General features: G+C 36.8%; 2 long non-coding RNA genes and 6 other non-coding genes across 8 annotated transcripts; 1 reads left to right on the top strand and 7 right to left on the bottom strand.

Annotated features, from left to right (window-relative positions):
• Positions 1-2,671: 2,671 nt before the first annotated feature.
• On the bottom strand, positions 2,672-2,753 carry TRNAS-AGA. The gene has a single exon. It is a non-coding gene; the product is annotated as a tRNA-Ser (tRNA).
• Positions 2,754-33,548: 30,795 nt separating this feature from the next.
• TRNAS-CGA lies at positions 33,549-33,630 on the bottom strand. The gene has a single exon. It is a non-coding gene; the product is annotated as a tRNA-Ser (tRNA).
• A 369-nt stretch (positions 33,631-33,999) lies between these two features.
• TRNAS-CGA lies at positions 34,000-34,081 on the bottom strand. The gene has a single exon. It is a non-coding gene; the product is annotated as a tRNA-Ser (tRNA).
• A 161-nt stretch (positions 34,082-34,242) lies between these two features.
• TRNAS-CGA lies at positions 34,243-34,324 on the bottom strand. Its single transcript has one exon. It is a non-coding gene; the product is annotated as a tRNA-Ser (tRNA).
• A 170-nt stretch (positions 34,325-34,494) lies between these two features.
• TRNAL-CAA lies at positions 34,495-34,576 on the bottom strand. Its single transcript has one exon. It is a non-coding gene; the product is annotated as a tRNA-Leu (tRNA).
• Positions 34,504-35,148, bottom strand: LOC111432634. Its single transcript, XR_002708665.1, has 3 exons — positions 35,128-35,148; positions 35,090-35,091; positions 34,504-34,579 (listed from the first exon to the last, which is right to left on the bottom strand). It is a non-coding gene; the product is annotated as an uncharacterized LOC111432634 (long non-coding RNA).
• Positions 35,149-39,780: 4,632 nt separating this feature from the next.
• Positions 39,781-39,920, top strand: LOC111432651. The gene has a single exon (XR_002708675.1). It is a non-coding gene; the product is annotated as a small nucleolar RNA Z247 (small nucleolar RNA).
• Positions 39,921-43,656: 3,736 nt separating this feature from the next.
• Positions 43,657-48,599, bottom strand: LOC111432633. Its single transcript, XR_002708664.1, has 3 exons — positions 48,587-48,599; positions 47,933-47,938; positions 43,657-43,752 (listed from the first exon to the last, which is right to left on the bottom strand). It is a non-coding gene; the product is annotated as an uncharacterized LOC111432633 (long non-coding RNA).
• Between the last annotated feature and the right edge of the window lie 11,795 nt (positions 48,600-60,394).

Below are 60,394 nucleotides of genomic sequence, written 5' to 3'. Positions count from 1 at the left end.
GGGGCTGAAAGTTGTCTTCATCGGCTACGAACCCGAGAGCAAGGCGTACAGACTCTATGATCCTGCGGGGGGGCGAGCTCACGTGTCTCGCTACGTCGTCTTCGATGACAGCATCTTCTGGCAGTGAAATGACGTGATCGAGGCAGACCATAATCCAAATCAATTCACGGTGGAGTATCTTGTCACCGAGCCGGAAGAAGGAGGAGTCCAGCATCATGAGCAGTCACCGTCGCCAGCAGGTGCACCCCCTAATCGATCCCAGGGGGCTGAAAGTTGTCTTCATCGGCTACGAACCCGAGAGCAAGGCGTACAGACTCTATGATCCTGCGGGGGGGCGAGCTCATGTGTCTCGCTATGTCGTCTTCGATGAAAGCACCTTCTGTCAGTGAAATGACGTGATCGAGGCAGACCATAATCCAAATCAATTCACGGTGGAGTACCTTGTCACCGAGCCGGAAAAAGGAGGAGCCCAGCATCAGGAGCCGTCACCGTTGCCAGTAGGTGCACCCCCTAAACTAGTGGAGTTCGCAACACCACGGACTACAGATTCAACGCTGGATGCCGAACAGGACGATGATCTGGTGGCTAGGTACCAGAAGATGGACGACCTAGTGGGAGGAGGTGAACCACCTGGACTGGCGGTGCGCGAGCTAGCCAAAGCAGAAAGGAAGTCATACTGGCTGAAGGCAATGCAGGAGGAGATGACATCCATCACCGAGAACCAGACGTGGAGTCTGGAGGATATGCCACCGGGACACCGAGCCATAGGGCTCAAATGGGCTTCAAACTGAAGCGCAACGAAAAGGGAGAAGTTGTAAAGCACAAGGCCCGTCTGATGGCGAAGGGCTACGTCCAGAAGCTAGGAGTGGACTTCAAAGAGGTATTTGCGCCGGTGGTAAGGTTAGAATCCGTCCTCCTTTTGCTGGCAATCGTGACACATTACTCTTGGGAGGTCCACAACATGGACGTGAAGTCCGCTTTCCTTAATGGAGAGCTGAAAGAGACCGTCTACGTCCGACAACCACCTGGCTTCCTGGACAACGACAACCCAGATAAGGTACTGCGCCTACACAAGGCACTCTACGGGCTTCGGCAAGCACCACGAGACTAGAACGCGAAGCTCAACAGTATCCTACTGTCACTAAAGTTCAAGCGCTGTGCCTCTAAGCATGGCATGTACACGCACGGCCACGATGAGCAACGGCTGATTGTGGGAGTGTATGTCGACGACCTCATAATCACTAGAGGTGATATGGAAGTCCTCGGAAGGTTCAAGAGGGAGATGTCAAAGAATTTTAAGATGAGCAAAGAAGCTACTGGACACAATTGGGCTTGCAGACAGTAACCCTACAATGACGCGATGGAGGCCCGACTCCAACTAAGGAAGGTCGGCACTACGACGATAGTCGACACCACCAATTACTGCAGCATTGTAGGGAGCCTGCGCTATCTAGTAAACACACGCCCTGACCTTGCTTACTTAGTTGGATATGTGAGTAGATTTATAGAAGCACCTCGGGAGGAACATCTTGTGGCCGTCAAGCACATCCTGCGCTGTGGCTGGAACCAGTGGTTGGGGTGTGAAATACAACGCAGGGAAAGGAAAGACGAAATTTGAGCTAATCGGCTACAGTGATAGTGACATGGCCGATGACGTTGATGATCGTAAGAGCACTAGCGGGATGATCTACTTCCACTCAGGCGGCGCGATTTGCTGGCAATCAACAAAAAAAAAAGGGAGTTGCTTTGTCTTCCTGCGAAGCAGAATACATCACCGCTTCGACGGCGGCAATAAAGGGGGTCTGGCTTGGGTGACTGATGGAAGAACTCATAAGGAGAGAAAGCGATCCACCAATGCTATACATGACAACAAAGCTATGATCTCCCTAATAAAAAAATCTAGTTTTGCACGACTGGAGCAAGCACATAGAAATTAGATTTCACTACATCCGAGAATGTGAAGATCGAGGGCTCATCAAGATTGATTTCATCCGAATAGAGGAACAACTTGGAAACATTTTCACCAAGTCTTGGCGGCGGTAAAATTTGAAGAATTACGCTCAAAGATCAGAGTTCAAATAATAAGGTAGATATAGCACAACTTTTAGGAGGAGATTGTTAGATAAAAGCTGTGGTGTCCTTAGATTTCGTTAAGTTGTTTTTGACTTTTGAAATTTCTGAATTCACGCTCACGGTTCAATGGAAGAGTGTAATTTTTGCTGGCCATTTTGGCCAACTTTACGCGCAAGTTTTTCCCACTCTTTTCTATTTTTATGATTAGGTTTGTTATTTATGATTAGGTTCTATCCTCTCCTTTTACTTTCCGCTATCCTCTCCTTTTACTTTCTGCTATTTTTTCCTTCGAAGAAATTTTCCTTCGACCAGTTTTTTCGTCGACGTTTTCCTCTGAATTGCCAAAGTCAACATTCGATCCCAACAGATTTTAAGTCTGGACATGTTGATACCCCTTATATAAGAAATGACTCGTTTCCTCTCCTTAACCACTCGGCAAAGCCCATTCGTTTCATATCCAACAGATGTGGGATCTTCTCCTTAACCACTCGACAAAGCCCAACAGATTTGAAATCAGGACATATTGATACCCATTATATAAGGAATGATTCGTTTCCTATCCAATCAAAGTGGTATTTAACAATAAAGCTAAAAAGGTTGTCAACAATAGGATTCAAACCTATGTGGGCAAAGCCCAATAGATTTCTAATCCATCTTCTTAACCACTCAAACATATTGACACCCCTTATATAAGGAATGATTCGTTCCCTATTCAACCCATGTGAGATCTCACAATAAAATTAAAAATTCGCCAATAGACGAGTTCCTCCTTAACCACTCGGACATATTGACACCCCTTGTACAAATATTTTTTTAATGGCATGTAAATTAGATTCCTTATGACAAGATTGAAACCTAGCACAAAGACATACACAAAACATAATATCAGGTCTACTAGCAGTCAAGTAAAGTAAAGATCCAATCAAACCTCGATAAGATTTTATGTCTACACATTTACCTTTTTCATCCTTGTCAAGTTTGATAGATGTGCTCATTGGAGTTTTTGCAATCTTACCTTCATTGAACTTGAACCTTTTGAGTAAATCCTTGGTGTATTTCTCTTGATTTAGAAAGATACCATCTTACAGTTGTTTGGTTTGAAGTCCAAGAAAGAAACTAAGCTCTCCCATCATACTCATCATACATTTAGAAAATTCTTCACATAAAGAAGGATTAGTAGAACCAAGTATAATATCATCCACATGTATTTGCACTAATACCATATCTTTTTCTTTAATTTTAATAAAGAGAGTAGTGTCGAGCTTACCCATTTTGAAATCAGCTTACCCATTTTGAAATCATTCTCAATAAGAAAATTACTAAGTCTATCGTGTCAAGCTCTTGAAGCTTGTTTTAAGCCATAAAGAGCATTTTTCAACTTATAAACATGATGTGGAAAATCAAACTTTTCAAATCTAGGAGGTTGTTTTACCTAAACTTCCTCCATAATATGACCATTTAAGAATGCACTTTTCACATTCATCTGATATAATACAAAATTTTTGTAAGAAGCAAATGTAAGTAACATTCTAATAGAGCAACGGGTGCAAAAGTTTCTTCGTAGTCAATACCTTCTTTCTGACAATAATCTTAAGCTACAAGTCTAGCTTTATTTCTAATGATATTCCCATTTTTATCAATTTTATTTCTAAAAACCCATTTGGTTCCAATAATGAAAATATTAGAGGGTCTAGAGACTAATTCCCAAACTTTGTTCCTTTCAAATTTATTTAGTTCTCAGCTAAAATCCAAAACTCATTATTTTCGGCATCTTTAAACTTTTTGGTTCAATTTGAGAAACAAAAGCAAGATTATTAAATAAATTAATAGAGGAATAAGTTTTCACACCTTGTTCGGGATCACCAATAATCAAGTCCTTGGGATGAGATGAGACATACCTCCATACTTTTTGCACTGGTGAAGAACCTTCTTCCTTCTTTTCATTTAAGCTCACTTCTTTTTTACTTGAAAGAGTTTCTTTTCCTTTGTTACTGACACGTAAATTTCCAAAATTTCTTTCTAAGTCATCACTCGAAATAGACTCATTAGAAATATCATTACAAGATTCATCAAATACCACGCCTAGATTCTTCTATAACTAAAGTTCTCTTATTGAAAACTCTATAAGCTTTACTAGCAGATGAATAACCAAGAAAAATACCAATATATGTCTTAGAATCAATTTTTTCCAGCTTTTCTTTGTTGTTCAAAATAAAACATTTGCAACCAAAAACTTTGAAATACCCAATATTTGAAATTTTATTATGACAAAGTTCATAAGGAGTTTTATCTAGACAGGTCTAATTAAAACTCTATTTGAAACATAACAAGCGGTATTAACGGCTTCCGCCCAAAAATATTTAGGTAAATCATATTCATTTAATATTGATCTAGCAAATTCTCGTAAAGTACGATTTTTTTTCTTTCAACCACACCGTTTTGTTGACGAGTCAGTGTAGAGGAGAAGTCATTATAAGAATCATTATCTTCACAAAAATTTTCAAATGCTACACTATCAAATTCTCAATCCATGGTGACTCCTAATTTTAGTAATTAAAAAACCTTTTTGATTTTGGACTCTTTTACAAAACTAGCTTTTCAAAACATCATTTTTATGTTTTATCATCAAAACTCAAGTAAATTTCAAAAAATCATCAACTAAAAGTACATTTTCAATGAGAGTACGAGAGTCATTACCTATAGCACCCTTACCAATTATTTTACCCTTCTTGTTGTCACCAAAAGTTACTAAGCCACCATCCTTCTTGGAAGACTCGCTAACTTGGATTGGTTTCCCATCATGTGTCTTGAGTAACCACTATCCATATACCACTCATTTTTTCTTGGAGGCTTTCAAGTAAACGTATAAACAAACATATTCAAAATTGACCTTTTCGTACCCATACTTGTTTGGGTCCTAACGAGTTAGTTTTCACAAATTTAGAAATCATGTTTGCATTCATATTAAAAAACTTACCACACGAGAAACAAACAACATCCTGCAGGAATTTATTTCTTGGACTAAGTGTATGTATTCTATTTTGAATAGAAAAATTATTTCTTAAAACATTGCTAAATTTTATATTTTGAGAAAATTTTCTTCCCGAAGAAATGTTTTGAGAATTTTTCAATTTAAAGCAATTAGGTCTAATATGACATTCAACACCACAATAATGACATATAGACACAAATTAGATTTATCATATTGAGATATAAATTTGCATGTGTTAGGCTTAGACATAATAGGGATGATTTAACAAATATTGTTTTAGAACTTGAAGGTGTAGAACATTCATCAATATAGCCTAATTTTCTTTTATCACCATAAGGCTACGTGCTTCAATTATTTTATCTAATTTTTGAGCACCTATAGTTAACTTTTGAATAGACTCTTTAGCCTTACCAAGTTCTTCAATAGTATTTGATTTCTTTTCTTTGAGTAATTTAATTAACTTATCTTTTTGACAACAATCCTGTTCAAGAAACTTAGTTTTATCAATTAATGCAGTTTTCTCATCACAATCAAATACATGCTTTTTACCGGGTATATCAAATTTTACAACATTATGATTATTTTCTTTTATGCAAGAAATTTCATTTAATAAAGACTTATTTTTAATAATTGAAGCCTTATATTTCTTTTGAAGCATAACATACTTTGAACAAAGTTTTTCTAAATCAAGTTGATCTACTCAGAAACTTTAAATAATTCACTGTAAGAAGGAGATTCAAGAATTATCTCGTCTTCTTCATTCTCTTTGTTACTTTGAGCCGTGAAGCAAAAATTTGCTACTTTTTCATCCCTTAGATATTCATTTGCATACATTTTATTATGAGCTAACATGCTAATTTTTTATTCTTTAACTTGATTTGTTCCTTCGTGAGTTACTTCAAGAGATTTCCAAATTTCATATGCTGAACAACACATAGATACTCTATTAAATTCATCATTACTTAGGGCACAATAAAGATAATTTATAGAACTAGCCCTAAAAGAACATTTTTTTATATCATGTTCATCAAATTCATTCTCTAACTTAAGCTCCTCAAAGTTATTAACAATTTTTATTGGAATGTAAGGACCTTTACTAAAATTCAACCATAATTCATAATCAATCGATTGCAAATAAATTTTCATTCTAGCTTTCCAATACGTATAATTTGTTCCATCAAAGTAAGGAGGACTAGAAGTTGATTGTCATTCACAAAAACCGTTTTTAACACATAGATTTGCCATAATCTCTAAGAATAAAGTTTATATAAAAAAATCAATAAAAACAACATGCTCTGATACCAATTGTTGGATCGATATGGCACCCATAGAAGGGGTGATACCAATTGTTGGATCGATATGGCAACTCTAGAGGGGGTGAAACAAATTGTTGGATCGATATGGCAATCCTAGAGGGGTGAAACAAATTGTGGGATCGATATGGCAACCTTAGAGGGGGTGAATAGGGTTTCAACAATGTAATAATTAATTTTTTTTAATAAGAATAAAACTTAATACCATGCAATAAAATTTAACAATAATTTAGAATTTAAATAGGAAAAGGGTTAGAAAATATAACACAAGTAGTTTTACAGTGGTTCGGTCAAACTCGACCTACTCCACTCCCCAAGCGCCTCTTGGGAATTTGAATAAACCCTTCTTGACTCTTTCCTCGGATCACAGCCCAACCACTACACCGCTCCTTTTACGAGTTCAAGAGCAAGTTCGATCCTTTCCGCGGCTCAGGATCAAACCAGTACACCGCTCTTTTTACGAGTTCAAGAGCAAACTCAATCATTTCCACGACACAAGATCAAACCGGTACAATTGTCTGAAATCTTAAATAACGGATCATTCATTTCCTATTCAACCGATGTGGGATCTCACAACAAAGTTAAAAAGTTGCCAATAGCAGAATTCCTCTTTAACGACTAGGACATATTGACACAGCTTCTCAACAAAGCTAAAAAGTCGTCACCACTCGGACATATTGACACCCATTCTCAGCAAAGCTAAAAAGTCGCCAATAGCAGAATTCATCGTCAACCACTCGGAGATTCGTTCCTTGTCCAAAGTTAAAAAAGTCGAGATTTCACAATAAAGCTAAATAAAATCATCACAACAAGATTTGAACGTGTGCAGCCAAAACCCAACAGATTTCAAGTCTGTCTTCTTAAAAACTCAAACATATTGACACGTTATATAAGAAAAGATTCATTCTCTATCCAACCGATGTGGGATCTCACAATAAAGCTAAAAAGTCGTCAATAGCAAAATTTCTCCTTAATCTCTCGGACATACTTATATAAGGAATTATTTGTTCCCTATCCAACCAATGTGAACAGAATTCCTCCTGAACCACTCAGACATAATTATATAAGGAATGATTTGTTTCCTGTCCAACCGATGTGAGATTTCACAATAAAGCTCAAAAGTGGGATTTCATAAGATTCAATAACACAATAGTAATTTCATGGAAGAATCAAGAGAAGAAAGAAAAGAAAAGACAGCTTATAAATGGTGATTATTGAAAGCAACAACTAGATGTTCTTTACTCTTTTGGCTTAACTCTTTCCAAACTCTATTGCATAACTTGTGCTATCCAACTAACCAATAGAGATCAGGTTCTTCTTAAGACCAGGAATATACCTTACATCCTTTAATATCCACTTATTTCCCGTAAAAGTTTTTATGCAGACATTCTCATTTCCTTCAATCTCCCAAGTTTAGTTGTCGGCAAGATACGCCTTCTCCAAATTTCTAGACTTAAAATTTAGAAACAGTTCCTTATTTTGAGACAAATGAAAATATGCACCTAAATCCAAAATCAAAGGTTCAATTGGACTATTCATGGTTTGAAAACAAATGAACAGATGCTATCCGAATTAGAGCATCCCCAATGCCATTTGCTAAATTTGTAAAGTCATTACTATCCTCCGCTTTGTGATTCTGTTTCCTCTTTGGTCTTGTACAATTTGCCCAAAAGTGAACATTTTCTCCACAACTCCAACACGTGACGCTACGGTTCTTTGATTTTAATCGACCTTTGTTTGGGTCATTCCATTTACTTCTTCCCCTTTGGTCAACACTGAGAGAACTACTAGAGTATACTTTCGCTGAGAGCTACCTTTCTTTGGGTCATTCCTTTTACTTCTTCCTCTTTCGTCAACATTGAGAGCACTACTCTACCTTTGTTTGGGTCATTCCATTTACTTCTTCCCCTTTGGTCAACACTGAGAGATATCAACTACTCTACCTGGGTCATTCCATTTACTTCTTTTGCTTTGGTTAACATTGAGATCACTGCCAGATGAATATCTCTACATGGGTCATTCCATTTACTTCTTCCCCTTTGGTCAACACTAAGAGCACTACCAGATGAATCTCAATGAATTTCCCATTTTTCGTTTGCATATACTTTCACTGAGAACTACTTCCATTTTCAATAAAGTTATTATTGTTGTTTATTCAGTAAAGATTGTTATTGAATAAAGTGAACTTTACGATCATTAATCTAAATCTAATAAACTAAGAACACTCTGGCTATAGTATGATTACTTGAACAATATGTAGAGACATAAGAGTGGATCAAGTTCAAGTATATGGTCAAAATGATCTATAGTATATGGATAAGGCTGAGTACCTTATTCTGGGGACACTATGGATGCGACCCACTTTTGTATATGATATAAACAATGTGATCACTAAATTGTACATGTGGAGACATGTAAGTGAGGGCGTCCTATGCAATGAGTATTGCATAAGATCGGACCATGAAGAAAACCACTCTCACTTTATAATGTCTTTTACTGTTGAGACTGATTTTCTTTTCATTCGATGACCTAGGTAACTCGATCTTAATCCTAAGCTAACCATGAACTCCTGTTTATTCGGAATTATCCTTAGATTTGCATGGGTGAGAGTGGCTCGAGTTTGCCGACTCAATAGGCCTCCCATTTCAGGGGTAAGACTGGGTGAATAGCTGGGGACGTGGGGTGCAAGATGGAATTCGCTCCTACCCACTTTAGGGATAGAAGAGAGGTAGTTCCCTTAAGTACCGACTCCAGGTCTTGAACAAGGGGCCCCACCCACTCATTGGCCTGAGAGGGATTCGGTTTACTGGTTGAACCACAAGCCAATTGTTCATAAGAGGATCAGTGGGAAATAGGAACAAGAAGCAACTTCAGGGGTAAAACGGCTAATTGACCCAGCTTTAGCTACGAACAACCTGTGAAGGATCGACTTACTAATCATGGTTATATTAAATGTTCAGAAATATATCTATAGTGAGGGGAGTGCAACTACTAGGCTAACTACTAGGCTAAAGTGGAGTGTCCTAGTAGTTAACGAGTGTTGTTGATTAACAGGGTTAATGAGTTTAATTGGTTAATCTTGGATCGTTGGAGCCCACGATCTATAGGTCCATTAGGTCCCTCTGGTAGCTCATATCGGACTAAACAATAGAACATTGTGACTAGTGAGTTCGTAGTGTTTGAATTCAAATTAGGGAATATGTGCTACATATATAATATATATTTAATCGCATTTTTATTTCATTTACAAATTAAACAAAAAGAGAGAATTTGAGACATTTAAATAAGTTTTAAATATTTTAATCAAATATGTGTCGGAATTGATTGGGATTGGCTTTTGAGTTAATATTCAATATTAATTAAATAGTTTAATTACTCATTTAATGTTACTTTAATTTGAAATTAATTATTCAAATTAATTGTTGAATTAAAATGGAGAAAGTCAAAATGTTGAGTTCATTTAATGGAAAAATCCATGTTAGTGGAATTTTGAGGTGTCAAAATTTGGTTTAACCAAACTTGTATGCTTGCCCAATAAACCCCACAAGTTTGAGTGGAATTTTAAGTGTCAAAATTTGGTTAACTCAAACATGCATGCTTGCCACATAATCCCAAACATTTTAGTGGAATTTTGAGTGTCAAAATTTGGTGATCTCAAATTTGTATGAACATGCAAACATGACTCTATAAATAGAGGTATCATGGTACATGAAAGGTCTTGCTGGGTGAAAAACCTTGAGAAAAACCTCTCACAAACACTCTCTTCATATATACAAAATTCCTCCCAAGTTTAGTCACTCACCGGATTCCACAATCCCGTTCTAAGGCCGAAGGATAGTGGAGAAGACACTAGTGGTTGTTCGAAACCGGTTCATGAGGAAAAAGGAATTTGAACTACAAAAGGTTAGTATTCAAACTTATTAAGTTTTAATACTTATGAACATGCTCGTTATTTACTATAATGGATGTTCTAAAAGTGCCTAAGATCCAAATTGCTTCCGCATGTGTTATATTAACACCATCAATTGGTATTAGATCAAGTTTTAGGCACTTTATTTACATTAATTTGATCATGGTGGGTACCATTTCATGAATGAAATTTTGTGGTTGCTAAAGATGATGGTTTTGGTTTTGGCATTTTTTTTATGCTTCCATTTGATACAATTATTGTAATAAACCTAATGTGTATGGGCTTTAATGAATGAAGAAAGGTCTGTATTTTTATGGAGTCATTAGAGTCCATTTTAGGTTGTAATGGATCGAAAATGGAAGAGATAGCAAGTTGAACCGAAGAAGAAGATGGAAGAGGCGGTTCAGGTGTTTTTTCTACCTTTGGGGTCTGGTTCAACGTTTTTAAGGGTTGGTTCGCCCAGTTCATGATCCTCGAGAGCGGTTCAAGTTATTTTTAATTATTAATGTAATTATTTAGTTAATTGCTTGTTTTAAAATGTCAAAACCAATTCACTTTAGCGTGTTTAATTAATTATGCATTATGAATGTATGTTTTAATTAAATAGAAACTGTATATGCATAAAGTATGTCATATAGATTTAAAATCCCACCATAGGCTAAGCATGTTTCAGGCATTCCAAGTATGTTATAAGTGTTATAATGTATAGTATGCATGTTTAGGGTTCCATGAGTGATAGATATAAATTGTTATATTATTGCATGGAATGGATGATTATATACTTGTTATATAAAGCATGTTAGATGCATGTTATAGGTTATTTTCAACGTCATAAAACGAGATAGACGTTAAAATCTATAATAAAGATAAGTGCATGCTCACTTAGAGTTAAGAACCGAGCACGATCAATTTTAATAGTTAATATAGGTCGATGTATTACAAAATTACGGTTACGAGAAAGCTCACCTGGCACAATCTTGTCTAAGGCTGGAGGTACTTAAGTTGACGATTTACGGAACACCTACTACCTGGAGATCGGACTAGTACTTGAGCTTAGTTACCCCAGTTTAATGAGCATGCTTAAGTGATATAAGTTTTAGAAAAATCACCTAGACTTAAGTTATATTTAATTAGCCGGACTAAGTAATAAGTATACCCAACCGTCTAAAATACTTAGTGGGAGGAAAAAGATATATGAGATACATCGTTTTCTTTTTACTCTCTCTGGAAAATTCACACAGTGAGATTCATGCTCGGCCTTGTGTCGCCCTGGGAGCGTCCTTCATTTGGAAGGTATTTGCATGAGTCAATAACAAGGTGAATAGAGAAAGTATTTATAGTAAGTGGGAGAAGGAAGTATATCAAACACGTCCTATGGTCTCCACCACTAGGTTGCATCGTGAGATTCCCATGTTCCACCTGCATATTGCCCTAGAGAAACTACCCATTTGGAGGGTCGTAACATGGGAGTCAAAACAACGCAAACTCTAGAAATGGAAAGGATTTCTTAGGTTCGTTTCCAACTTTGGCTTTTTCATTCGATAGCATTGTTGGGACCGATTTCTGAGGTCTGAAAATAGCGGGTCACACTTACGAAGAATTACTAAGAGAGTTAGTATATTCTTGGCCAAAATAGCTATAACTAAAAACACTATAGGAACAAGAGATATTCTGGGATTAGTGTTTAAGTCATGAATGTCTTGGCTTAGTGAATGAGTGATTGACTGCCCCTCGGTAGCAGTTGCTCTAACTCATTAAAGTATTGTTGCAAATTAATAATTTTTGGGTACATTATTACATTTGCTAAAACTGATTGGATTAAACAGGATTAAGTCAAATCACTAATAGAATTTTCTTTATATCACAGCATGACAAACTCAATAGTACAACTACTCACTTCTGAGAAATTAAACGGCGACAATTACGCAACTTGAAAATCAAACCTAAAACACAATACTGGTAATTGATGATTTAAGGTTTGTTTTAACTGAGGAATGTCCTCCAAACCCCATCTCAAATGCAAACCAAACAGTTCGGGATGCGTATGATAGATGGATAAAGACAAATGATAAAGCCTGAATGTACATTCTAGCTAGCATATCTGATGTTTTGGCTGAGAAACATGATGTTATGGGTACTGCTAAAGAGATTATGGAATCTCTAAAAGGGATGTTTGGACTACCGTCCTTCTCCCTTAGACATGAAGCCATAAAATACACTTACAATTGTCGTATGAAAGAAGGGACCTCAGTTAGAGAACATGTCCTAGACATGATGGTCCATTTCAATGTGGCAGAAGAAAATGAAGCTGTCATTGATGAGAAGAGTCAAGTCATTTTTATAATGATGTCTCTTCCGAAGAGCTTCTTCCAGTTCCGCAAAAATGTGGTAGTGAACAAAATAGAATATAGCTTGACTGCTCTTCTCAATGAGCTACAGACTAATCAGTCCCTCTTAACGAATAAGGGACAAATAGGAGAAGAAAATGTTGCTATCTCCAAGAAATTACTACGAGGATCGTCCTCCAAAAATAAGTCTGGATCTTCAACTTCTAAAAGTGTTTTGATGAAGAAGAAGGGTAAAGGGAAAAATAAGATTCCTACTAACCGCAAACACAAGGTTCAAAAAGTAGATAAAGGAAAATGTTTCCATTGCAACGAAAACGGGCACTGGAAGAGAAACTGCCCAAAATACCTTGCAGAGAAGAAATCTGAAAAGACACAACAAGGTAAATATGATTTACTCGTTGTAGAAATATGTTTAGTAGAGTACGACAACTCAACTTGGATACTAGATTCAGGGGTGACTAATCATATTTGTTCTTTTTACCAGGAAACTAGCTCCTAAAGAATGCTTTTGGACGGCGAGACAACACTCAGGGTTGGAACAGGAGAGGTTGTCTCAGCAAGATTAGTAGGAAATTTAAAGTTGTTTTTTGGTGATAGATTCATTATATTAGATAATGTACTTTTTGTTCCTGATATGAAAAGAAATCTAATATCTATTTCTTGTTTATTAGAACAATTGTATAAAGTATCTTTTGAAATCAATGAAGTGTTCATTTGCAAATGAGGTATTCATATTTGTTCTGCAAAGCAAGAAAACAATTTATATATGTTAAAACTGAGCGAAACAAAAGCTATTTTAAATACCGAGATGTTTAAAACAGCTGAAACTCAAAATAAACAACAAAAGATTTCTCCTAATACCTATCTTTGGCACTTAAGACTAGGCCACATTAATCTCAATAGGATTGAGAGATTGGTTAAAAGAGGACTTCTAAATGAGTTAGAAGACAACTCTTTACCTCCATGTGAGTCTTGTCTTGAGGGTAAAATGACTAAACGATCGTTTTTTGAAAAAGGTTATAGAGCCAAAGAAACCTTAGAACTCGTGCATACAGATCTCTGTGGTCCAATGAATGTCAAAGCACGAGGAGGGTATGAATATTTCATTAGTTTTATTGATGATTATTCAAGGTATGACTATCTTTTCCTAAAGCGTCACAAGTTCGAAGCTCTTGAAAAATTCAGAGAGTATAAGACTGAGGTTGAGAATCTATTAGGTAAAACTATTAAAACACTTCGATCAGATCAAGGAGGAGAGTACATGGACTTAAGATTTCAGGACTATATGATAGAACATGGAATAAGGTCTCAACTCTCAGCCCCTGGTATGCCTAAAAAAAATGGTGTATCAGAAAGGAGAAATAGAACTCTGTTAGACATGGTTCGGTCTATGATGAGTTTCGCTCAATTACCCAATCCGTTTTGGGGATATGCAGTGGAGACTGCTACATACATTTTGAACATGGTTCCTACTAAGAGTGTTTCAGAAACATCTTATAAGTTATGGAAAGGGTGTAAAGATAGTTTACGTCACTTCAGAATTTGGGGATGTCCAGCACAGTTGTTGCAAAACCCCAAGAAATTAGAACGTCGTTCAAAATTATGTCTATTCGTAGGATACCCCAAAGAGACGAAAGGTGGTTTGTTTTATGACCCTCAAGAAAATAGAGTGTTTGTATCAACAAACGCTACATTCTTAGAGGAAGACCACGTAAGAAATCATCAACCTCGCAGCAAACTAGTATTAAGTGAGATTTCTAAAAAAGCTACTGATAAAACAACAAGAGTTGTTGATCAAGCTGGTCCTTCAACAAGAATTGTTAATGGAGCTGACACTTCTGGTCAATCACATCCTTCTCAAGAGTTGAGAATGCCTCGACGTAGTGGGAGGGTTATAACTCAACCCGATCATTACTTGGGTTTGGCAGAAACTCAAGTCATCATACCTGATGATGGCGTTGAGGATCCATTGACCTATAGACAGGAAATGAATGATGAAGATAGAGATCAGTGGATTAAAGCCATGAATCTTGAAATGGAGTCAATGTACTTCAATTCAGTCTGGGAACTTGTAGATCAACCAGATTGGGTAAAACCTATTGGTTGCAAATGGATCTATAAGAGAAAACGAGACCAAATCGGTAAGGTACAGACCTTTAAAGCTCGACTAGTAGCAAAGGGTTATACCCAAAGAGAGGGGGTGGACTATGAAGAAACCTTCTCTCCTGTTGCTATGCTTAAATCGATTAGAATACTCTTGTCTATTNNNCACATTTTATGATTATGAAATTTGGCAAATGGATGTTAAGACAGCCTTTCTAAACGGCAATCTTGAAGAGAGTATCTATATGGCTCAACCAAAGGGGTTCATTGAACAGGATCACGAGCAAAGGGTTCGCAAGCTTAAAAGATCCATTTATGGGTTGAAGCAAGCATCTCGATCCAGGAATATAAAGTTTGATACTGCGATCAAATCTTATGACTTTAAACAGAATGTAGACAAACCTTGTGTTTATAAAAGGATAGTCAACTCTACAGTAGCTTTCTTAGTCTTGTACGTTGACGATATCTTACTCATTGGAAAAGATGTGGAATTTCTGACTGACATTAAGCATTGGCTAGCGACACAATTCCAAATGAAAGATTTGGGAGAGGCTCAGTTTGTTCTTGGAATCCAAATTGTTCGGAATCACAAGAACAAAACACTAGCATTGTCTTAGGCTTCGTACATCGACAAAATGTTGATTTGATAGAAGATGCAAGACGCCAAGAAAGGATTGTCAATATCTTCACTGCACTATACCAATTGAGACTTCGCACAACCTCATATTTTAAACATCAACACATTTTGTCACATGTTTGCTGGATTCTTTGAATCCTCGATCTTCTCCAAACACATCACCATCTTCCACTAACCGGCGAGTGAAATGGTATCGTCTTCTGATGTGTTTTGTCTTTGATATACTGGGTTATTCACCAACTGTATGACACTCTGACTATCTACATGAAGAATCTTCTTGCGCTACTTCTTGCCTAGTTCTTTATATAGTCTGTCATCACAATTATTTCCTTTCCAGTTTTAGCTATTGCCACGTACTCAGCCTCAGTAGATGAAGGAGCAACACAATTCTGAAGCCTAGACATCTAACTCATCTCATCGTCCATGGCTTGCTCCCACTTGGTTGTATCCTCCAACTGTAGGGCATAACTAAAGGGCTTTGGTTCCTCTTCATCAGTCAACAACATATAGTGTGTAATGAAGGTACATACCTATGTAATACTCTAATAGTTATGGTTGATCCTCTCAATGCTTACTTAGGTGTCACTTGCAACACCTCTGGAACCTCAACAATAGTCTTAGAAGTTTCTCGAGTATCTACTACAACATCACTGTGTGAATTGTTCTGTAGCTCAACTTCAACTCTCACTTGCTTTGTTGTCCCAGAACCTTTCTTGTCTTTGTCCTTGTACATGACAATTTTGTCTAAAGTCACGTTATAGTGTCTCAAGATTTTTTTTTGTTCTTGACGTCCCAAAACTTGTACCCAAACATATTAGAATCATAGCCTATGAAGTAGCACTTTATAGCCATAACATCAAGCTTGTAACATTCTGTGGATCAATACAAACATATGGAGTGCAACAAAAAGTTCTCAAGTGAGAGTACTTGAGTTCTTTTTCTATCCATACCTCTTTAGGAACCTTGAACCGCAAGGGTACTGACGACCCTCTATTTATCAAGAAGGCAATTGTATTTACAACATCAGCTTAGAATGTCTTTGACAATCTAGATCGAATCCTCATACTCCTTGCTCGCTCCTACAATGTTCTGTTCATCCATTCACCAACACCATATTGTCTTGCTTTACCTGGGAACTATCCTCATTAATCTAATTCCCTCAACTACACAAAATGCTTTGGATGTTGACTTTTCGTATTCTTCTTCATTGTCAGACTTCAAGCCAGTCTGATTTTCAACTTCAGCTTTCCACTTCTTAAAGGTGGCAAACACATTTGACTTTTGTTTCAGGAAATAAATATACACCTTCCTGCTGAAATCATCGATGAAGGTGACATAGAACTTTGATCAACCAAGTGATGAAACTGTTGATGGTCCCCAAACGTCTGTATGAAACATTTCGACCTGCACTTTCTTGGGTTCTATGGTAGCATTTGTGAAGCTGACTCGTTTCTATTTGTCATAATGTAGCCTCACAAGGACTCATATCAACAAATTTCAAACCTTCTAAATCTCCCTTCTCAGCCAACATCTTCATTTATTTTAAGCTCATATGTCCAAGTTTATTGTACCATAGACTTGAATTTGAAACGCTCTCAACAACAACAGTCATGTTTATACATCATGTAGTTGTGTATAAGGTTCCAAATTTTTTGCCACGTTTTACCACCATAGCACCCTTCACAATCTTCTCCGAACTCTTTCCAAACTCTATTGCATAACTTGTGCTATCCAACTGACTAATAGAGATTGGGTTCTTCTTGAGACCAGGAATATACCTTACATCCTTTAATATCCACTTATTTCCCGTAAAAGTTTTTATGCAGACATTCTCATTTCCTTCAATCTCCCAAGTTTAGTTGTCGGCGAGATACGCCTTCTCCAAATTTCTAGACGTGAAATTTTGAAACAGTTCCTTATTTTGAGACAAATGAAAATATGCACCTGAATCCAAAATCAAGGGTTCAATTGGACTATTCCTTGTTTGAAAACAAATGAAAAGATGCACCTCAATCCAAAACCTAGGATTCAATTGGACTATCCGGATTAGAGCATCCCCAATGCCTTTTGCTAAATTTGTAAAGTCATTACTTTTGATTTTGTTTCCTCTTTGGTCTTGTACAATTTGCCCGAAAGTGAACATTTTCTCCACAACTCCAACATGCGACGCTACGATTCTTTGATTTTAATCGACCTTTGTTTGGGTCATTCCATTTACTTCTTCCCCTTTGGTCAACACTGAGAGAACTACTAGAGTATACTTTCGCTGAGAGCTACCTTTCTTTAGGTCATTCCATTTACTTCTTCCCCTTTCGTCAACATTGAGAGCTTCTTCCCCTTTCGTCAACATTGAGAGCGGTCAACACTGAGAGCACTACCACAGATGATGTTTCACAATAAAGCAAAAAATTCCTTATATAATTTCACCATACTGGTCATTCCATTTACTTCTTCCCCTTTGGTCAACACTGAGAGAACTACTAGAGTATACTTTGGCTGAAAGCTACCTTTCTTTGGGTCATTCCATTTACTTCTTCCCCTTTCGTCAACATTGAGAACTTCTTCCCCTTTCGTCAACATTGAGAGCTTCTTCCCCTTTCGTCAACATTGAGAGCTTCTTCCCCTTTCGTCAACATTGAGAGCGGTCAACACTAAGAGCACTACCACAGATGATGTTTCACAATAAAGCAAAAAATTCCTTATATAATTTCACCATACTAGTCATTCCATTTACTTCTTCCCCTTTCGTCAACATTGAGAGCAGTCAACACTGGGAGAGCGGTCAACACTGAGAGCACTACCACAGATGATGTTTCACAGTAAAGCGAGAGCTTCTTCCCCTTTCGTCAACATTGAGAGCGGTCAACACTAAGAGCACTACCACAGATGATGTTTCACAATAAAGCAAAAAATTCCTTATATAATTTCACCATACTGGTCATTTCATTTACTTCTTCCCCTTTGGTCAACATTGAGAGCGGTCAACACTGTGAGAGCGGTCAACACTGAGAGCACTACCACAGATGATGTTTCAAGTCTATCTCCTTAACCACTCGGACATATTGACACCTTTATATGAAGAATGATTTGTGTCTTCTTCAACCGATGTGAGATTCCAATAGAAGGATTCAAACCTGCGTAGGCATAGCCCAACAGATTTCGAGTCTGTTCAACCGATGTGTGATTTCACAGTAAAGCTAACAAATTTGTCGCTGATGTGAGATTTCACAATAAAGCTAAAAAAATTCGTCTATACGAATTCGAACCTTAGCAGCCATAGCCCAACAGATCCTTAACCACTCAGACTACTAAAAGCTAAAAAAATTCATCGATTCAAAATTCGTAGCTAAAAAAATTTCACCAGTCGAACAGATTCGAACCTGCGCAAGCATAGCCGGCCCAATAGATTTCAAGTCTATCTCCTTAACCACTCAGACATACTAACACCCTTATATAAAGAATCATTCTTTCCTTCTTCAGCCATGTGAGATATCAAACCAGACACCTTAGCAGCCATAGCCCAACAGATCCTTAACCACTCAGACTACTAAAAGCTAAAAAAATTCGTAGCTAAAAAAATTTCACCACTCGAACAGATTCGAACCTGCACAAGCATAGCTCAATAAATTTCAAGTCTATCTCCTTAACCACTCAGACATACTAACAACACCTTTATATAAAGAATGATTCGTTCCTTGTTTCATAAGGAATGATTCGTTCCATGTTCAACCAATGTGTGATCACACCCCTAATGAAACCACTCATACATATGACAGTAGGATTCGAACCTACGCAGGCATAGCCCAACAGATTTCGAGTCTATCTCCTTAACCACTCGAACATATTGACACCCTTATATGAATAATTCATTCCTTGTTTAACAAAAATTCGTCAACAGGCAAGCATAGCCCAATAGATTTCAAGTTTGTCTCCTTAACCACTTGGACATATTGACACCCCTCTATAAAGAATTATTCGTTCCTTGTTCAACCGATGTGTGATTTCACAATAAAGCTAAAAAGTTTGTCGATTCGAACCTAAGCAGGCATAGTCCAACAGATTTCGACTCTGCCTCCTTAACCATTCAGACATTTTAACACCCCTTACATAAGGAATGATTCATTCCTTGTTCAACAGATTTGAGATTTCACAATAAAGCTAAAAATTCATCGCAGGATTCAAACCTGATTTCAAGTCTAGACATATTAACACCCCTTATATAAGGAATGATGCACAGGCTACCCTTATATAAGGAATGATTCAACAACAGAATTCGAACCTGTGTTGTCTCTTTAACCACTCGAACATATTGACACCTCTTATGTACGGTATGATATGTTTCCCTCAACCATTCGAACCTGCGCTTTCTCTTTGAGCACTCAAACATATTGACACCCCACAGGCTATCCTTATATAAGGAATGATTCAACAACAGAATTCGAACCTGCGCTGTCTCTTTAATCCCTCAAACATATTGACGCCCTACGCAGACATATTGACACCCCTTAAAGAAGGAATGATTTGTTTCCTATCCAACCGATGTGGGATTTAACAATAAAGCTAAAAATTTGTGTACAACAGGATTCAAACCTCCGTGGGCAAAGCCCAATAGATTTCTAGTCTATCTCCATAACCACTCAGACATGTTGACGCCCCTTATATAAGGAATGATTCATTTCCTATTCAACTGATGATGTGGGATCTCACAACAAAGCTAAAAAGTCGCCAATAGCAAAATTCCTCTTTAACCACTCGGACATATTGACACCCCATCTCAACAAAGCTAAAAAGTCGCCACCACTAGGTCATATTGACACCCCTTCTCGACAAAGCTAAAAAGTCGCCACCACTAGGTCATATTGACACCCCTTCTCGACAAAGCTAAAATGTCACCAATAGCAGAATTCCTCGTCAACTACTCGGATATTCGTTCCCTGTCCAAAGTTAAAAAAGTCATTTCGTTCGAGATGTGGGATTTCACAATAAAGCTAAATAAAGTCATCACAACAAAATTTGAACCCGTGCAAGCAAAACTCAACCGATTTCAAATCTGTCTCCTTAACAACTCAAACATATTGACACACTTATATAAGAAAAGATTCATTCCATATCCCACTGATGTGGGATCTCACAATAAAGCTAAAAAGTCGTCAATAGCAAAATTCCTCCTTAAACTCTCGGACATACTTATATAAGGAATTATTTGTTCCCTATCAACCAATGTGAGCAGAATTCCTCTTGAACCACTCAGACATAATTATATAAGGAATGATTCGTTTCCTGTCCAACCAATGTGAGATTTCACAATAAAGCTCAAAAGTTGAATTTGTAGGATTCAATAACACAATAGTAAGTTCATGGAAGAATCAAGAGAAGAAAGAAAAGAAAAGACAGCTTATAAATGGTGATTATCGAAAGCAACTAGATGTTCTTTACTCTTTTGGCTTAGTTACCGTTGGTTATTCTTTTGCAATTGATAAACTAATAGGAGAGTAAGTAAGCCCCAGGAACCCCAACTTCTCAACCGTAGATGGGTTACAATCTCTAAGGCAAACAGGCTATTTTTAAAGACTTTTCTCAGGAAGTTGTAGATTAAACACTCTTGACAGTAAGTTAATTAACATCCAAATTCTTGAAGTGTTTAATGTCGTAGCCTTATCTTTGGAACTTTTTGATGACTTAGCTTATGTCTTTTTGATGAAAGACCCTTAGTAAGTTCTTCCTATGTTGTACACGATGAAGTCATAAGAAAAAGGGAAAACCGTTGGTGGAATATGAAAGGTCTTTCATTCTTGTGTTTGCGTCGCCTTACTTTGTGTCATTTACTTTAAGTTATGACTAGGTTTGTGGCTACCAATGTAACACCCCAACAATGAAAGGAATTAGATCCAACAAGAATAAGCCGCCCATGTAAGACCCAAATGATCAAAAGTGGAGAAATTAAAGGATTTAGCAAGGATGGTGATCTCAAACAAGTCATTCTTATACCCTAACAAGTAATGTTCAGGAGTTTAAGACCTATGGAAAAAGGATTGGAAAGTAAAAGTAAGTGTAAAGGGCAAAAAGGTCATTTTTCTAATTATTAAGGATCTTCTCGGATTTTTAGTTCCTTATCTAGAAGGAATTTCAAGATGCTCAAGAAGGGAAAAATTATCAACATGAGATGAAGGATGTTTAGAAAAATCATGGATTTTTCAAGAAAAATAATACTAAAATATTCAGAAAGTGAAAATTACCATAACACCCTTGGAAGAATGGATAATTACGAAAATGCCCCTCTGATCAGAATCAGAGCATCTACCGTGACCATCTGAGAAGTATCTCTGAAAACTCAAATCTCAGCTGTTGGATCTTCCCCAAATTTGGATAAGATCTAGACAATGGACAGATCATCACATCCAACGGCTAGTATTCAAAACTAAAGTCGGTAAACCCTTGATCGGAGTGAATTTTTCGACAAATTATCTAGAACGTTCAGTCTCTGAATCACGACGAATCTGGAGCTTTCAATGTCGGTTTAAGCTCCTCCTATAAAGTCTGAAGTAGGGGAAACAATATGAAACAAGGCTCGAGCAAGGTTGAGCACCCATTCGAGAGTTATGAGCGTTTAGATTGTGGGTCTCCTACTCTCGGGTTTCTTCTAAATTCAAGAGAAATTCTCCACCATTCCTCCTCAAACTTATTCCTGTAGTTTCCAAACAAGATTACCCACAAGTTCTATGAAAGAATTGAGAGCTGAAACGTCGTAGAACAAGATACCCAAGAGATCGGAAATTTGGCATTTCGGGTGAGTTGCATACCGAGAATGATTTCTAGAAATTAAGGTTCCACACTCAAAGACGATCCTCCAAACCAATTCCTCCTATAGCTTGAGGAAAGGATATGGAAGAGGTTTCATGAGGACATCGGGCCTTGAAAACCCCTAGAATCGGCTACCCAATATGAAATCCCCTGTTTTAGCTCCGGCGAGGAAAATGAGTTTGGACAAACTTTGGAGGCTAATATATTTGGCTGTAATCAACGAAAAGGTATGAAATCAATTCCAAGCTCTTCCTTGTAATATCATCGTTAAGTTTCATGAAGAAATTGAGGAGATAAACGAAGATATCGGGGTTGTGGAAGGCCACTTCAAGACGGCGGCACAAAGGATGCGCGCGTCTTCTTCCTGTCCAGAGGAAGAAGACGATGATGTTGCCGGTTCAGTTGAACCGGCCAAGTCAGCCCAAAATCTGGCCTTCCCTCGGTGTTTCTCAATTTTAACCCCCTTTGAGGCCGGTTCTCATGACAAACCTTATGGTTCCAGAAACTAGACACAATAAGGAGTCTATGGAAGGAAATGTGAAGTAATTTGAATAACGGAAGCTCAAGAACGGAGGTCCTGAACATCGACGATGAGGTAAGTAACCACCTTCGACTTTTCTTAAGAAATACTTGTAGGAATCGCTTGGATTTTCATATGAACCCTAAACCAAGTATTACACAAGGATCTATGAAAGAAAAACTCAAAGAACCATAAGTTAAGGCCCTGAACCAACCAAATTACTCGAGATTTAAGGAACATTAAAATAACCCACTAAATGAGCCCGGGTGCCTATGAAATTTTAATGATGAGCATATTATAGCATTTTGAGGTTATGTGTGAAATTTAGTGGTCAATGGATAAGGATAAGTAGGTAAACCAAGAAATGGGACAAAATGACCATAATGCCCTTGAGGATCTCTACCTACGGTTCATGACCTAGATGACCTCAAAATGCTATGAAACTCTACAGTAGATCTTACTGTATGATGATTGATGGGGTGGTGAAGTTTGAAAGCCACTAGAACTCGTTAAGTAGCAAAACCAAGAATTAGGGGTAAAATGACCATAATGCCCTTAAGGAAGACTACCTACAGGTTAAGCCCTAAATGACCTCCCATGATTATGAAATGTTGTATGAATCCTTATCTCATGATGTTGTATAAGGTAATAAAGTTTGGGAGTCATTGGAAAACGTTAGATAGTGAAACCAAGATATGGGAAAAAAATGTACATTACGATCTACATGACTTTACATCCTAGGATGACTAACGAGATACCCATGAAATAAGAGATTCCCCATAGGTACCCTTTGTTGCTAATAACATGATTATGAAATGTTGTATGAATCCTTATCTCATGATGTTGTATAAGGTAATAAAGTTTAGGAGTCATTGGAAAACGTTAGATAGCGAAACCAAGATATGGGAAGAAAATGTACATCACGATCCACATGACTTTACCTCCTAGGATGACTAACGAGATACCCATGAAATAAGAGATTCCCCATAGGTACCCTTTGTTGCTAATAAGATTCTAAGGGCACAAGGTTACATTGGGCTATTCCTAAGAAGAATCTTTAAGTTCCAAGCTTGACCCAAGACGTTATGCATAAACCTAGGATCTCCAAGAATACAAGGAAATGCCTAGGTTAGTGCAGATGGTATACTTAATAAGTTGCTAGGATCCATGCCCGAAGTAACCATTATCTCCCATCATGAAGTGTACATGAGATCCCTATTCCTCTCTAGGTGAGATGCCCTGCTATATGTACCACGAGCAGGTGTTAATGATGGACATATTATTTTCCTCACCTAAATGAGATGCCCTGCAACACGATATGCTAGCAGGATGCCATGTTTGTGATAATGTCGCCTATGCACTCATGGGGAGAAAACTAAGGGTTACTTTGAAAGTGTTTTCAGGACTAAAACACGATATATGACATGACAACATCTAAGGATTAGTTCCTGGAAACGAAACAAGACGTCATATCTTAGCTCAAGGTCTAAATATGCTCCAAATCACCAACCATATCCTACAAGGTTTATTTTATATGACACGAGGATAAGCTCAAGACTTCAAGTTGGTTGGAGCAAGTTTGGAATATAAGCCAAGATGGAACTTAGGGAAACGCTTAAAGAAAACATGTAAAGATTCAAGACACTTCTAGGACTCTCTAAGGAGCCCATTATAAACTTATGACCTTCTAGAATAACTCATGCTAGTTATTACGATGGGTTCATATGATCACGAATGTATATAACAACTTACGCCAAAAGAAAAAATAAAAATCTTAGAAACTTATAAGATTAAGAATCAAGAACAAGCTATACAACCACCAAGACAAGAAGTTGCTAGGTACCACTCAAACATAAGGGACCAAAGTCCTCAAGACTCAAAATTCAAGAATGCTAGGTATTACTCTAAGCATGTCTAATTGTGGCCCATAACTCCCACCATGCGGTGCTTTCTAAGGAGGCCTTTTTCCTCTTCTAGGTGGGATGCCCTGCACCGTGTTTGCTTTGTAGGATGTCATGTTTGGCCTCATTCCCCTCACCTAGATGAGATGCCCTGCACCATGTGTATGATTTGCAGGATGCCATGTTCATGTATGCACCGATCATGCGACCTATATGGTCTATGTTAGATCATGCGACCTATATGGTCTATGTTAGCTTATGCGACCTTTATGGTCTATGCCATGTTCATGCATGTATCGATCATGTGACCTTTATGGTCTATCATGGGGAGAACCTATGGCCACGATGGAGCAAGAAGAGAGTAAGTTACCCTAGCCATGAATTAAGAATCTCCTAAGACCTCCCACAGTACGTCATGTGTATGACTTAGATTACGCTGCTTGGAACGTAAGAAGCCTTGAGCGTAGGTATTAAGACTGTGTCGCTTGGAACATATGAAGTCTCGGACACAGGATTGACAAGTTTATGTTAGTACCGTAAATCTTAAGGGGAGTGTCTTGGAGAACGAATTAAGAAACATAACAAGAACTTACGACAAGAACAAGAACAAGAACAAGAAAACAAAAAGTGTGGTATCCAAGCATATCAAGGACACGATTAAAAGTCTAGTAGTTCTGCTTACTGAGTCTTGTACTCAATCCTTATTCTCCATTTTTTTTCAGGAAATAAGGAGCTGGTCGAGGTCGGGAGCGGACTTTGGAGCAGGTGCTATAGACAAACCTCACCTGTCGTCCTTCTACCCTTTTGTGTCATCCCTTATCTTGTGTTTTAACTGTTGTATTGTGTTTTAAAATACTTTGTATAAACTTTATTTTGTTTGATATGTTTTAAGTTTTGGTTGTTTTATTTTGTTGAAAAATTTACCCGTCTTTTTAGAGTCATCGATTGAGCGGCAAACTCAAAATCTGTTGGGTTTACTGTGGGGCAGCGATTGAGCGACACTTTTTCTAACCCAGCGAATAAGTCAGACGTGTGAAATTCACACCTCGCCGACAATATGGGCATATGCTTAAGCCTCGGATCAAATTTGAGCAAAATATTTTAGATGACCGGAGTGAGAAAATACTTCAAATTTTTTTTAAGAAAGTAATGTTATAAGTTATGGGAAATTCTCAACTTTCAACCAAAATTTTCTCCCTTTCCACTACAAATTTCTCTAAATTTCTTAAATAGATTCTAGAATAAGAAAAAAGGTAAGCATCATCTAAATTTCTTTCCCATTTTTATAATTAGAGAAATCAACCGTGAAGATGAGTAGATTGGAACAAGAACCACTTAAAACCATGCTAGGGATAATTTAATAGGAGAAAATATAGGTTTTGACTCATCAAAATGAAGAAACCTTTATTGAGTTATTTTCCTTGGAATGGAAGCCCCAAGACTAAAATCCTCGCAATTGAGTAAAAAAGCCCGTTGTGTATCAACTAATTTTGAAAAAAAAAATCTGCGAGGGAGATGAGTTTTATATTCCTTTTTTCTAGCCAATATTTTCTCTCTTGTTCAAGTTATTCATTCAAAATCCTCCACAAATGAGTTAGAAACTCACCCAAACTTATACTAAGTAAGAAATATAGAGAAAATTATAGTAAACAACTAGATTTCCTTATCCTCCATTCTATCATTGCCTCCTTCTGTGAGTCACCTCTTACCCTTCTCCTTAAAATTACGGTATACACCTCCTCTAATTCATAGTCATGTCCCTCCCTCAAGCATTCTCTAAGTAATCGACATGTCACATCCTCTTAGTCACCTTCATATTATCTCCTTCTCTGAGTCACGCATCAACCTCCTACAAGTCACAGTCATGTCACAACATCAACCTCTATAAGTCATAGTCATGTTGGATCCAACCCTCCTCCAAGTCACCATCATATCTCCCAAGAATGATGGCCAGAAAAAGCTAGAGAAACAAGAAGCCCTAGGCTCTCATAGTGTTCTATTCCTATATGAAATGAACAATATAATGTTGAGACAATTAGGAATTTGCTAGCGTTTCCTTAATTGTGAACTGCCAGAATAAGATCAACATTGGTATTAAATGATGAGATGACATATCAGCCCAAGGGCCTAGATTATAATAAATAATGGTAAAACATGGACTCGAATCCCAGACATGTTTTTCTTTTCATTAGTATAACGGATAATATATAACGGAGATAATTAGGGACTTGCTAGCTTATCTTTAATCATGGACCCTCAAGACCATATCAATGTTGGTATTAAATGATGGACTAAATATCAAAGTAGATGTAGTAGTTTAGGGGTGAGGATCCAAGTTGTGGTTGTGTAGACCTAGGCTTGAAATCCCAACCATTGAAAGTGAATTGAGCATAATGAAGTAATTTTGTTTTTTTTGTTTTTTTTTTTGTTTTTGCAATGGTTTCTTAAAAATTACACATGTAAGTGAGTTACCAGATAATACGATCATGTTACTATGTATGAAATGATAAAGGGTTTGCTAGTTTTTATGCGAGTTGATAGGTATGCCCCAAAAGACTAGATTTTGATCAATGATGGGCTAAATATCAAATTAGTTGCAAATTAGTGGTGAGAATTTCGGGTTGAGCTACCCTTGAATGATAGTAGTCACATTTGGTTTTTAATTTTAAAAAATATTAGTTTTACTTATTTTTTATTTTCCAATTAGATAAGTTCTTAAAAATAACACAAACCATTTGAAAGTGAAATGGAGTTTTATGAAGTAATTACTCAAAATTTGTAACCATCTTAAAGGGGCAGAGTTTTGGGGTTAATGTTAATCTAGGATCCGACACAAAAACATTTATCTCCTTAGTTTTTAGCTACAAATCAACCATGTTAATATAACTCAAAAGCAACAAATACAAATAATAGACCTCAAGTATGACATTTGTAACGATGTACGTCCTTGTTCCACCTCGAGTAGAGTTCATAATCCACCCAACCCTCCCAAAAATGTCAATAAATTATGAGATAATACGATCATGTCTAGTTACTATGTAGGAAATAATAAGAAGTTATAATAAGAGCTCTCACATTATGAACAATATGATTATCATGTCTAGTTACTATGTAGGAGATAATACGATTATGCTTAACTTTATACAGTCAAGATGAGCTCTCACATTATGAACAATATGATGTGGAAATAATAAGAAGTTTGCTTGTTTATTCTTAATCAGTAGTCGTTAAGACGAGATCAACATTGGTAATAAATGATGAGTTGATAGGTGAGCCCCAACACACTAGATTTTGATGAATGATTGGCTAAATATCAAATTAGTGGTGAGAATTTTAGGTTGAGCTAGGCTTGAATCTTAGTGACTACATTTGTTTTTTAATTCTAAAAAACTATTAATTTTACTTATTTTTTATTTTCGAAATAGATATGTTCTTAAAAATAACACAAACATTTGAAAGTGAAATTGTGTTTAATGAATAATTATCCAAAATTTGTAACTATCTAAGAATAAAATTTGTAACCGTCTAAGAATAAATAAAGTTTGATTCTTATTTAATATGGCATAAATTGCAACAACTTGTGATAATTTGAACAACATTTTCATAAAATCATCGTTGAAGTGTATGTTGTATGATTGATGTCTTGGTTCATATCCGGAGTTCTCTTTACGACCCCTTATACAGGTAAAGTTGCTGAATTGACGACCTTCATCTTTTCTGTCTCTCGATGCCAAAGGATGTACAAGTGTTTTGCTTCAATCTCTGTCATGAAGTTGTTGGTGGTTCCAAAGTCAACAATGGTGTTACTGACTGCTTTGTGATTAATCCAAGCATCGACACATATAAGACCGCGTTCCGCTGACTTCTTTATTTCTTTCACTCTCTTTTGTAAAGCGAACAATTACTTTAGTGACCCCATCCGTGGGCTTTCACAACATTCTCAACTAGCAGTATTTTTGTTTCTACCCTTTCATACTTGGCTTTTGAATTCACTCCATGTTTGGCTTTTGAATTCACTCCATGTTTGGCTTGAAATGGGTATATTTTTGAATTCATTTGAAAAAATTTTAACTAAAAAATAAACCGTTTAATGCTTTACGTTCTTCATAAAAGAAGGAAAAAATAATTATAATAGGGAGAAGAGTGAGGATGGAATGGAAACAATAATTTATCTATTATATATAATAGAAGCTTTTGGGAGTGACTATAAATATTTAGTCATATATCTAAATCAAATTGAGAGAGAACCATTCGGGTACATCTACAAAATCATTAATGAAGGATGCTAAATTATAGAATTTGGAGTTGATCTAGTAATATTATGTTGAGTTAAGCTTAAGGCTGCTTATGAACATGTGACTTGATAGTTTCTTTGATTCTAAATAAAATCAAACAATGCTTACGCTGCACGAGTAAAACGTTCATTCCCTTCAGTTGGTGTTTTAAACTTAAGAGAATGTTGAAGTACCTTTTGACATAACTCTCATTCTCTAATCCCTTCGAAGTTTATTTCAAGATGCTCCTACAAGCCTTGACCTTGTATTTTAGTCATATGGAGGAAGACTTTATGAAGAAGATTCATCCATTAGAGGAGTGGAGCAAGTAGATTAAAGCCCCGCCAAAACTTTCTCTATATTTCTTCAAGCTATGTTTGTTTAACCTTTAATTTTGTTTAATTCTAAACAAAATCAAAGTTGATTCCAATGATTCTATTGCATGAATAAAATGTCTATTCCCTTTAGCTGTAAGAGAATGTTGGAGAATGCACACTAAGAAAAGTGAAAAGGGAAAAAAAATGGAAGATAAAAGAAAAAGTTCGAATCTCACCCGTCAACTTGAAAGAAGAAAAAAAAAAGTGAAAATTTTGAACAATTTAGCCACTGAATACTAAAGTGATCAAGCAAATAAGTTTTTCTACCGTAATTGTTAGGATTGCACAACAACACATACTGAATCTAGATGAACACAAAGATAGAAGAGAGAAAATGCATGACAAATACTAGTTAAAAGTTTATTTATGACTTCAGTTATGTACACTAAGAGATAATACAGACAATACATAAAGTACATTTTAAAAGCACGGCCTAATATATGGTTCAGTTTACTATATATGATTTTATTAAATATAACCATCTACTATATATATATATATAACTATCTGCCATATATATATTTACTGGCTTTTTATTATAAATAATGGTTTACTATATATTTTCCATATATAACTTTACTAGGTATAACAATAGAATAAGCTATAATAGTTTAATACATATTTTCCATATATAACTTTAGTATGTATAACAATTGAATAAGTTATAAATAGGTCACAGGCTCCATAACCAACCATTCTCCCACTTGGAGGCTGATCTAGTCAACCAAGAACTTGATTTTCAAACTACCATCAATATCTTCACTGCACTAGAGTGATGGAGACTTCGCACAACCTCATATTTTCAACATCAACACATTTTGTCAACATGTTTGTTGGATTCTTTGCACCCTCGATATTCTCTGAACACATCACTATCTTCCACTAACTTGCGAGTGAAATGGTATCGTCTTCTGATGTGTTTTGTCTTTGATAGACTGGATTTTTCACCAACTATATGACACTCTGACTATCTACATGAAGAATCTTCTCGCGCTGCTTCTTACCTAGTTCTTTATATAGTCTGTCATCAATATCATTTTCTTTCCATTTTAGCTATTGCCACGTACTCAGCCTCAGTAGATGAAGGAGCAACACAATTCTGAAGCCGATACATCCAACTCATCTCATCATCCAAGGCTTGCTCCAACTTGGTTGTATCCTCCAACTGTAGGGCATCACTAAAGGGCTCTGGTTCCTCTTCATCAGTCAACAACATATAGTGTGTAATGAAGGTACATACCTATGTAATACTTTAATAGTTATGGTTGATCCTTTGAACGCCTGCTTAGGTGTCACTTGCTCCACCTCTGGAACCTCAGCAACAGTCTTAGAAGTTTCTCGAGTATCTACTACAACATCACTATGTGAATTGTTCTATAGCTCAACTTCAACTCCCACTTGCTTTGTTGTCCGAGAACCTTTCTTGTCATTGTCCTTGTACATGACAATTTCGTCTAAAGTCACATTATAGTGTCTCAAGATTTTTTTTGTTCTTGACGTCCCAAAACTTGTACCCAAACATATTGGAATCATAGCCTATGAAGTAGCACTTTATAGCCATAACATCAAGCTTGTAACATTATGTGGATCAATAAGAACATATGGGGTACAACTAAAAGTTCTCAAGTGGGAGTACTTGAGTTCTTTTCCTATCCATACCTATTTAGGTAACTTGAACTGCAAGGGTACTGACGACCCTCTATTTATCAAGTAGGCTATTGTATTTACAACATCAGCTCAGAATGTCTTTGACAATCTAGATCGATTCCTCATACTCCTTGCCCGCTCATTCAATGTTCTGTTCATCCATTCACCAACACCATATTGTCTTGCTTTACCTAGGAACTATCCTCGTTAATCTAATTCTCTCAACTACACAAAATGCTTTGGATTTTGACTTTTCATATTCTTCTTCATTGTCAGACTTCAAGCCAGTCTGATTTTCAACTTCAGCTTTCCACTTCTTAAAGGTGGCAAACACATCTGACTTTTGTTTCAAGAAATAAATACACACCTTCCTTTTGAAATCATCGATGAAGGTGACGTAGAACTTTAATCAACCAAGTAATGAAACTGGAGATGGTCCCCGAACGTGTGTATGAATCATTTCGACCTGCACTTTCTTTGGTTCTATGGTAGCATTTGTGAAGCTGACTCGTTTCTATTTGTCATAATGTAGCATCACAAGGACTCATATCAACAAATTTCAAACCTTCTAAATCTCCCTTCTCAGCCAACATCTTCATTCATTTTACGCTCATATGTCCAAGTTTATTGTACCATAGACTTGAATTGAAAACGCTCTCAACAACAACGGTTATGTTTATACATCATGTAGTTGTGTATAAGGTTCCAAATTTTTTGCCACGTTTTACCACCATAGCACCCTTCACAATCTTCTCCAAACTCTTTCCAAACTCTATTGCATAACTTGTGCTATCCACCTGACCAATAGAGATCAGGTTCTTCTTGAGACCAGGAATATACCTTACATCCTTTACTATCCACTTATTTCCTATAAAAGTTTTTATGTAGACATTCTCATTTCCTTCAATCTACCAAGTTTAGTTGTCGGCAAGATATGCCTTCTCCAAATTTCTAGTCTACCTGGGTCATTCCATTTACTTCTTTCGCTTTGGTTAACATTGAGATACTTCTTCCCTGGGTCATTCCAGATACTTCTTCCCTGGGTCATTCCATTTACTTCTTTCGCTTTGGTTAACATTGAGATCACTGTCAGATGAATATCTCTATTGGGTCATTCCATTTACTTCTTCCCCTTTGGTCAACACTGAGAGCACTACCTGATGAATCTCAATGAATTTCCAATTTTTCGTTTGCATATAAGAACTACTTCTCGGATTTCATCAAACTTTAGTTTCTTCTCGAATTTCATGAAATTACCGAACTCAGTTGACTTATATTATAACTATACCGTCTATTATATAGAACTATCTCCTTAACCACTCGGACATGTTTCTCTGTATCCCGTCTATTATGTAGAACTATCTCAGATTTAAAATGTGTGCATAGCCCAACAGATGATTTCGGGATTTCATCAAACTTCAGTTTCTTCTCGAATTTCATGAAATTACTGAACTCAGTTGACTTATATTATAACTATACCGTCTATTATATAGAACTATCTCCTTAACCACTCGGACATGTTTCTCTCTATCCCGTCGCAAGATTCGAACCTACGCAAGCATAGCCTAACAAATTTCAAGTCTGTCTCCTTAACCACTCGAACATATTGACACCCTTATCTAAAGAATGATTCGTTCCTTTTCAACTGTTGTGAGATTTCACAATAAAGCTAAAAAAATTTCACCACTCGAACTACTAAAAATTGCAGGCATAGCCCAACAGATTTCTAGTCTATTTCCTTAACCACTCGGACATACTACACCCTTATATAAAGAATAATTCTTTCCTTGTTCAGTCGATGTGAGATAACAAACCGGACACCTTATATAAAGAATGATTCGTTCCTTGTTCAGATTTCAATAGAAGTGCACCGCTCAACAGATTTCGAGTCTGTCTCCTTAACCACTCAGACATAGTTAAGATTTCAATAGAAGTGCACAGTCCAACAGATTTCTGACATAGTTCAGATTTCAATAGAAGTGCACAGTCCAACAGATTTCTGACATAGTTCAGATTTCAATAGAAGTGCACACCCCAACAGATTTCGACTCCTTAACCACTCGGACATACTACACCCTTATATAAAGAATAGTTCTTTCCTTGTTCAGCCGATGTGAGATATCAAACCGGACACCTTATACAAAGAATGATTCGTTCCTTGTTCAGATTTCAATAGAAGTGCACCGCTCAACAGATTTCGAGTCTGTCTCCTTAACCACTCAGACATAGTTAAGATTTCAATAGAAGTGCACAGTCCAACAGATTTCTGACATAGTTCAGATTTCAATAGAAGTGCACAGCCCAACAGATTTCGACTCCTTAATCACTCGGACATACTACACCCTTATATAAAGAATAATTCTTTCCTTGTTCAGCAGATGTGAGATATCAAACCGGACACCTTATATAAAGAATGATTCGTTCCTTGTTCAGATTTCAATAGAAGTGCACCGCTCAACAGATTTCGAGTCTATCTCCTTAACCACTCGGACTGGACATACTGACACCCTTATATAAAGAAGGATTCAGCCCAACAGATTTCGAGTCTATCTCCTTAACCACTCGGACTGGACATACTGACACCCTTATATAAAGAAGGATTCTTTCCTTGTTCAAGGAATGTATGATTTCACAATAGAACTAAACAAAACTCGTCAACAGCAGGATTCGAACTTACGCAGGCATAGCCCAACAGATTTCGAGTCTATCTCCTTAACCACTCGGACATACTGACACCCTTATTTAAATAAAGAATGATTCTTTTGTTGTTCACAATTCATGAACAGCACGTTCGGATTTAGCCACTTGGACATATTGACACCCTTATTTAAATAAAGAATGATTCTTTCGGTATGATTTCACCACTCGAACTACTAAACAGATTTCTAGTCTATCTCCTTAACCACTTGGACATATTGCACCCTTATATAAAGAAAAATTCTTTCCTTGGTTCAGATTTCAATAGAAGTGCACATCGGACATAGTTCAGATTTCGAGTTTGTCTCCTTAACCACTCGGACATATTGACACCCTTATTTAAATAAAGAATGATTCTTTCGTTGTTCAAGGGTTGTATGATTTCACAATAGAACTAAACAAAACTCGTCAACAATAGGATTCGAACCTACGCAGGCATAGCCCAACAGATTTCGAGTCTGTCTCCTTAACCACTTGGACATATTGACACCCTTATTTAAATAAAGAATGATTCTTTTGTTGTTCACAATTCATCAACAGCACGTTCGGATTTGACCACTCGGACTAGACATATTGACACTCTTATATAAAGAATGATTCTTTCCTTGTTCAAGGAATGTATGATTTCACAATAGAACTAAACAAAACTCGTCAACAGTAGGATTCGAACCTACGCAGGCATAGCCCAACAGATTTCGAGTCTGTCTCCTTAACCACTCGGACATATTGACACCCTTACTTAAATAAAGAATGATTCTTATGTTGTTCACAATTCATCAACAGCACGTTTGGATTTGAACGTGCGGCATAGGAGTGGACATATTGACACCCTTATATAAAGAAGAATGATTCGTTCCTTGTTCAAGGGATGTATGATTTCACAATAGAACTAAACAAAACTCGTCAACAACAGGATTTGAACCTACGCAAGCATAGCCCAACAGATTTTGAGTCTGTCTCCTTAACCACTCGGACATATTGACACCCTTATATAAAGAATTATTCGTTCCTTATTCAACCGATGTGTGATTTCACAATAAAGCTAAAAAATTCGTCGATTCGAACATGGTAGGCATAGCCCAACAGATTTACAGTCTGTCTCCTTAACGACTCAGACATATTAACACCCCTTATATAAGGGATAAGGAAACATTAACACTCGTTAATATAAGGAATGACACCCCTGATACCTTAACCACTCAAGAATGGAATGAAACCACTTAAACCACTCAGACATATTAACACCCCTTATATAAGGGATAAGGAAACATTAACACTCGTTAATATAAGGAATGACACCCCTGATACCTTAACCACTCAAGAATGGAATGAAACCACTTAAATCACTCAGACATATTAACACCCCTGATACCTTAACCACTCAAGAATGGAATGAAACCGCTTAAACCACTCAGACATATTAACACCCCTTATATAAGGGATAAGGAAACATTAACACTCGTTAATATAAGGAATGACACCTCTGATACCTTAACCACTCAAGAATGGAATGAAACCACTTAGACATATTGACAGCAGGATTCGAACCTACGCAGGCATAGCCCAACAAATTTCGAGTCTATCTCCTTAACCACTCGAACATATTGACACCTATGCAGGCATAGCCCAACAGATTTCGAGTCTGTTTTCTTAACCACTCGAACATATTGACACCCTTATATGAACGATTCGTTCCTTGTTCAACCGATGTCAGATTTCATAATAAAGCTAAAAATTCGTCAACAAGCAAGGATAGCCCAACAGATTTCAAGTCTGTCTCCTTAACCACTCGGACATATTGACACCATTATATAAATAATTATTCGTTCCTTGTTCAACCGATATCTGATTTCACAATAAAGCTAAAAAATTCATCGATTCGAACCTAAGCAGGCATAGTCCAACAGATTTCATGTTTGCCTCCTTAACCATTCAAGCATTTTAACACCCCTTACATAAGGAATGATTCATTCCTTGTTCAACCGATTTGAGATTTCACAATAAAGCTAAAAATTCGTCGCAGGATTCAAACCTGATTTCAAGTCTAGACATATTAACACCCCTTATATAAGGAATGATGCACAGGCTATCCTTATATAAGGAATGATTCAACAATAGAATTCGAACCTGTGTTGTCTCCTTAACCACTCGAACACATTAACACCCCTTATGTAAGGAATGATTCGTTTCCCTTAACCACTTGGACATATTGATTTCAAGTATATAAGGAATGATGCGCAAGCTATCCTTATATAAGAAATGATTCAACAACAGAATTCGAACCTGCGCTGTCTCTTTAAGCACTCAAACATATTGACACCCCGCAGGCTATCCTTATATAAGGAATGATTCAACAACAGAATTCGAACCTGCACTGTCTCTGTAAGCACTCTAACATATTGACACCCCTTATATAAGGAATGATTTGTTTCCTATCCAACCGATGTGGGATTTAAGACTAAAGCTAAAAAGTTGTGAACAACAGGATTCAAACCTATGTGGGCAAAGTCTAATAGATTTTTAGTATGTCTCCTTAACCACTCAGACATGTTGACACCCCATATATAAGGAATGATTCATTTCTTATTCAACTAATGATGTCGGATCTCACAACGGTTGGGTTTTATGTCCAAAAACTCATAGTTTGTAAACAAAAACATATTCTATTTTCAATAAAGTTATTATTGTTGTTTATTCAGTAAAGATTGTTATTGAATAAAGTGAACTTTACGATCATTAATCTAAATCCAATAGACTAAGAACACTCTGGCTATGGTATGGTTACTTGAACTATATGTAGAGACATAAGAGTGGATCAAGTTCAAGTATATAGTCAAAATGATCTATAGTATAAGGATAACGCTGAGTACCTTATTCTGGGGACACTATGGATGCGGCCCACTTTTGTATATGATATAAACAATGTGATCACTAAATTGTACATGTGGAGACATGTGAGTGGGGGTGTCCTATGCAATGAGTATTACATAAGATCGGACCATGAAGAAAACCACTCTCACTTTATAATGTTGTTTACTGTTGAGACTGATTTTCTTTTCATTCGATGACTTAGGTAACTCGATCTTAATCCTGAGCGAACCATGAACTCCTGTTTATTCGAAATTATCCTTAGATTTATATGGGTGAGAGTGGCTCGAGTTTGCCGACTCAATAGGCCTCCCATTTCAGGGATAAGACTGGGTGAATAGCTGGGGACGTGGGGTGCAAGATGGAATTTGCTCCTACCCACTTTTAGGGATAGAAGAGGGGTAGTTCCCTTAAGCACTGACTCCAAGTCTTGAACAAAGGGCCCCACCCTCTCATTGGCTTGAGAGGGATTCAGTTTACTTGTTGGACCACAAACCAATTGTTCGTAAGAGGATCAGTGGAACATAAGGAACAAGAAGTAACTTCAGGGGTAAAACGGTAAATTGACCCAACTCTAGCTACGAACAACCTGTGAAGGATCGACTTACTAATCATAATTATATCAAATGGACATAAATATATCTATAGTGAGGGGAGTGCAACTACTAGGCTATAGTGGAGTGTCCTAGTAGTTAACGAATGTTGGTTAACAAGGTTAATGAGTTTAACTGGTTAATCTTGGATCGTTGGAGCCCATGATCTATAGGTCCATTAGGTCCCTCTGCTAGCTCATATCGGACTAAACCATAGAACAGTATGACGAGTGAGTTCAAAGTGTTCGAATTCAAATTAGGGAATATGCGCTACATATATACGATATATTTAACAGCATTTTTGTTTTATTTACTAATTAAACAAAAAGAGAGAATCTAAGATATTTAAATAAGATTTAAATATCTTAATCAAATATGTGTCGAAATTGATTGGGATTGGCATTTGAATTAATATTAAATATTAATTAAATAGTTTAATTAATCATTTAATATTACTTTAATTTGAAATTAATTATTCAAATTAATTGTTGAATTAAAATGAAGAAAGTCAAAATGTTAACTTCATTTAATGGAAAAATCCATGTCAGTGGAATTTTGAGGTGTCAAAATTTGGTTTAACCAAACTTGCATGCTTGCCAAATAAACCCCACAAGTTTGAGTGGAATCTTGAGTGTCAAAATTTGGTGATCTCAAATTTGCATGAACATGAAAACATAACTCTATAAATAGAGTGATCATGGTACAAAATCCCTCCCAAGTTTAGTGAAAAACCTTAGAAAAACCTCTCACAAACATTCTCTTCATATATACAAAATCCCTCCCAAGTTTAGTCACTCACCGGATTCCACAATCCCGTTCTAAGGCCGGAGGTTAGTGGAGAAGACACTAGTGGTGGTTCGAAATCGGTTCGTGAGTTAAAAAGAATTTGAACTACAAAAGGTTAGTATTCAAACTCATTAAGTTTTAATACTTATGAACATGCTAGTTATTTACTATAATTGATGTTCTAAAAGTTCCTAAGATCCAAATTGCTTCCGCATGTGTTATATTAACACCATCAACAACAAAGCTAAAAAGTCGCCAATAGCAGAATTTCTCTTTAACCACTCGGACATATTGACACCCCTTCTCAACAAAGTTAAAAAGTCACCACCACTCAGACATATTGACACCCCTTCTTAACAAAGCTAAAAAGTTGCCAATAGCAGAATTCCTCGTCAACCACTCGGAGATTCATTCCCTATCCAAAGTTAAAAATGTCATTTCGTTCGAGATGTGGGATTTCACAATAAAGCTAAATAAAGTCATCACAACAAGATTTGAACCTGTGCAAGCAAAACCCAACAAATTTCAAGTCTGTCTCCTTAACAACTCAAAGATATTGACACACTTATATAAGAAAAGATTCATTCTCTATCCCACCGATGTGGGATCTCACAATAAAGCTAAAAAGTCATCAATAGAAAAATTCCTCCTTAACCTCTCGGATATAATTATATAAGGAATTATTTGTTCCCTATCCAACCAATGTGAGAAAAATTCCCCTTGAACCACTCGAACATAATTATATAAAGAATGATTCGTTTCCTGCCCAACCGATGTGAGATTTCACAATAAAGCTCAAAAGTTGAATTTCATAGGATTCAATAACACAATAGTAATTTCATGAAAGAATCAAGAGAAGAAAGGAAAGAAAACACAGCTTATAAATAGTGATTATCGAAAGCAACAACTAGATGTTCTTTACTCTTTAGGCTTAGCTACCGTTGGTTATTCTTTTGCAAGTGATAAACTAATAGGAGAGTAAGTAAGCCCTAGGAACCCCAACTTCTCAACCGTAAATGGGTTACAATTTCAAAGGCAAACAGACTATTTTTAAAGACTTTTCTAAGGAAGTTGTAGATTAAACACTCTTGACAATATAATTAACATCCAAATTCTTGAATTGTTTAATGTCGTAGCCTTGTCTTTGGAACTTTTTGATGAATTAGCTTTGTTAAACGAAAAATAGATCACATCTGTATATATTAAGATAATCTAGGATTTACTAGTTTGTTACCAAATCTATGATTTGAAGGGTTTGTTACCAAATCTATGATTTCATGGTTTGCTATTAAATCATATATTTGGAATGTAATCTTCATTATACACATCTATAAATACATGAGGTCGTGACCCATATAGGTCATCGTGCCATTCAATCTAACATGGTATCAGAGTCAAGGTTTATTTTTTAAATGTCTACCATGTCTTCTTCCTCCTCTCCATCCACCATCTCCAACACCGTCACAACTACCATGGCGACTTTTGGCTCAATCCCTCTACACCATGCTGTCACAATTCGTCTAACCAAAAACAACTTCATCACATGGCGTGCCCAGCTCCTCCCCTACCTACGGAGTACGAAGCTTATGGGCTACCTCGATGGCACCAATGCCGCACCTACCTAGCTGGTCCCTTCTTAAACTGCTGCTGGTGCTGAGCTGGTCTCTAATCTGGCCTATAATCAATGGTATGATCAGGATCAACAGGTCCTTAGCGGTCTTCTCTCCTCCATGTCTGAGGAGATTCTTCATGATGTGGTTGCCGCTACTACATCCAAGGAGGCGTGGGATACCCTGCAGCGGATGTTTTCATCATCAACTCGTGCTCGCACTACTCAGATTCGTGTTGAGCTCGCCACGTCCAAGAAACGAGATCAATCTGCTGCAAATTATTTTTGCAAGATCAAAGGGCTAGCCACCGAGCTGGCCGCCGTCGGCTCTGCCTTGCAGGATGATGATGTGATCACGTATCTTCTCGCTGGTCTTAGACCTGACTATGATCCCTTCGTCACCTCAATGACTACCATGAGTGAAGCCCTCACGCTTGATGACGTGTTTGCACATCTAATGGCGTATGAAGCTCGCCAACTACAACACTAGGCTGAACTTCAGTTAAATCCGGGATCTTCGGCCAATTATACTGGTCGTGCTGAACTTCAGTTAAATCTTGGATCTTCTGCCAATTATGCTAGTCGTGGTGGTCAGCAGAAGAATCGTGGGCGTAGGGTTCGTGGTCGTGGTCGTGCTCAAGGTTATGCACCCTCTCGTCCTACTGGTGATCGCCGTGGCCCTTCTGCCTGTTCTTCCTGCCAGATCTGCGGCAAAGTGGGGCATACTGCTATCCACTGCTGGCATAGGATGGATGAGTCCTATCAAGATGAACCTTCTTCTGCTCCTCCTACGGCACAGGCGGCTACTTCCTCTTACAAGAATGACCCAAATTGGTACAGGGACATAGGCGCTACGGACCATATCACTAGTGATCTGGATCGTCTTGCTGTGCGTGAACGTTATCATGGAGGTGAACAAGTTCAAGTCGGCAATGGAGCAGGTTTGCGTGTTTTGCATACTGGTCATTCTCTAATTAATACTGCTACTCGTCCTCTTGCATTGCGTAATATTTTGCATGTGCCTGAAATTTCCAAACATCTTCTTTCCATTCATAAATTTTCTCGTGATAATGACGTATTTTTTGAATTCCATCCTTGGCACTTTTCTATAAAGGATCGACAGTCGGGGAAAAGTCTCCTAAATGAAAGGTGTGAATCTGGTCTTTATCCTATTAAGCCATCCGATGTCGATAATCTCAAGCACGCCTTGGTGAGTAGATCTACTACTCACGCCCAATGGCATGCACGTTTTGAACATCCTTCATCTCAAGTAGTAAAATCAATTTTGCGTCTCAATAATATTTCGTGTGCTAGTGAGTCATCTTTATCAGTTTGTAATGCATGTCAGTTAGCAAAAAGTCATCAATTACCATATACTAGTTCTTCCCATAGGTCTTCATCACCTTTGGAACTTATTTTTTCGGATGTTTGGGGCCCTGCACCTCCATATGTTGGGGGTTTTGAATATTATATTAGTTTCATTGATGATTTCAGTAAATTTTCGTGGATCTATTTGATGCATGATCGTACAGAAGCTCCTCGTATATTTTTGCAATTCCAAGCTCATGTTGAGCGCCTCCTAGATACTAAAATCAAGTGGGTCCAATCTGATTGGGGTGGGGAATATCAGAAAATTCATAACACATTTTTTCGTTCCCTTGAAATTGGTCATCGTGTTTCGTGCCCTCACACACATCAACAAAATGGGTCTGCTGAACGCAAGCACCGTCATATTGTTGAAACTGGCCTAGCCCTTCTAGCTCATGCTCATGTACCTATTAAATTTTGGGACGACGCGTTTATTACAGCCACATATCTCATCAATCGTCTTCCTACTCGTGTCATCGATAAAAAATGCCCTTAGAGCTTCTTTTTCATATCCCACCAAATTACTCCTTATTAAAAAATTTTGGGTGTGCTTATTGGCCTCATCTTCGTCCTTATAACAAACAAAAGCTCTCTTTTTTATCAAAGGAATGTGTCTTTCTAGGCTATAGTTCTTTATATAAAGGGTATAAGTGTCTTGACACCGATTCTAGTCGTGTCTATATGTCTAGAGATGTCATATTTGATGAAAATGTTTTTCCATTCATGAGAGCCCCACCAAATTCTTCTCCAATCATGCAGTCGACGCATAATGCCCCTGATTTGTGCACCTTGCATTTGGGTAATAGCAGTACTAATTTGGAGAATGATCACATGCATATGCCTGGGCCTATTAACTCTTTGGATGTAGAAAATTTGATGTCTACATCAGATTGGAATTGCTGCAGCAATCCTCCACGTCGCTGCCATGCGAATCAGCGTTGGTTGTTCCGCCACTGATTGAGGCCTCGACTCCTCCGCCAGCAGATGATATTGCGCAATGCCCAGTCGAATCCTCGACTGCTGGTCAACCAACTGTTGTAGCATCGGTTGCTCCCCTCGCAACGGCTGATACGGCTGTCCCCTCAAATGTGGATCCTGCACCTACTACTCATCCGTATGGTACTCGATTGAAGCACAATATCAAGAAACCCAAGGTGCGTACAGATGGAACAGTAACAAATCTTGTAGCTCGGTCTTCTGCCTCTGAACCTACTTCACATATTACTGCTATGGAGCATCCTCTATGGCGTCAGGCAATGAACGATGAATTTCAGGCACTTCAAAAAAATAAGACATGGCACTTAGTTCCTCCTCGTGCTGGTCTTAACGTTATTGATTGCAAATGGGTTTTCAAACTCAAGCAAAAGCCAGATGGCTCTATTGATCGCTACAAAGCACGCCTGGTTGCTAAAGGTTTTAAACAGCAGTATGGCATTGATTATGATGATACCTTTAGTCCAGTTGTTAAGCCCGCTACCATTCGGCTCTTATTATCTCTTGCTATTTCTCGTGGTTGGGCTATTTGGCAGATTGATATTCATGGCTTTCTTAATGAAGATGTTTATATGAAGCAGCCCCCTGGATTTGTGGATTCTCAACACCCTGGTTATCTCCGCAAGCTGGATAAGTCGCTTTATGGCCTTAAACAATCTCCGCGTGCCTGGTTTTCTCGCCTTAGCTCCAAACTATTACAGCTGGATTTTACACCTTCAAAGGCTGATGTCTCTCTTTTCATTTTTAACAAGACGGGCATTCAGATGTATATCCTCATCTACATTGATGACGTTATTATCATCAGCTCATCTTCTACGGCTACTGAGAAACTTCTTACACAGCTTCAGGATGATTTTGCCGTCAAGGATCTTGGTATTTTGAGTTATTTTCTTGGGATTGAGGTCCGCCATACTTCCCGTGGACTTATTCTGACACAACATAAATACATTCGAGATTTATTAGCCAGAACCAATATGCTCACCTCCAAAGGTGTGCCCACACCTATGCTTCCCAGTGAGAAGTTGTTATTGAATGGTGGTGAAAAGCTCTCACCTGAGGATACTACTCGCTATCGAAGTGTCGTTGGTGCTCTCCAATATTTGTCTCTGATATGTCCTGATATATCCTTTTGTGTCAACAGAGTGTGTCAGTTCATGTCCTCTCCGACTTCTATACATTGGGCGGCAGTCAAACGAATTCTCCGTTATCTACATGACACTATTGATATGGGTTTATGTCTTACAAAGTCCAGCACTGATTTGTTGAGTGCCTTTTCAGATGCTGATTGGGCTGGGAATCCTAATGATCGTCGAAGCACTGGAGGCTATGTAATCTTCTTTGGTGGCAATCTTATCTCTTGGAGTTCGAGGAAACAATCGACAGTTTCTCGTTCTAGTACGGAAGCCGAATATAAGGCAGTTGCTGATGCCACTACCGAATTAATTTGGATCCAAGTCCTCTTGCGTGAGCTCGGGATCTCGCAAGCGCGAGCGCCTAGCCTATGGTGTGACAACATTGATGCCACCTACCTATCCGCCAATCCAATCTTTCATCGACGGATGAAGCATGTTGAGGTTGATTATCACTTTGTTCGTGAACGAGTATCGACTCGTCAGCTTGATGTTCGACTCATATCTTCCAAGGATCAGCTCGCCGATATCATGACAAAGCCACTGCCAGCTCCTTCTTTTAGCTATTTTAGGCGCAATCTGAACTTAGTAGTATATTGTCCAGATTGAGGGGGGTGTTAAACGTAAAATAGATCATATCTGTATATACTAAGATAATCTAGGATTTATTAGTTTGTTGCCAAATCTATGATTTCATGGTTTGTTATCAAATCATAGATTTGGAATGTAATCTTCATTATACACATCTATAAATACATGAGGTCGTGACCCATATAGGTCATCGTGCCATTCAATCTAACAAGCTTATGTCTCTTTGATGAAAGACCCTTAGTAAGTTCTTCCTATGTTGTACACGATGAAGTCATAAGAAAAAGGGAAAATCGTTGGTGGAATATGAAAGGTCTTTCATTCTTGTGATTGCGTCGCCTTACTTTGTGTCATTTACTTTAATTGTGGCTACCAAGCACCATGTGAGGAACATGACATGATGTTAAATTGATGAGATTCCAATAAGTAAGTTAGAATAGAAGGGATGGAGGAAGACAAGGTAGTTGTAACATCCAAGTAAGTTAAGGCACTCAGACAAAGTGAAAGATCAAAAAGAAGAATTAAGAGATCCAAAGATGGTTCAAAGAAGATATTTTCAACCCTTTACTAAGGTTTCATAAGGATCCAAAAACATTGGGAAAAAAAAATAATAAGCATAAAGATAATTGTTTAAGAAAAATAAAATGTTAAAAGAAAAATACTAAAATTGTACTAAGTTAAAATATAATTATGAAAATGCTCTTAACATATTCAATTTTAGAATTGATAGGCAGCACAAAATTGCTCATATTATAAGATCTAACTATTGGATTGAGCTGAAATTTGAATATGTTCAAGAAGGCTCGAGATTCCTTAGATCCAACAACTAATATTTAAAATAAAGGTAGGTAGCACCATCATATGAGTAGATATTTTCGACAGACAGTTCAGAAACTTTGAGTTAAAATTTAGTACGACTCTAGAATGATCAAAGACAATGCAAGCTTCACCTATAAATAAGAAGTTGTGGGCAATGTTTTGGGACAAGAATCATGTTTTGAGAGTTCCTAGAACTCGAGATTCAAGCTCTTTTTTTTTTCTTCTCGAATTTCTTCTGAATTCGAGGGGTATGATACACTATTTCCTCTCAAACCAATTTCTACATCTTCTAAAATGAGTTTTCTAACAAGTTTCATGAAGGATTTTCAAATTAAAAGTGGGCAGAGTATGCAATGAGAACCTACAAATAGATTGCTTACCGGTTGTATTTATATACTCATCCTTCAGACAATTTTTTCTTCGAGGTGTATGATGTTGTTGGATGAGGCGAGAAGTACTTGAGAGCTAGGTAGGCACAGAAGCGTGTTGACCCAAGGTGCATGTCTTGTCCATTTATTTCTGTAGTCTGTTATATCATATACATCTTTTGTATCTCTGTGCCGTTTGTTCTTTTAGGAACAAATTGAACACATATATTACATTAATTTTCGTTGTATAATTGAATGTTTTAAAATCGCGCAAAATTTTATGGTAGTTTTCTATCCTATTCTCATACATTCATGTTGCGTTGCATAGTTCATTAATCATGTCATGTTTAGCCTTTACTTTATTAGCCTATTAGAGAAAATAGACTAGATTGAACTGGTAGCATACCGATTAGCATTATCCTCAATCCCCTCAAGAGTTCATGATGTGTTCCATGTTGCACAAGTATATAACAAACAATACACACGTGATTGACTAGGAGACGCTCTGATTGGAGGAAAGATTAATCTATGTGGAGAAATGTCACAACCCAATTTTTTAGGCTTCAAAACTACAACAGTGATAAAAAGACAAAGACCAGAAGAAAGTATAAGATAAAGTAAAATAAAATAAAAGATAAATGAGGTAGAATTTAAATCAAAATAGACAAACAACCCCACAATTAAATAAAAAGGAATCTCATTAGAGGATGGTGCTATTCAAATTTATTTTCAATAGAGAAATGAGTTTGAGATACAATTACAAATGACTCAAAACATAAAGATAGACCGATTCTCCAGAATTACCCACTCTGTGACCGCACAACTCTCGAACACCCCTCAACCTCAACAGATAACATGTGAACACTTAAAAAAGAATGGATAAATGGTGAGTATAAAAATACTCAGTAAACATCCTACTTGTTGGGTCTCAACCCATGCTTAATCTAGCAGGTATGCACAAGTTTTACTCTGAGCTCTAGAATTTTAAGGCCTAGTCTCTACTGCTATATAGGCATCTGGGGCTGTCTTGAAGTTTCAAGTGTTACTTAAGTTGCTCAGGAACCAACTTTAGGTTCACAGGAGATGGTTCACCCTTTCCTGGCATCGTGGATATGTCAAGCGACAAGTCTCTTTAGGGTGAACTCTTCTGTTCTTTGACTTAAAGTAGCTTGCTTTGCCTGTGTAGTGTAAAACCGATGACTTGGGTTGAGGCATGACGTCGTAGAATTCTCTCTCTTGTGTGGTAGTATGATGTGTACTTGTCTACTCATCGTTCATGGGAGGTTGGCGGGTGAACTTTCCTTCATCATTATATATGTCACCTATGGTTGGGCTGGGGGTACTAAGATTACCCACATGATTCCATTGCCAATCTCAAGATAGATCTGTTAGGTAGGATAATCCAATTTAACTATCAGGTCACACAACCCTAATTAGCCCATGGCTGACTCGGTAGTACGGGTATCATAGTAAAAACATGAAAATATGGGTATAAGAGGGGAAAGGGTAGCGGAGACTTTTATTTCATCATTAAACTGGTGACACCGTACATACTTGGAGCTCTACTTGGTTCTTAAGGGCATCTAGGCAGTTTAAACCTTGTCTCTCTTTTCTGGGACGACTATGACTAACTCCTTGAACTAATCTACTCTCCAGGTACACACAGGTCTATTCCTGTGATCACCCGCTCATGATCCTAGGGTATAGGATCTACCGAAAATGTACTGACTTAGGGCAACTTGCAATCACTTTAGCTTTAGTGCCCTAATCTTAGCTTGGTTCTCTTGTGTATGCTTCGCTAGGGAGATTATCCTGTCGATCACCTAGAGCATGGTATACATAATCTAAACATTTGTGCAAGCTTACAAGGGAGATATCCTATCAATCACATAAATCACTAAAAACATAAACTAAAACATTCATGCAAATAAACAAGCTCAATGATGAGATTATAACGATCAATCACATGGAGCATAGATGACAATAGTCCATCCTAGAAAAAAATTTAAAGTACAATTCATCACAAATATTATCATAGAAGTATTTTGATACTTTCTTACATCTTATATAGCTTACTCATCCATATTGCCCAACTTGTATTATAGTCCTGAAAACAACATGAATAAAAAAATCTTATCCTAGGGGTATAACGATAATATTTCATATTATACATACAATGCATTCTTATAAAAAAATTGCTCATTTGAAGTCTTGAACATGCATTTTCTAGCCATTTAAGATAAGAAAGGCTTGCATGCTAGCACGTCCTAGTGATCCCTACAATTATTACTTGTCTAAAGTTTTGTTCGTTACTTACATGGATGATGTATGCCTTCTTGAACTAGTTTTTCTGCGTGTTAGAGGCTCTAACTTTTCTAAAATTTCTCTAGTGGGTCTTGATCCAAGTATAATTAGGGCTAGATCAAAATCGAGACAAAGAAAGTAATGTTATAAGATATGGGAAATTCTCAACTTTCAACCAAAATTTTCTTCGTTTCCACTACAAATTTAACTAAATTTCTTAAATAGATTCTAGAATAAGAGAAAATGTATGCACCATTTAAATTCCTTTTCCATTTCCGCAATTAGCTTTAGTGGGGAGGCTTTCATAATTAATGGTCTAATTTTCTTCCATAAATAGCAGTGAAGATGAGTTGATTGGAACAAAAACCACTTAAAACCATCAACTAACCGGAGAAAAAATAGGTTTTGACTCTTCAATTGCAAACCTTTATTTAATTATTTTCCTTGGAGTTGAAGCCCCATGACTAAAATTTTCTCAATCAAACCATCAAGAAATCGAGTAGAAAAGCCTTTTGTGTATCAACTAATTTTGAGAAAAAAATCTACTAGGGAAATGAGTTTTATATTCCTTTTTTCTTGCCAATCTTTTCTCTCTTGAAACAAGTTATTCATTCAAAATCCTCTACCTACATGTTGAAACTCACCCAAACTTATACTAAGTAAGAATTATGGAGAAAATTATGGTAAACAACTAGATTTCTTTATCCTCCATTCTATTATTGCCTCCTCGTACGCGTCACCTCCTACCCTTCTCTTTAAAGGTACGTTATACACCTCCTCTAATTCATAGTCATGTCCCTCCTCCCAAGCATTCTCTAAGTAATCGACATGTCACATCCTCTTAGTCACCTTCATATTATCTCCTTCTCTGAATCACGCACCAACCTCCTACAAGTCACATTCATGTCACAACATCAACCTCTTTAAGTCATAGTCATGTTGGATCCAACCCTCCTCCAAGTCACCATCATATCTGTTTCTCCTAGTTGACTCCATGTGTCGTCCACCAAGTTGCCACATCAACCATTTTAAGTTAGAACCATGTCTCATCTTCAATCCTCCTCCAAGTAACTGACATATAACCCCTCCAAGCCTCTTAGTCATTACCATGTTGCCTCTCCAAGTCACCTCTATGTCGCCCCCTTTATTGGGTTTTATGTCCTAAAACTCATAGTTTGTAAACAAAAACATATTCTATTTTCAATAAAGTTATTGTTGTTGTTTATTCAGTAAACATTGTATTGAATAAAGTGAACTTTACGATCATTAATCTAAATCCAATAAACTAAAAACACTTTGGCTATAGTATGATTACTTGAACTATATGTAGAGACATAAGAGTGGATCAAGTTCAAGTATTTGACCTATAGTATAAGGATAAGGCTGAGTACCTTATTCTGGGGACACTATGGATGCGGCCCACTTTTGTATATGATATAAAAAATGTGATTACTAAATTGTACATGGGGAGACATGTGAGTTGGGGCGTCCTATGCAATGAATATTGCATAAGATCGGACCATGAAGAAAACCATTCTCACTTTATAATGTCGTTTACTGTTGAGACTGATTTTCTTTTCATTCGATAACCTAGGTAACTCGATCTTAATCCTGAGCGAACCATGAACTCCTGTTTATTCGAAATTATCTTTAGATTTGCATGGGTGAGAGTGGCTCAAGTTTGCCAACTCAATAGGTCTCCCATTACAGAGGTAAGACTAGGTGAATAGCTGGGGACGTAGGGTGCAAGATGGAATTCGCTCCTATCCACTTTTAGGGATAGAAGAGAGGTAGTTCCCTTAAGTACTGACTCCAGGTCTTGAACAAGAGGCCCCACCAACTTATTGGCCTAAGAAGGATTCAGTTTACTGATTGAACCACAAATCAATTGTTCATTAGAGGATCAGTGAGACATAAGAAACAAGAAGTAACTTCAGGGGTAAAATGGTAAATTGACCCAGCTCTAGTTACGAACAACCTGTGAAGGATCGACTTACTAATCATGGTTAATGAGTTTAACCGATTAATCTTGGATCGTTGGAGCCCATAATCTATAGGTCCATTAGGTCCCTCTGCTAGCTCATATCGGACTAAACCATAGAACAGTGTGACGAGTGAGTTCGAAATGTTCGAATTCAAATTAGGGAATATGCGTTACATATATACGATATATTTAACCGCATTTTTGTTTTATTTACGAATTAAACAAAAAGAGAGAATCTGAGATATTTAAATAAGATTTAAATATCTTAATCAATTATGTGTCGGAATTGATTGGGATTGGCATTTGAATTAATATTAAATATTAATTAAATAGTTTAATTAATCATTTAATGTTACTTTAATTTGAAATTCATTATTCAAATTAATTGTTGAATTAAAATGAAGAAAGTCAAAATATTGACTTCATTTAATGGAAAAATCCATGTTAGTGGAATTTTGAGGTGTCAAAATTTGGTTTAACCAAACTTGCATGCTTGCCAAATAAACCCCACAAGTTTGAGTGGAATTTTGAGTGTCAAAATTTGGTTAACTCAAACATGCATGCTTGCCACATAATCCCAAACATTTGAGTGGAATTTTTAAGTGTCAAAATTTGGTGATCTCAAATTTGCATGAACATGCAAACATGACTCTTTAAATAGAGTGATCATGGTACATGGAAGGTCTTCTTCTTCTTGGTGAAAAACCTTGAGAAAAACCTTGAGAAAAACCTCTCACAAACACTCTCTTCACATATACAAAATCCCTTCCAAGTTTAGTCACTCAGTGGATTCCACAATCTCGTTCTAAGGTCGGAGGATAGTGGAGAAGACACTAGTGGTGGTTCGAAACCGGTTCGTGAGGCAAAAGAAGTTTGAACTACAAAAGGTTAGTATTTAAACTCCTTAAGTTTTAATATTTATGAACATGCTAGTTATTTACTATAATTGATGTTCTAAAAATGCCTAAGATCCAAATTCTTCCGCATGTTTTATATTAACACCATCAATTGGTATCAGAGCAAGTTTTAGGCACTTTATTTACATTAATTTGATCATGGTGGGTACCATTTCATGAATGAAATTTTGTGGTTGCTAAAGATGATGGTTTTGGTTTTGGCATTTTTTTATGCTTCCATTTGATACAATTATTGTAATAAGCCTAATATGTATTGGCTTTAATGAATGATGAAAGGTCTGTAATTTCTATGGAGTCATTAGAGTCCATTTTAGGTTGTAATTGATCGAAAATGGAAGAGATAGCAAGCTGAACCGAAGAAGAAGATGGAAGAGGTGGTTCGGGTGTTTTTCCTACCTTTGGGGTCCGGTTCAATGTTTTTAAGGGTTGGTTCGCCCAGTTCGTGGACCTCGGGAGCGGTTCAAGTTATTTTAATTATTAATGTAATAATTTAGTTAATTTCTTGTTTCAAAATGCCAAAACCAATCCACTTTAGCATGTTTAATTAATTATGCATTATGAATGTATGTTTTAATTAAATAGAAAATGTATATGCATAAAGTATGTCATATAGATTTAAAATCCCACCATAGGCTAAGCATGTTTCATGCATTCCAAGTATGTTATAAGTGTTATAATGTATAGTATGCATGTTTAGGGTTCCATGAGTGATAGATATAAATTGTTATATTATTGCATGGAATGGATGATTATATAATTGTTATATAAAGCATGTTAGATGCATGTTATAGGTTATTTTTAACGTCATAAAACGAGATAGACGTTAAAATCTATAATAAAGATAAGTGCATGCTCACTTAGGGTTAAGAACCGAGCACGATCAATTTTAATAGTTCAAATAGGTCGATGTCTTATAAAATTGCGGTTACGAGAAAGCTCACTTGGCACGATCTTGTCTAAGGCTGGAGGTACTTAAGTTGACGGTTTACGGAACACCTACTACCTGGAGATCGGACCAGTACTTGAGCTTAGTTAGCCCAGTTTTATGAGCATGCTTAAGTGATGTAAGATTTAGAAAAATCACCTAGACTTAAGTTATATTAAATTAGCCGGAATATACTTAAGTAATGAGTATACCCAACCATCTAAAATACTTAGTGGGAGGAAAAAGATGTATAAAAATACATTGTTTTCTTTTCACGCTCTCTGTAAAATTCACACAGTGAGATTCATGCTCGGCTCATGTCGCCCTGGGAGCGTCCTTCATTCGGAAGGTATTTGCATGAGTCAATAACAAGGTGAATAGAGAGTATTTATAGTAAGTGGGAGAAGGAAGTATATCAAATACCTCCTATGGTCTCCACCACTAGGTTGCATCGTGAGATTCCCATGTTCCACCTGCATGTTGCCCTAGAGCAACTACCTATTCGGAGGGTCGTAACATGGGAGTTGAAACAACGCAAACTCCAGAAATGGATAGGATTTCTTAGGTCCATTCCCAACTTTGGCTTTTTCATTCGATAGCATTGTTGGGACCGATCTATGAGGTCTGAAAATGGCGGGTCATACGTACAAAGAAATACTAAGAGTTGGTATATTCTTGACCAAAACAACGATAACTAAGAATACTATAGGAACAAGAGTTATTCTGGGATTAGTGTTTAAGTCAAGAATGTCTTGGTTTAGTGAATGAGTGATTGACTGCCCCTCGGTAGCAGTTGCTCTAACTCACTAAAGTATCGTTGCAAATTAATAATGATTTGGGTACATTATTACATTTGTTAAAATTGATTGGATTAAACAGGATTAAGTCAAATCACTAATAGAATTTTCTTTATATCACAGCATGACAAACTCAATAGTACAATTACTCGCTTCTGAGAAATTAAACGGCGACAACTACACAACTTGGAAATCAAACCTAAACACAATATTGGTCATTGATGATTTAAAGTTTGTTTTAACTGAGGAGTGTCCTCCAAACTCCAGCTCAAATGCAAACCGAACAGTTCGAGATGCGTATGACAGATGGATAAAGGCAAATGATAAAGCCCGAGTGTACATTCTAGCTAGCATATTTGATGTTTTGGCTAAGAAACACGATGTTATGGGTACTGCTAAAGATATTATGGAATCTCTAAAAGGGATGTTTGGCATTTGATTTAATATTAAATATTAATTAAATAATTTAATTAATCATTTAATGTTGCTTTAATTTGAAATTCATTATTCAAATTAATTGTTGAATTAAAATGAAGAAAGTCAAAATGTTGACTTCATTTAATGGAAAAATCCATGTTAGTGGAATTTTGAGGTGTCAAAATTTGGTTTAACCAAACTTGCATGCTTGCCAAATAAACCCCACAAGTTTGAGTGGAATTTTGAGTGTCAAAATTTGGTTAACTCAAACATGCATGCTTGCCACATAATCCCAAACATTTGAGTGGAATTTTTAAGTGTCAAAATTTGGTGATCTCAAATTTGCATGAACATGCAAACATGACTCTTTAAATAGAGTGATCATGGTACATGGAAGGTTTTATTCTTCTTGGTGAAAAACCTTGAGAAAAACCTTGAGAAAAACCTCTCACAAACACTCTCTTCACATATACAAAATGCCTTCCAAGTTTAGTCACTCACTGGATTCCACAATCTCGTTCTAAGGTCGGAGGATAGTGGAGAAGACACTAGTGGTGGTTCGAAACCGGTTCGTGAGGCAAAAGGAGTTTGAACTACAAGAGGTTAGTATTTAAACTCCTTAAGTTTTAATATTTATGAACATGCTAGTTATTTACTATAATTGATGTTCTAAAAGTCCCCAAGATCCAAATTGCTTCCGCATGTATTATATTAACACCATCACCCTTAACTAAGTACCTCCATGATGCTTCCTCCCAAGAATGATGGCCAGAAAGAGCTAGAGAAACAAGAAGCCCTAGGCTCTCATAGTGTTCTATTCCTATATGAAATGAACAATATAATGTTGAGACAATTAGGAGTTTGCTAGCTTCTCCTTAATTGTGAACGGCCAGAATAAGATCAACATTGGTATTAAATGATGAGATGACATATCAGCCCAAGGGCCTAGATTATAATAAATAATGGTAAAACTTGGACTGGAATCCCATACATATTTTTCTTTTCATTATTATAACGGATAATATATTATGGAGATAATTAGGGACTTGCTAGCTTATCTTTAATCATGGACCCTCAAGACTAGATCAATGTTGGTATTAAATGATGGACTAAATATCAAAGTAGATGTAGTAGTTTAGTGGTAAGGATCCAAGTTGTGGTTGTGTAGACCTAGGCTTGAATCCCAACCATTGAAAGTGAATTGAGCGGAATGAAGTAATTTTTTACACATGCCAGTGAGTTACGAGATAATACAATCATGTTACTATGTATGAAATGATAAAGGGTTTACTAGTTTAAGCTTAACTTTAAAAGTTTGTTGATTTATCCTTAAATCATGAACGGTTAGTCGATAGATGAGCCCTTTGGGGATGTTTACGATGAATGATGGGCTAAAAAACAAGGTGGTTGTAGTTTAGTGGTGAGAATTCCACATTGTGGCTTTGGAGACTTGGACTTGAATCCCATCAACCACATTTATTTTTCTTTATTCTTTAATCATGGACTGAGCCTTGAGTGAATATCAAATTGGCAGAGTTTTGGGGTGAGAGCCACATTTGTTTTCTAATTTTCAATAAATGTTAAATCTAGGATCTGACACAAAAACATTTATATCCTTGAGCTTTTAGCTACAAATCAACCATGTTAATATAACTCAAAAGCAAAAAATACAAACAATAAACGGGTGAGAGCCACATTTGTTTCTAATTTTCAATAAATGTTAAATCTAGGATCTGACACAAAAACATTTATATCCTTAGCTTTTAGCTACAAATCAACCATGTTAATATAACTCAAAAGCAAAAAATACAAACAATAAACCTCAAGTATGACATTCATAACGATGTACTATGGTCCTTGTTCCACCTTGAGTAGAGTTCAGAACCCACCTAACCCTTCGAAAAATGCCAATGAGTTATGAGATGATACGATCATGCCTAGTTACTATGTAGGAAACGATGAATGGTTTGCTAGTTTTTATGCTTAAGAGTCGATAGGTATGCCCTAAAAGACTAAATTTTGATCAATGATGGGCTAAATATCAAACTAATTGCAAATTAGTGGAGAGAATTTCAGGTTGAGGTGTGCTTGAATCTTAGTAGTCACATTTGTTTTTTAATTCTAAAAAAACTATTATTTTTACTTATTTTTTATTTTCGAAATAGATAGTTCTTAAAAATAATACAAACCATTTGAAAGTGAAATGGAGTTTGATGAAGTAATTACCCAAAATTTGTAACCATCGAAAAGTGGCAGAGTTTTGGGGTTAGAGCCACATTTGTTTTCTAATTTTTAATAACATTCACATAAATGTCAATTTAGGATCTGACACAAAAAAAACATTTATCTCCTTAGCTTTTAGCTACAAATCAGCCATGCTAATATAACTCAAAAGTAAAAAATACAAATAATAGACCTCAAGTATGACATTCATAACGATGTACTATGGTCCTTGTTCCACCTCGAGTAGAGTTCATAACCCACCCAACCCTCCCCAAAATGTCAATGAATTATGAGATGATACGATCATGTTTAGTTACTATGTAGGAAACAATAAAGAGTTTGCTAGTTTTTATGCTTAACTTTAAACCGTCAAGATGAGCTCTCACATTATGAACAATATGATGTGGAGACAATAAGAAGTTTGCTTGTTTATTCTTAATCAATAGTCGTCAAGACGAGATCAACGTTGATGAATGATTGACTACATATCAAATTAGTGGAGAGAATTTCAGGTTGAGCTGGGCTTCAATCTTAGTACTCACCTTTGTTTTTTAATTCTAAAAAACTATTAGTTTTACTTATTTTTTTTATTTTCGAAATAGATATGTTCTTAAAAATAACACAAACCATTTGAAAGTGAAATTGTGTTTAATGAATAATTATCCAAAATTTGTAACCATCTAATAATAAAATTTGTAAAGGTCGAAGAATAAATAAAGTTTGATTCTTATTTAATATGGCATAAATTGCAACAATTTGTGATAATTTGAACAGCATTTTCATAAAATCATCGTTGAAGTGTATGTTGTATGATTGATGTCTTGGTTCATATCAGGAGTTCTCTTTACGACTCCTAATACAGGTAAAGTTGTAGAATTAACGACATTCATCTTTTCTGTCTCTCGATGCCAAAGGATGTACAAGTGTTTTGCTTCAATCTCTGATATGAAGTTGTGGGTGGCTCCAAAGTCAACAATGGTGTTACTGACTGCTTTGTGATTAATCCAAGCCTCGACACATATAAGACCGCGTTCCGCTGACTTCTTTATTTCTTTCCCTCTCTTTTGGAGAGCAAACAATTACTCTAGTACCCCCATCCGTGGGCTTTCACAATATTCTCAACTAGCAGCATTTTTGTTTCTACCATCTCATACTTAGGCTTTTGAATTCACTCAAGTTTTGCTTGGAATGAGTATATTTTTTAATTCGTTTGAAATTTTTTTAACTGATTAATGCTTTTAAGTTCTTCGTAAAAGAAGGAAAAAATAATTATAATAGAGGATGGAATGGAAACAATAATTTATATATATATATATATATATATATATATATATATAATAGAAGCCTTTTGGGAGTGGCAATAAATATTTAGTTACAAATTGAGAGAGAACCATTCGGGTACATCTACAAAATCATTAATGATGGATGCTAAATTATAGAATTTAGAGTTGATCTGGTAAGATAATGTTGAGTTAAGCGTAAGACCGGTTAGGAACATGTGACTTGATAGTTTGTTTGATTCTAAACAAAATCAAACATTGCTTACGCTGCATGAGTAAAACGTTCATTCTCTTTAGTGTTGGTGTTTTAAACTTAAGAGAATGTTGAAGTACCTTCTAACACAACTCTCATTCTCCAATCCCTTCGAAATTTTATTTCAAGATGCTCCCACAAGCCTTGACCTTGTGTTTTAGTCATATGGAGGAAGACTTTATGGAGAAGATTCATCCATTAAAGGAGTGGAGCAAGTAGGTTAAAGCCCCGCCAAAACTTTCTCTATATTTCTTCAAGCTAGGTTTGTTTAACCTTTAATTTTGTTTAATTCTAAATAAAATCAAAGTTGATTCCAATGCTTCTATTGCATGAATAAAACGTCCATTCCCTTTAGTTGGTGTTTTAATCGTAAGAGAATGTTGGAGAACGCACACTAAAAGTGAGAAGGGAAATAAAAAAAATGGAAGATAAAGAAAAAGTTGGAATCTCACCGTTGACTTGAAAGAAGAAAAAAAAAACGTGAAAATTTTGAACAATTTAATCACTAAATACTAAAGTGATAAGTCCACCACAAGCAACTAAGTTTTTCTACCCCTAATGGTTAGGATTGCACAACAACACATACTGAATCTAAATGAACACAAAGATAGAAGAGAGAAAATGCATGAGAAATACTAGTTAAAAGTTTATTGATGACTTCAGTTATGTACAGTAAGAGATAATAAAAAGAATACATAAAGTATATTTTAAAAGCACGGCCTAATATATGGTTCAGTTTACTATATATGGTTTAGTTTATTATATATGATTTTATTAAATATAACCATCTACTATATATTATATATATAGCTATCTACCATATATATTTACTAGCTTTTTATTATAAATAATGGTTTACTATATAATTTCCATATATAACTTTACTCGGTATAATAATGGAATAAGCTATAATAGTTTACTATATATTTTCCATATATAACTTTAGTATGTATAACAATTGAATAAGTTATAAATAGGCCACAGGCTCCATAACCCAACCATTCTCCCACCTCGAGGCTGATCTAGTCAACCAAGAATTTGATTCTCAAACTACCATCAATATCTTCACTGCACTCTACCAATGGAGACTTCGCACAACCTCATATTTTCAACATCAACACATTTTGTCAACATGTTTGCTGGATTCTATGCATCCTCGATCTTTTCCGAACACATCACCATCTTCTACTAACTTGCGAGTGAAATGGTATCGTCTTCTGATGTGTTTTGTCTTTGATAGACTGAGTTTTTCACCAACTGTATGACACTCTGACTATCTACATGAAGAATCTTCTCGCGCTGCATCTTGCCTAGTTCTTTATATAGTCTGTCATCAATATCATTTCCTTTCCAGTTTTAGCTATTGCCACGATAGATGAAGGAGCAGCACAATTCTGAAGCCTAGACATCCAACTCATCTCATCATCCATGGCGTGCTCCCACTTGGTTGTATCCTCTGACTGTAGGGCATCACTAAAGGGCTCTGGTTCCTCTTCATCAGCCAACAACATATAGTGTGTAATGAAGGTACATACCTATGTAATACTTTAATAGTTATGGTTTATCCTCTCAACGCCTGCTTCGGTGTCACTTGCTCCACCTCTAGAACCTCAGCAACAGTCTTAGAAGTTTTTCGAGTATCTACTACAACATCACTGTGTGAATGGTTCTGTAGCTCAACTTCAACTCCCACTTGCTTTGTTGTCCTAGAATCTTTCTTGTCTTTATCCTTCTACATGACAATTTCGTCTAAAGTCACGTTATAGTGTCTCAAGATTTTTTTGTTCTTGATGTCCCAAAACTTGTACCCAAACATATTAGAACCATAGCCTATGAAGTAGCACTTTATAGCCATAACATCAAGCTTGTAACATTCTGTGGATCAATACGAACATATGCAGTGCAACCAAAAGTTCTCAAGTGAGAGTACTTGAGTTCTTTTCCTATCCATACCTCTTTAGCAACTTGAACTGCAAGGGTACTGACGACCCTCTATTTATCAAGTAGGCTATTGTATTTACAACATCATTTTAGAATGTCTTTGACAATCTAGATCGAATCCTCATACTCCTTGCCCACTCATTTAATGTTCTGTTCATCCATTCACCAACACCATATTGTCTTGCTTTACCTGGGAACTATCCTCATTAATCTAATTCCCTCAACTACAAAAAATGCTTTGGATTTTGACTTTTCGTATTCTTCTTCATTGTCAGACTTCAAGCCAGTCTGATTTTCAACTTCAGCTTTCCACTTCTTAAAGGTGGCAAACACATCTGACTTTTGTTTCTGGAAATAAATACACACCTTCCTGTTGAAATCATCGATGAAGGTGACGTAGAATTTTGATCAACCAAGTGATGAAACTGGAGATGGTCCCCAAACGTGTGTATGAATCATTTCGACCTGCACTTTCTTTGGTTCTATGGTAGCATTTGTGAAGTTGACTCGTTTCTATTTGTCATAATGTAGCCTCACAAGGACTCATATCAACAAATTTCAAACCTTTAAAATCTCCCTTCTCAGCCAACATCTTCATTCATTTTACGCTCATATGTTCAAATTTATTGTACCATAGACTTGAACTTCAAACGCTCTCAACAACAACGGTCATGTTTATACATTATGTAGTTGTGTATAAGGTTCCAAATTTTTTGCCACGTTTTACCACCATAGCACCCTTCACAATCTTCTCCGAACTCTTTCCAAACTCTATTGCATAACTTGTGCTATCCAACTGACCAATAGAAATCAGGTTCTTCTTGAGACCAGGAATATACCTTACATCCTTTAATATCCACTTATTTCCCGTAAAAGTTTTTAGGCAGACGTTCTCATTTCCTTCAATCTCCAAAGTTTAGTTGTCGGCAAGATACGCTTTCTCCAAATTTCTAGACTTAAAATTTTGAAACGGTTCCTTATTTTGAGACAAATGAAAATATGCACCTAAATCCAAAATCAAGGGTTCAATTGGACTATTCCTTGTTTGAAAACAAATCAAAAGATGCATCTCAATCCAAAACCTAGGATTCAATTGGACTATCCGGATTAAAGCATCCTCAATGCCATTGGCTAAATTTGTAAAGTCATTACTATCCTCCGCTTCGTGATTCTGTTTCCTCTTTGGTCTTGTACAATTTGCCCGAAAGTGAACATTTTCTCCACAACTCCAACATGTGACGCTACGGTTCTTTGATTTTAATCGACCTTTATTTGGGTCGTTCCATTTACTTCTTCCAGTTTGGTCAACACTGAGAGAACTACTCTACCTTTGTTTGGGTCATTCCATTTACTTCTTCCCCTTTGGTCAACACTGAGAGATATCAACTACTCTACCTGGGTCATTCCATTTACTTCTTTCCCAAACTCTACCTAGGTCATTCCATTTACTTCTTTCGTAAACTCTACCTGGGTCATTCCATTTACTTCTTCCCCTTTGGTCAACAGGTTAACACTGAAATCACTGCCAGATGAATATCTCTACCTGGGGTCATTCCATACCTAGGTCATTCCATTTAGTTCTTCCCCTTTGGTCAACAGGTCAACACTCATTCCATATCTGGGTCATTCCATTTAGTTCTTCCCCTTTGGTCAACAGGTCAACACTCATTCCATACCTGGGTCATTCCATTTAGTTCTTCCCCTTTGGTCAACAGGTCAAACTCTACGTGGGTCATTCCATTTAGTTCTTCCCCTTTGGTACCTGGGTCATTCCATTTAGTTCTTCCCCTTTGGTCAACAAATTAACACTGATGAATATCTCTACCTGGAGGTCAACACTCATTCCATACCTGGGTCATTCCATTTAGTTCTTCCCCTTTGGTCAACAGGTTAACACTGATGAATATCTCTACCTGGGGGGTCATTCCATTTAGTTCTTCCCCGTTGGTCAACAGGTTAACACTGATGAATATCTCTACCTGGGGGGGTCATTCCATTTAGTTCTTCCCCTTTGGTCAACAGGTTAACACTGAAATCACTGCCAGATGAATATCTCTACTTGGGGGTCATTCCATACCTGGGTCATTCCATTTAGTTCTTCCCCTTTGGTCAACAGGTCAAACTGTACCCTGGGGGTCACTCTACCTGGGGGTCATTCCATTTAGTTCGGGGGTCATTCCATTTAGTTCTTCCCCTTTGGTACCTGTTCTTCCCCTTTGGTCAACAGGTTAACACTGATGAATATCTCTACCTGGGGTCATTCCATTTAGTTCGATCTCTACATGGGTCATTCCATTGACTTCTTCCAATTTTTCGTTTGCCAGATGAATATCTCTACATGGGTCATTCCATTGACTTCTTCCAATTTTTCGTTATCTATACATGGGTCATTCCATTTACTTCTTCCAATTTTTCGTTTGCATATACTTTCACTGAGATCTTCCCCTTTGGCCAACAGGTTTGTTGGATGATGGAAGTCCCACATCGACTAATTTAGGGTGTGATCATGGGTCTATAAGTGAGGAATACTAACTCCATTGGTATGAGGCCTTTTGGGGAAGCCCAAAGCAAAGCCATGAGAGCTTATGCTCAAAGTGGACAATATCATACCATTGTGGAGAGTCGTGTTCGTTTAACA

This window comes from Cucurbita moschata, unplaced genomic scaffold (genome assembly GCF_002738365.1).
Source record: "Cucurbita moschata cultivar Rifu unplaced genomic scaffold, Cmos_1.0 Cmo_Scf00039, whole genome shotgun sequence".
Lineage (NCBI taxonomy): Eukaryota > Viridiplantae > Streptophyta > Magnoliopsida > Cucurbitales > Cucurbitaceae > Cucurbita > Cucurbita moschata.
This window is presented reverse-complemented; position numbering and strand designations above follow the sequence as displayed.